This window comes from Rhinolophus sinicus, chromosome 7 (assembly GCF_057876585.1).
Source record: "Rhinolophus sinicus isolate RSI-liver-muscle chromosome 7, RSI-T2T, whole genome shotgun sequence".
In the NCBI taxonomy this organism is placed as follows: domain Eukaryota; kingdom Metazoa; phylum Chordata; class Mammalia; order Chiroptera; family Rhinolophidae; genus Rhinolophus; species Rhinolophus sinicus.
In genome coordinates this window covers 13311641-13364549 of record NC_142507.1, presented here as the reverse complement: position 1 = coordinate 13364549, position 52909 = coordinate 13311641, and the positions used below count along the sequence as shown (strand labels likewise).

The following is a 52909-nucleotide window of genomic DNA, read 5'->3' as shown; positions in this document are numbered from 1 at the left end:
TTCATGAAAAGGGAGAAAATATAATCATAATGAGATGGCAGTTCTCCCTTTATAAAGTAGAAGAAAGATGAGAGCTGACATCTGATGATTTAATTACGTGGCCCAGAGAGGTTCTGTCTCCAGACTCCCTCTCATCAGTCTTACCCAAGCACCACACCCCCTCAGCCAGCTACTCACACTTTGTGATTATTACTAAGGAGACATCCTGCCTTGTCGTTGAAAGCCATTTTCTCCAGATTATAAAAGAAGAAAACCCATGCAGCTGCTGGGAATGCAATGGGCCTTGTTTTCCTACGGACCCCTTCATTCTTTACCATCGATCAACAGTCTCTGTGAGGATTCCGGGTTGAAAATTGCTGATCAACTTGTCTTTCATCACAGAACCTAAAAAGACACCATCACGGCTGCTCTGAAATCTACCTCTTCCATGTTCTTATGCATTTAATATTATAATATCAACTACTCTGCCAACTAATACGAGTGGAGATTCTGACATTAATGTGCCAATAAAACTTAATGGCAACAAGGGCTAAATCCTAATTTCTTACAACTTTATGTTCATATTCACTGGCCACAGAATACAAGAACATCAATAGTATAAAGTGCCTGGAAAAGAGTAAAAATCCTTCTAGAACCCTGTAGCAAAAATCTTATAGAGATGGAATTTCTTATCCAAGAGCTCCAGGAGTGGTTACCAAACTTTTTGATTTCATAGACCTGTAAGATTTCAAAAATATTTGGGGTTTGGAGAAGTGATAGGTTTGGAGTCTGGCATATTTTGTTAACTAAGGATATCCTCCTTGTTTGTTTTATTCTTTTTATTAAAAAGATTATTATTTGAACACCCCCAAAATAGGAAGAACACGTTCTCAGAATAAATGACTATTCTATAAGTTAATTAAATTTTCTTTTTTTTAAGTTAAATTTTCTTTTACTTAAAAGCTTATTATGCCCACCCACTTTTCTCAAATAAGAGCATATCCTCACCCAAAATAGAATTGACATTCATATAGACAATAGAATTAGAAAAAAAAAAAAATTGTTTCTTTCTAATTCTACCCAGATCAAAAGATTGATTAAAAAAAAAAAGCAATCCCAAACTGAATGCAATAAAATCTGGTGCTGCAGTGGTCTCACAAATTCCAGAGATTCCATGTCCTCATCCTGTCCTCCACCCTTTAATTTGTATTATGGCCTAAGGAAACCATTTCCTGTGCCACTCTGTCTCCATCAGCAAGTAAGAGAAAACATTCACTTTTATAACCACATCATAAAAAGTTACAGTGAAAGAAACCGATTCAAGGACTCAAAACCATGCACAAATCGCTAGATCTAAAGTGCTCAGCAATGGGAGTAAATTTCTGTGTTATCTCCCCTATTCCCCAGATCCTTTGCGACTCCAGGATAATATCATATACATTCTCCTTTGGAAAGTGAACAGTAAACCAAATATAAAAATATAAATTACATGTACCACTTTAAGTCAGTTAATGAGTTTTATCAACCACCTACAAGTGCACTGCCACCCTAACCCCCCTCTCCCCTTGGTCCTTAGGTCCTGGGAGAGGAATCCCAGGCAGTCTCTAAGAGGGAGATGTGGTGTGAATACAAAGCACCTGCCTGAAAGCCAAAGGGTGCAGGGCTGGGCTAGGGGCACAACGTTTGGGAACAACAAGGGGGAAAGTATTTGTTCCTATCTCTTCTACAATCCCATCTTTCTTTAGATCCCTGAAACGTTTTTTGCTTAGTTTTCCACAATCCCAGCTTTCTTTAGATCCCTGAAACATTTTTTGCTTAATTTTTCGTTTTTTGCTTAATTTTGAAATGCTATCACAGTAAAGGAAAAGTTGCAAGAATAGTACGAGAAACTTTCACATAGCCCTTTGAACCAGGTTTTCCATCTGTTGACATTTTAGCCACATTTGCTTTATCATTCTCTCTCTCTCTTTGTGTATGTGTGCGCACACACACGCAAACACACACACACACACACACACACACACACACACACACACACACATTTTCCTTGAACTACAGTTACAGACATCATGCTTCTTTATCCCTAAATACTTCGGTGAACATTCGCTAGAACAAAAATATTCAGGCCGGCCCGGTGGCTCAGGTGGTTGGAACTCTGTGCTCCTAATGCCCTTCACGAGCGGCGGCAGCAGGCTGAGAGCTGCCTTGAGCTGCTGTGAGTGGCTGACCTCTGACTGGCTACCGACTGCTTCAGCTGGTGGAGGGGGAGTGGAGGGTTGGGAGGCGGAAGAAAGGGGGGAAAATTCACTTATACCACCATAATACAATGATCAAAATCATGCAATTTAACACTGATACAATACTATTGTCTAATCTATGAATTTTATTCAAGTGTTGCTAACTATTATGGAGTGAATATGTCTCCCTAAAATTCATATGTTAAAGCCCTAAGCCCTGTTGTAACTATATTTGGAGATGGGGCCTCCAAGGAAGTAATGAGGCCATAAGGATGGAGACCTTATAAGAGACACCAGAGAGCTGTCTCTCATTCTCTCTCTCTCTCTTTCCACCCCCCCCCCCCCCCTCCCGCTGTGTGACAATGCAGCCAAAAGACAGACTTCGCCTTCTGGAAACCAGGAAGAGGGCTCTCACCAGAAACTGAATTTGCAGGCAACTTGACCTTGTATTTTCCAGTTGCCAAAACTGTGAGATTATAATTTTCAGTTGTTGAAGCTGAGCTCTCCATGGTATTTTGTTATAGCAACTCAAGCAGACTAATATACTCCCAGTTATGTCCTTTATAGCAACTTGTTTTTGGCCTAGCATCCAATCTTCTCAGAACTCTTAAAGTGCTTAGTCTGTCCCCCTTCTTTTGATACACAAGAAGGACTGCCATGTTTTTGGTAAACTTTTAGCTTGTATGTGTCCATCTCTTTAAGAAAGCTTTAAACAAAATGAATATTCATTTTTGTCTTGCATATCTGATCACCAATGGTCACTAAGTGAACGATCCCTCAGTGACCTGTCTCATCCTGTTACCAGAAGAAATTTTTCATTATTCATTGGGAATAATACATACTCATATCTTCATTATTTATTTTCTGTTTGGATGATCTATCCATAGCTGTCAATGATGTATTTAAGTCCCCTAGTATAATTGTATTTTGGTCAATTTCTCCCTTTAGTTCTGTTAGTAGTTGCTTGGTATATTTTGGTGCTCCCTGATTGGGGGCATAAATATTGATGACTGTTATGTCTTCTTGTTGTATATACATACTCATATCTTATTCACATGCATGCTCTAATTCTTTTTTTTTTGTTTTTTTTGTTTTGTTGTGTGTTTTTTTTAAAGAGATAATTCTTTGATCATTCCTGGAGATACGTAAGCTCCCAAATTCTTCAGGATAAACTTCAACCTCTTACCAGGATTTTAAAGACTATTTCCTAATCTGCGTGTTCACTGTATTATTATTTCTTACTATTCACTCCACACTTGAATCAAAGTAAGCCACTTGTCATTTCCCATGAATGTCCTTAATTTTCCATTCTCCAGCCTTTACTCATTCTTGCTTTTTCTGTCTAAAATGCAATCCCTTCATCATTGATCAAAATTACTCTCTAATATTGGAGCTCAACATGGAGTAGAGCAAAATTCAGCTGTTTTCCAGCTATGCATGTAAACACTTATTCCACACATATTTACTGAGCACTTGCTATATTACAAGCACTGTACTACCTGACTGAACTACACCAGTAGATGGCAGGTAGAGTTTCTTCCCTCATTATCATCATCTTCACCTTTACTAACTGGGAAGTCTACTCTGAGAATCTGAGCAGGGTTTCCATTTAGAAGGACTCGTTTTCTTGATGTAATAATAACTGTAGTTGGTCATGCCTCACCTTTGTCGACAACTCCAGAACTGAAAGGCACATACACATTATCTCATTTCATCCTAATGCAGAAATTAGTAAGAAAGATAAGCCTGTTTCCATCTTATGAAAGAAGAGAAGAACGTTCAGAGAGGTTAAGTTAACCAACCTTGACTGGTGTCAGATCTAGGATGAGGATGCTGGCCTTCTGACCCCTTGTCTAATTTTACCACTTCCAGAAACCAGATGCGGAGGAGGGAGAAACAATGTTATCTCTACTTTATAAATAAGAAAACTCACTTAAGTACAGCAGAAGTCAGGATATGCTGCACAACAAAAGCACCAAGAAAACATAAATCAGATACCAATGCTGGAATTTATTCATAAGTTCAGTTGTTGGTAATTTGGCCTTGCTTTGTAAACACTTAAAACTTGAACTAATATCGTCATTTGTTAAACCAGCAAATTTTCAAATGCAAGTAATTCTTCTGTATTTCCAGTTTTGTCTTATACTATTTAAGTAACTTTTCAGAAAAATTACCTATAAATATCTCTCATACTTCACAAATTCTATCATAATCACTGCTAACTTGAAAGTGTTTCCTTTCTCTTTTATCAGACACTAAAGTTTTATATTATTACAATTATAGTTCTCATACCCAGCTGTTTTTTTCATCTGATTTTGTATTTATATTTTTCTGTGTTTCTACATAGTCTGAACATAGAACAGGTCTTGGAATCAGAAAACTCAAGTTCAAAACTCTGTTTTACCACTTACCACCTATCTGTCAAAGCAGTAGTGTTATGGAGCCCAAAGCTTTTATAACTTGGGGGGCCCCTCTTTAAAAATACAAAATTGAGAGCAGAATTGAATATTTCTTTGGAATGAAAAAGGAAATCACAACACATTTCTGGAGATTTGGAGATTTTGATCTTTTCTTCTGAGATGTCTTTAGGCAATTTACCAGAAATACTTATACAGAAATGCTCTGATTGCAATCTGGCTCCCACCCCTCACCGTCACCACCACCACCACCCCATACCCTGTGACTCTGGCACTCACAGAGGCCTGGTAAGTCAGGGCCGTGAAGTTTAAGCTTCTTGCTTTATAGTAAATACATCTCTCTGCAGTATGATCTTGGGCAGGTCACATAACTTATCTGATCCTCAGTTTGTTCATCTATAAAATGGAATCATAATGGCTACCTGAGGAGATTGCTGTGAGGACCCAATGAAATAATTCAGGAACTGGTGTTGAAACCCATTGGGCACCACACAGGCAGTCATTATTTCCTAACAGCAATGATCAAGAAGTGGAGGTTACACATAAAACACCCTGCACTGTTCCGACTCCTTGTAGACACAGTTACCTTCCAGTTAGATTATTGTCATTTTCAATAAACGATCTATGCCTTCTTTTCTTATGTCACTTTTAATGGATTTTTAGACTAGTAGATTTTGTTAGTTTTTACAAAACCTTCTCTAGCAATGTATGTGTAAAATAGGAATTAGGTAAAGCAACACTCTATCTGGGCCTTCCCTGTAATTACTTCTGAAAATAATGCATAATAAAACCAAACTTTTTTGTTGTTGTTGTTGCACTGAAGCGATTAGAAAAAGGTTAAAGGACTCAAGAGATTCAACGGCTCAGGCCTGTAAGCAGATGGGCCATTCATAACTTTGTAGTTTCTAATTCAGAGCAGTCTCAGATGAATTTCCTGCCCAAGCTGGTCTGTTTATGGAACAAAAGCCTGGAGATGTGTCTGTTTCACGCCCCACTGGAAGCGCACACTGCTCAGGGCTGGCCTCTTCGGTGGCCTATAGTCATCAGAGGGACTCACCGCCCTCAGCAATTTGGCTTTTACAAATCACTGCAGGGAAATCCAGTTTAGGCAACACATAAACGCTTTCCTTCATACCACTGGAACTCTCAGCAATCCTTTTTATCTTGTAAGTAACCCGCAAAGGTTTCAATGAACTATTTCCTGTTACTGCTTCCTCACCAAGAAAGGTTCCTTTTTCTGTGGCGACTTTTCCAAAATGCTGTGAGAAGTCTGAAGGTGACCCCTGAAAGTTGTCTCTAAGTCATCTATTCCACAGTTTACAACATAGATCCCTCCAAGGGCCATTTTCATGTGGCTGCATTTTACCTGACATCCCACCGGCTCTGACAAACAGGGACTAATTAGGTCCCTGTAAAATAATACACAAAAATGTGGGAAAGGTGCTAATACTACAACAGGCAAGAGATGCCACGTGTCTCATTCTATTTTAAACAATTAGCCTCAGTTTTCTTCTTGCCTTTGTGAAAGAAATGCTTGTGTAATTAACAACTACTCCAGCCTCAGCTCAGTGTCCTTATCTTGGATAATAACAGAAGGAATGGATAGGATAACTGCAAGGTGGGTAAGAGAGATGGACCTGAAAAGGAAGCATGGCACCATCTCACAAGCAGATCTGAGGCTGAGGGGCAAGGAAATGGGCCCTCCACAACCTCTGAGTGTTGGAGAGAGGAAACAAGAAACCAATTAACTAATTTTAAACAGTGTGTAGTGAGGCATAGATATTACTTCCCAAGATTTCTTTTATTGAGTCTTCAGTTTTCGCTTTCATATTTAAGAAAGAATATATGTTTAAGACACTTGGAGATAACTGAATACTTATGAACAAATTTTCTTAAATACTAAAAGTAAATGTCTAGTAATGGTACATTCTGCAAGAGAGATAGAATTGACCTCAAATTTTAAATTAAATTTAAAATAAGTCTGCTCTGACTTATCAACTTTTGATTCTATGGTAAAGTTCATGATTCCATCTCTGTTAAGATACTTGGTCCACCTATCTATATCCCAGTCCAAAAGCATGAGAAATTGGTACTAATCCCTACCATTGCTCTTCCCAAAACTTCAACCCAGGTATCTCTTCCACATCTTGAATTTTGGCTTTCATATTCTTCAATTAGGTTGAGCTGATTTTTTTCTTTTTTTCAGTAACATCAGTGTAGCTCAATCAATGGTGATTTCTAATAAGGAGAGTGTGTCCAACCCTATGCCTGAGAAGAATGCTTCCCACATACACATACATAGATACATAGATGTATATTTATTAGCTAAATGAATGAATGGTAGAGAAATCCCTTTCCATCCTAAAAAAAAAAAAAAAAAAAAGTTAAGAATTAGAGTACAATAATGTAATGGGGGGAAAAAGAACATTTAGGATAAGATCCATGTTATAAGAGGCTATCTGGATAGTTTTTTTCATTGACTGCAATCTCTGAGTATTATATAATTAATATATTATATTTACTCCATTGTTCAAAATTGGTCCATGGATTACATGTCTGCCACAAATGCAATAATTCACACTATTACACTAGCCTAATATAGGAAGCTGAAAATTGACCCTCAAAGATGTTGAAATGTGAATCTCCAGAACCTATAAACGTGTTGCCTTCTGTGGTAAAAAGGACTTGGCAGATGTGATCAAGTTGAGGATCTCGACATGGAGAGATTAGTCTGGATTATCTGGGGGGGCCCAATGCAATCACAAAGGAGGCACAGGGAGATTTGACTAGAAAGAGGAAGGTCAGAGGTATGTGGCATAAGGAAGACTCCACCAACCAATCCTAGCTTCGAAGATGGAAGAAAGGGCCAGGAGCCAAGGATGCAGGCAGCCTCCAGAAGCTGGAAATGCCATGAAATGAATTCTTCCCTGGAGCCTCCAGAAGGAATGCAAGCCTTCTGACACCTTGATTTTAACTCATGGAAACTGACTTCAAATTTCTGACTTACAGGCTCTAGGATAATAAATTTGTGTTATTTTAAGCCTCTAAATTTGTTGCAGCTTGTTACGGCAGCAACAGGAAACTCATACAGCATAGTGTAATAAGTCTCATTCTACAGAGAGATACCTAAGATCTATCTCTTTCCAAGTTCTATGATCCACAGTAAACGGGCAGTGACTTGACTAAGATGAATTGATACCCCTTGAGAAGGAATGACAAGAAGAAACCGACCAATCTAAAAGTTAAAAGTGTCTATGAACATAATCCAATGTAGACTATTATTATTACATTGCTTTTTAGGAAAGAATGTATTCAATAACTGCTTTTATATGCCTTTCAAGTTATTTTAAGGTTTTATAAAAAATACTAATTCAATGAACTCTAGAATCCTGTAGGACTTAATGATAACAGGAAACACAATATGTTGATAATTATAATAACTGAGAAGGCCTTAATAGTGTATGTTGGGCTTTATTTTTCTAGATTCAATGTAGTTATAGTAACAGATGGTAGAGGAAGGTTCTGTCAGAAGAAGCTACAGCTGGTCATTGAGAACCAGGTCAAAGGTCTTGTTCAAAGAGCTCCATTCCTTCTTGCAACGTGCCCCATCCAGCTCTTGTGCACTCCCCAGACGTGGAAGATGCTGAGATCACGTCCAGGCGTGCACCTGACACCTCTTGCAGCTGTGGCCTCGGGTCTTGAAATGCATTTTTTGGGTGGATGCAGTGGAAGCCTAGAAAGCCTGCCCAGCTGAGAAGTTGCACAGCCTGGAGGTGTGTTCACTGTAGAGCCTGGGCAGCAAATGCCAGCCAATAAATAACCGTGGCCTCATTTTGTTCGTATTCTTATATTTGATCTCCTTCCCTCTTAACCCCTTCTGTGGGGGTCGGCTCAAGTATCATTTCCCTAGGGAAACCTTCCCTGCCTGACCACCCATCTACTTGGATCCTTTCATTATAGACACCATCAAAATACTGCATTCATTCTGAAGGAAAGGAATTCCTTTCCTTATCATGGTCTGTAGTTATGAGTGTCTCTCTCTCCATCAAACATTAAATCCCACAAGATTGAAAGCAGGTCTGATCTATCCTTCCTAGTTTATGGTAGGAGACAATCGATATTGTAGAGTGAATGAGTGAATAAGGAGCCAGGATATGGACCCAGGCTCCCTTCCTCCTCCCCTGACCAATGCTTGGCTAAGCTACAAATAATTCCATGTAGATGAGTCAGTGTAGGTGAGTCAAGAAGACAACATTCCAGAACATTTAGACTATATTTGTTGGGCGCCCACTGGGATCTGGAACTCTTCAGAGAGCTACAATCTAGAAGAGGAACTAAGAGGACCTAAAACAGCTACAACAAAAAAATGGAAGTAATGACAACCACAAGTGAGGGACAGATAAAGCGCAGTGGCAATTTAGAAGAGGCCAAGTGACTTCCAGTCGAAGGTTATCCTGCCTTATTTCCTGAACCACCTTTCTTGATAATAGTCCACTCTCCCTTGCCCCTCAGTCCTTTTGTGACATCCATTGGGCACGTGGAGGTGCTGTCTGTTGCCTGTGCTGTGCCACCGGATCAGCGGGCCCTGATGCCCAGGGGAGGGCAGATGAGTGTCGCTGTGCCTGAGTGCAGGGCCCTGCCTGTGGGCTTCACCCAGCCGAGGAAACGAGTGGGGCTGAATGAACACAGATGCCATGATAGACCTAGGAGAGGGCCTGAACTCCTGCCTGCTAACCTTGAGCTAGTCCCCAGTGCTGATTGGCATGTGTCCTGTGTCTCCCTGGTCAAATCCCTTCCCCATTCTTCTCAAGGATTGTTTCAGAAATACTTCATTCTCCTCACATCTCCAACAGTGCCTCCTTTTCTCTCTCAGCAGATGCCCCTGCCTCTTAGTCCACAAAGAAACTCCAGTCAAAGAATTTGCTGAGGAGAGTCCTCACCCAAGGGCAGGCCCGCCTTCCAGGGGCAGCCCACTTCCAATGATAGACCCAGGCCTGTAAAACCATGTCTCCTTACCCGACTAGGGACAACTTCAACGAGCCTCAGAGCTCCCCATGGAGTTGGCCGAGATCTTCACTGAGACAGCACAGCCTCCCACCCTCCCTCTGGGTCACTTCCTGCTTCCTTCCCTTCCTGGGGTTCCAAGAGCGCTTCCTGCATTAGCATGTCCTGCCTGCTAATCTCCATCACAGTCTGCTTCCCAGACAATACATGGACTACCAGCTCCAGCCGCTCTTCTTCAGGAGCCTTCTCTGCACCAGCCTCCCTCTCCACCAATCTCACCACTTCAGTCACTCTGGCCTTTGAACATGGAATGCTTGCTCCCTCCCTGGGGCCTTTTACCTGCTGCTCCCCAACCCTCTTTACCTAGTTACTTCAGGCCTATCCACTGACAGCTCACCTCAAACTTAACTTTCTCCTGAGGAAAACAGATCAGTTTCTTTTGTCACAACCTCTCAGGGGACCTTACTTCTCTCCTTCATAGCGCTTAGAGTGGATCTCCCCTCCCAGAATTTAAGCATGCTAGCAGGGCTTTTTTTTTTTTTTGGCTTATTATGGCATCCTTTGTGTTTTGCATAGTTCCAGCTGGTGTGCTAAAACCTGAGCACATTCCCTCAGGGAGCTTACAGTTCACTAAGACAGACAGTAGTGTGGACGCTCAAGACGGCAGTAGACCTTCATTTCACTAATGAAGAAACTGAAGTTTGTGATGGACAAGGCCCCAGTCAGTAAGAAGAATTGGTATCAAGCTAATTAACTCCAAGACTCAGGGAGAAAGGAGGGGAAGAGGGAGGGAGGCATGAAGGAAGGATTACAATGCCTGTTAACTTACTAAGTTATTTTGATGTGGCCTGAACTAGGTAGTTTCTTCTGAATCACAAAATTCTCTCTGTGAATTCCTAGTGATTTAGAACTACATTGCCCAGTGCAGTCGTCATTCACCACGTGTGACTACATCGAGCCCTTGAAACGTGGAGGGTCTGAACGGAGACGTGGTGTAAGTGTAAAATGGACATTGGATTTCAGACTTAGAATGGAAAAAAAAAGGAATGCAAAATACTTCACTAATAATGTATATTAATCACTTTAAAATAATATTTTGTGTATATTGGGTTAAATAAAATGTATTATTAAACTTTAAAAAAAAAAGTGGTAGAAGCCCTCTCTCCTGACATTATTTGCACTCATTGTTAGTTGAGCAAAAGTGTTCAACAAACTGGAGAAAGTCTAGTAGTCAACTAGCTCTGGGTGAACAGGGAACTTGGGAATGAAGAATGTGGGTCATTCTTCATGAATGTTGGTTAAGAGAACGTTAACACTAAACAAACAAGATAACTCACTGTGCTGTAAAGAAACGCAGTTGATAAGGTACAAAGTAACTACTGGACCACATTAGATAGATGAATATTTGGCAACAAGTAATTTGGTGAATGCCTGTGGGGTGGCAAGAGGCTGAGCAAAGACTCAGAGATATAATTGTGGTGTATTTACAGGGAACTGTGACTATTTAGTTGGGCTTGAGTAAAGAGTTCATATAGTGGAGTAAAGTAAGCTCACACATAAAATTTGATATACTTGGTATATGCAGCCCATGAACTACTCACTTCTTACATGCAGAAATGTAGCATACATTTACTTTACCAGAAGAAAGGGGCCCAACACACGCGAGAGACTAATGGTGACAAGTAAGCATATGAATGCCACAGGGCAAAGGGTCATTCATTTACTTTTTGCTCTGGCTGAGCATTTTTATTTTCTTCTCCTATCCAACCTAGGCTTAATTTTTAAAAACTTATTATTGAAGCATAATGCACATACATACAGAAAAATTCACATAATAGTAGAGCTTGGATTTGTAAACTTAAATACAACCATAAGACAGCACCCAGCAAGAAACGAAGCATTGTAGCACCCCTGACGCCCATCCCCCCCAGGGCTCCTTTCAGCAACCCTTCCTCCAAGGTAACCACTCTCCTGACTTCCGATAGTATACATTCGTTTTGCCTATTTTTGTACTTGTATAGAAATGGAAGCATACACTAGATGCTCCTTTGTGCCTTAAGCTTAATGTTAAAGACTCAACCCAAATCTCAGACGATTGAATGAATCCCAGCTCAGTATTATACTATGAGTTTAGACAAGCCTCTTCACTTAAGCCTGTTTCCATCCATAGAAGTGGATTATAACAATGTGTATCACCTAATAGAGTTGTTGGAAGGATTAAATGAGCTAATGTATGTGACTGGTACTCAGCAGCTGCTACATTGTTCTCCAATTTATTCTGTGAACACCCTGGGTGGTGCAAGATCCCTGGCTGGGGCCCAACCAATTCTCCATAGCAACTGGGGGAAAAAACCCATACTATCTAGGCAGGGACCAGCCATTTCCTTACTCTCAAAAGTGAGCATCAACAAATAGAGAACTTGGCTACGTGACCCATTTCACTCGGGGCCAAAGAAGAGATGCCATTTCTGTTGCATACTTATTCATCTCCCCTTCTAGAATATCTGCTTCCTTCTGGGAAGGGTCATGTCCTGTTTACCATAGTATTCCCAGGATTAGCACCAGGTACTATAAGCACTCACTTAAGTACTGGTTGCTAATTGAACGAATACATAAGTGCTAACTGTATTGGGGCTTAGAAAATTGTCAGAATCTGATCCACTCTCGAGCTACGGTTGGCAAAATTACAGTAGTAAAAATCAGAGTAAAATCAATCTCCCTCCCTCTTTCCGTGTGCTGGCCAGGAAAATCCACTCAAATCTAGCACATCCTGTACTTGGAACTTGAATAAGCACACCAGGTCTGAGACCTTCAGAAATTACAGTATACTATGCTGCTTTTAATACTGAGTTTGCTCAAACTCAACAGCTTTTAATGTACTCATGCCAAGATACTAACGTTTTCAAAAACATTCTCTTCCTAACACGTCAGCCATGAATAATTTTCTTTCCTGGTGCATTTTATCTTAGTTTTCTACCAATATATTTCACATATTCTTGATTATTGCTTTTTTTTTTTTTTTTTTTTTTTTTTAAGCAGGAAAGGGGAAAGTGTAACGTTTGGAAGGAATTTCACTTGGTTCATTTCACCCTCCACTACTTAATTAAAAATAAATTTTCACTTCTCACGGAATGAAGTACCTCTTCAAAACCACCATCTGTTTTACATTAAAGTTCTGATTGGCTGGCAAACCTATCACTCTATAACTGGATAAATCAAGCAGAAAATTGCATGGTTATAAAATGAGCTAAAAGATTTTAACAAAATAATAGTTTACTGACTATAAAGCAAACCTGGTTTCATGCAGCTAACTAATAAACCAAAGCTACTTATAATCTGTTGTGTAAAATAAGTATGGTTAACAATCCCTAAGTCATGACTAAATTTTTTTTCCAATTTAACACTTACTGAGATTTTCTAAACACCATGCTAGACACAAGAGCTATAAATGGCAAACTCTACTCTTTAAAACGTAAAGCGTAGTAGGGAAGTTTCTGGAAGCACTAGGATAATCAGGAAATGATTGACAGATCTGTGCCTTGAAGGTTGAATAAGATTTTAACAGGCTAGGGAAACAAAGAAAAGCAGTCATGCAGAGACATGGAGACAGGCGTATGCACATCTGTATTCTTGGAAGATCCAAGTCACCACGTCCAGATTAGGAAGTGAAGGAACACTTATTATTTGGGCAACAGACAATTATGGAGCCTTTGAATAGGAGAAATGTGCCAGATCTGCGTGATTGCTGTATCTTTCTGATTAATATAAGGAGAGAACGTGCCTCATCCTCTCAGCAGTTATATTTTACACTGTCACTTAGATTGGCATTCGGGCTTCTTGTGTCAGTCTCACACACTTGACATAAGCAGTCTACTGAGAAGTAAACTCATATCTGGTGGGTTAGTCCATCAGATTTCTGAGCCTAGAAAGATAAAAGTAAAATCTGGACGGTGACGAATTCACCAAGGCAATGTAATACTGCATAGACCTGACTGGGCGACACGTTCGCCTTGCCCAGGTGACACCCTGATGTCACTGAACAGTTTCTTGATAGTTCTATAGCATGGAGATCAGAGTGATTAGTGCAATAATCCAAGTAAGGGATGAAGGACCGGAACTAGAGCAGGGGTCTTATGCAGGCAAAGGATTTACAACAGATTTCAATGTGAGGGGTGAGGGAGAGAGAGGAGACTCGTCAGTGGATGATGGAAGGGAAGGCAACACAACTAAGAGATAGAACAAAGGAAGAGCAGGTCTCAGGAGGGAAAAAGAGGACATGTTGCATTTAAATGCTGACAGAAGACTCATGTGGAAATATCTAAAGGCAGCTGAAAATATGGTTCTGAATGAGGCTGAAGAGTAAACAGTAACATGTCAAGTTTGTTAACAGATAAAATCACCTGTAAAGGAGAAAAAAAAGTCTGTAATAACAGAATGTTGGGTTAAGTTCTTAAGGGTTCAGTCAATACCATAAAACTCAAAAGCAAAGGGAAATGAGCAATGCCAAGTCATCTTGTACACAGATGCTTTATTTTGGATGTTAACAGTCAACATTGTATGCAAGATTCTCTTAACAATGGTAAGTTTTCCCATACATCAAAAAACTCAATTTAGTCCGGGTAACTGCTGTATGAATGTGAAAACCTTACAACAAAAATGCAGTGCTATATGTGTGTACTCAATTTCCATGCAAGTATGGCTGCTATATGTATGTCTGGCATTTTTATAACATATTGAAAGAAATTCAAATGAACATAACTGTATAAAAACGACTTAAGATGCCCGACATGTGTAAGATTAAAAAACTTCTTGCAAAAAGCAACAAAGCCGTTAAATGAAGGATTCAACCAATACCAACCCAAGTATGTACCAATAATCCCAGGCTTATCTGCAATAGATTACCTTTGGGATAATTTAATGCTCGAGAAAAATTACGCTTTTAAAAATATAGCTCTTCCAAGATATTATACTTTGGTGATTGGAGACTATGCACATCCAAATCAGGTATGGGCTACATATACTTAAAAAAACAAAATACAACATTATGTGCTATTAATTTAAGGTAACTGAAATTTAAATGGTCCAGTATGATTTTGCTACAGTCATTGCTTTTACAAAGTGAAATTTCTGTGAGAAGTTCACTAATTAGGAAGCAATCAACATACTTAACAAATACGCTAAGAAGATTCAAATTGGTTCATCTATTTGTTATCAACAAGGCATAATCTTAGTACCATACATTTTCTTCACTTCTCACTACATATAAGATGCAAAAAAAACCGAGCTAGTGGATTTAAATAGCTTAAAACCCTTTTAGGTCTACCGTTCAAGAGCTAGGCATTAAAATACTTAGTATTTCCATTTCTATTAACATCAGAAAATCTTAAGCTGTTTTTGTTTTAAGGCATAGTATTTTGGTATTTGCAAGAATTTGCCTGGTAATGGTTGATTCCATTAAGTTAACTTGAGAACGTGCCATCATTTGCTTTTTATCTTTTTACACAGTGCAAGTGGTGGTCGCTCTTTCCTTCTCTCATAGCAGCAAGCCGATTCTGCTATTTTCTATAGCAGCATACTTCAGGAGTGGAGAGGGAGAGAGTGTGTCAATTATAAATAATTAAAACTACAGTGTACAATTCTATTTGCCTGTCAGTGTTTAAGTTGACAGCACACCATTATATGTCTCAAAAAAAATTACATAAATCTCTACACAAAGCAAATAAAGACATTCTTTCAAGAAGAAATAAAATAAGTGCAAACACCTAAAACAGGCAACTGAAGCAACTGTTGTAACCTGTAGAGAAACACAAAACATTTATAAAAGGACAAAATATTTTTATAAATAAAAAATAATGTTCTCTACTTCTGAAACATTGAGTAAATACAATAAACTTCTAAGTGCAGACTGTTTTTAGGGACCAAAGTACCATATTATTTTTTAAACAAAATGCAAAAATTTCAAACACATATACAAATCACCAGATTAATTTATATGACCCCTCCCCATATAATTTAAAAAGAAAACATTAAATTATTATTTAGTACATTTTTAGAACTACTTTATAACCGACATGATTTAAAGGGCTTAGTGCAATATTTAGGTAGATGTGACATACAGTATAGATATTGTATTCTTTGCAGCTATAACTTACTGTTTCATACTTAAAAGTCAAAATTGTTCTTTCTATGTTGGCTGTAAAAACAGGAAACAACATTGGCTTCTAGACACCCTGTATAGGTATAAATATCTACATTTAAGCTTTAAAAATGAAAATAAATTATAAAAACAGACTTCTTTCCAATTTACAAAGTTTTCCTGCTCCTATATACTGTACAATACATTCAACTCTCTCAGCTCTTCTGAGATTTATGAGGAAAATACTGACTCTTTACTAATAAGGAAAAAACAACTTTTTCCACACTTTCTGTTTTTAGTACTATGCTCAAATAAATACATTTAACACTGTAGTTAATTTTACGGTTTTTGAAAAATACCAAAAGTTAGTAGTGCAACTTTCTGTCCTTCCTTTAACTCCATTCCACTGTGTTTCTTTGTAAATGGTAGGTAGCCTAAGTAAATAAATCAGCACGTAGGCAGAAGTACTTCATAAAACCATGTGTGCTTCCCATACGTAGACTAATTTCAGAAATTACACATACTTATACACCTAGCTATAACAAAACTGCAGCATCAAGAGTAGCAACGTACGTCTTCTGAGGCAAACATGTGAGAATTTACTTTCAGAAGAGCCATGAACTAATTCTAATATGATTTTCCCATCTTGTTCTTTAAAAGCAATTTTTTAAAATCTCATCTCTTAAAAAATAAACTATGAAATTGCCTACCCCTTGCCTAAGTGGCTTAGATTTCTGCCTGCCCAGTATGAAAAAAAAAGGTGCGAACTGTTTTAGGACTATATTAAAACTTTTAAAACAATTAATTGATGAAAATTTCATTGCAACCTAATTTAGTATAGAGTATAATAAGAAGCTGGGGCATTTCATCAGTTTTCATAACAGTTACAGTATGAGAGCTCTCGACGTGCTGCTGGCAGCTGTGTAAGTACTCAGATATCGTCTTGCTTGTTCGGTCATGATAAGTTGGTCTTCTGTCTTCCCATAAACCACTGTTTCCCACTCACAATTTGACTAGGAAGGAAATATTAACAGGCACATTAAAATTACTAAAATAATTATCCATACTACTACACAATAATACTTTTTAAAAGTCAATTATTTTAATTGATTTGATATTTGATAAGTAATTATTGTTAAAATGTTTTGGTAATGGCATTGTAATTCTTTTTAAATAACAATGCTATGTTTTAAAAATACATACTGAAATATTTATGATCAATTTTTTAAGTCAATTTTTTAGCTATTTATATTGTTTACAGGCCTGTAGAGGCAGTTTAAAAGTTATGTCCCCACAACTCCCCCCAAAAATCAAATCAAACTTAATATGGAAGGAAGTGTCAGTATTGCTTCAAAATTTTACAAAATATTGAAAGAGAGGATGCAAGTTCAAAAAATGAGCTGAGAATGCTTTACGTCCTGCAAATTAGGAAATATAGTCATAGCATAAAATCAAGTTTATGTCTGTTTCATTTGTTTTCTGCCTTTATTGTAAAGATTACTACATTATAGGTATGACCTGCTATGTAATAAATTTGCCTGAAAAGTTTTGTGTTAAACACTTGGAAGTCAAATCATTTTAAATGGATTAAGAGAATGTGCTATAAGGCTCTTTGAAGAGGACTGGCTAAGGACAGAGATGAGGTAGCCATATTTGAACGCCAAAGATGTTTTCAAGGAATGCTTAAATGTCAGGAATGCTGGTGCTGCAATCATTGTGGTGTACAGAAAACTTGCTTCTCAATGAACTCTCAAATTCTCTGGGTTGAATTCTTCAGGTAACGTCATAAAAAATTTCCAGCCTTCATTTGCAGCTACATAATGGCTGCACAGAAAAACAGGATTTTATTTTATAACTTTTGAGTCCAAAAAGTTCACTGGAAACTGTTATACCAACAAAATCAAGCTGAAACAGCTTCCAACCACTTACCCTTTCAAGATAGCAATTAGGGCGATACTTATTTGTTATAGGAGGAAAGGTACCAGAAGTAGATTTAAGTATCTTTAGTTTAAAAATGAAATAGTGCTTAGAAAATCATCAGGAGAGTCTGGCTACATCTCCAATTGTTTAGTTTACATGTGCCCTGATGAATAAGTCTCTTAGAAAGCAAGTCGAGTTTGAGTGACAAATTAATGGTGAATATTTAGTTACTGTTATAGTCAATGTCAAATTTAAAAAGGAAAAAGCATAATTTGTGATCAGTAAGTCCTAAGTGATAATTGAATAAACAACAACAAAAACCACTAAAATAAATTTATGAATTCGTACCTGAAGATTCTTTTCCAATGTGACTACTTTGGAAGTGTTGGGGTTTGGTTTCTTTTTATTAAGTGTATACGTTTTGTTGGTTGAATTTATATCTTGTTTTTCAGGAGTCAAGTTGCACCTATTGTCATGTATTTCCAATAATGGTATCATTAATAAAGATGTTGTAAATACATTTTCTGACTAAGAGAGAAAAAAGAAAAAGGAAAATAAAATAAGTAATTAAAAAATGGAGACAAATAAAGGGACTACTGGGTAAGTGGTAGTGGAAGCTCCATTCATTTCCCTCCAAGAAAGCTTTTGGCCCCAAAGAAATTTCTAGTAATGTAATAAAATTAGTATTTCAGAAATGAGCCAAAGATAAATACTGAAATTTAAAGTTTTAAGAACTACCAGTTTTTGATATCATACATAAGAGAGCCATCTCCTCTCAACACAAAACAAATATATAATGAAAAGCAACGTAATAAATAAAATATTCTCTGCTGTTAATAGCTTCTCTCTAAATTAGACAGAATACTACTAACGGAAACTCGATGACTCTCTAATGAACTGATCACACAATGAGTAAGAAACAAGAACCACTAGGACTTTAAGCAACCATTCTAAGAAAAAAAACAAAAAGCTTTACAAACCTGCATATCTGAAATGTCTTCGGTCAATAGTTGAGTGCCTGGTTCTTCTTTTTCCCAATTATCTAAAACGAGTGATTTTCTGACTTTCTTCACAGAAGCAGTATGCTAGAGTGAATAATTTACAATAAAAGCATTATGGTAAGGTCACTTAGACACGACAAGGTTTCTAGTAACAATAATACTAAAAGATTACCTCTGGCTTGCAGCTTTTGTAAGCAGGTTCATCTTCCTCTTTGAGGAATATGTCTGTTCCAGTTTCTTCTTTTAAAACTTCCCGAATATCTTCTTCCAAGAAGGCAAGTGGCTGTGACTAAATTGTTTTTAAAAGTATTTTTAAAAAGTCTTTTATAACAATTCCTTTTTTTCTCCCCACATATACAACCCATCTTTTACACTTTTTCATTATTGGCTTAATTTTCTCCCAGTCCCTATGGATACATAAGTGAAAAAAAATTAATCAACTAATCAGTTTTATGACAAAAATAATTTTGCACGTTGTAAGCACTGAATGAAGTGTGGCACTTTCTTCAGTCCAGGTTACTAAACAAAAATCTTCCTTTTAGGGGGCTTATTGTAGTTCCTGCTTCAATTAGGATCCTCAGTATTAAAAAGAAAAGAAAAAGATTATTCCTCAAGTATTTTTATATAAAAATAGAAAAAAAATAGAACAAATTGGGACTCTACTAGCTCTCTGTATTGTACTCATTATACACTGTGCAATCAGTAGTTAACATATTTCTCTTACCACAAAATGTGTGAGCTACTTAAGAGGAGTGAGCACGCCTTTTTCATCTTTGTCCACCTCTCTCTCTACACCTGGCCTTAAGCTGAGAGCTGAGACACAGTGTTCAGGAAGTGTGTTGGTAGGAGCACAGGAGGATGTGTGCATTGGAGAGTGGGAGGGCAGGATACAGAAAGAAACTTGAATGTGGGCTGAACAATGAAATGGCCTCAAAATATTATTCATCTAGTTTTCTAGAAAAAAAATTAATAATATCAAACTTAACACCTATCAAAACCAAGATCTGCTTAAAAAAAAAGGTAATCAAAGCTCCACTGAGTACAAGAACAAGGTGGCAGCACATAATGACCAGCAGTTTATTTTCCCAGTCAACAAAGTTAGGCAGACTAGCATTCATGTATAGATGAGATTCCACAGCACTTACGAAAACTTTACAAATGAAAATAGAATTTTAAATATCCTCTCATCTACAGCCTGAGACATGCAGGAATTATGTCAGTATTTCTGTATTGCTCCAAGAGCTTTTGTTTTAAGGATTATATGTCACAAAGAACACAGATTTAGATGTTCTTAAAAAGAATTCTGGAATGTTTTATTCTCCCATTAAGAATGCATATGTCCTTGAGAAGTGGCTAAAACACAGATGAATTCATTCACTACTAAGAATTATTCTCTGAATTGTCCTAATGTGACAAAGAACTGCTACATTTAATACTTCTCAGGTTTGAGTCTATCAAAACGAATAGATTTATATTTAAAGGACTTTCATAGTTTTCAGTTTTTTAAGTAATTTTTAGTAATAATGGTTACTAACAATGTTTATTAAGAAAGCAACAGATATTTAGATGTACCTGACTAAAATTCCAAGGCCAATCGCTAAGAAGTGCTTTTGACTCATAGTAAGATACACAAGAAAGCTAAGTGGTTAGCGTATAGTAGGTACTCAGCAAGTTAAGTGGCAGAGGAGGGGCAGGAGTGGAAAGTGAGCTTGCTGCAAAGAAATGTATGAGACTATAGACATGTTAGAAATTTTAATTACTGAATCATTACTTTTATTATTTTTCTCTTACATTGCTGATGAAAACGATCTATTTTGGAAATGGATCAATTTTTCCCAAGCAAAAACAAACTGACAAAGACTTTAGGTTACTTAAAACCCAATTTCTAATTATTAAAGTGATAATTTTTATTCAATTTATATGATGAACAAATAACCCTGAAGCACTGTAGCATTTTCTAATGTCTTCAAATCGTTGTTTATTTAACTCCCAATTAGGCTACAGATCCCTATGAAGGCAGGAACCATACCTAACACGTTCAACATTACATCCCCAAAGCCTAGTACAGTGCCTGGCACCTATTAGCCACTCAATCAACATATGTTGAATTAAGGAGGAATTTTTGAAATAAGTAACAAAAAAAAACAAAAACAAAAAAAAGTAACAAAATACTGAAACAGACTAGTGAAATCAATTAGGTAATTCCATACAATGGATTATTACACAAACATTAGAAATTATGAACATTAAAAATTAATATGTTCATTTATTAACTTAGTTGAACAAAAAACTTATAGAATAGTACATAAAGTATGATCTCACTTTTGTTATGTGTATGTGCATAAATTTAAAAAAAGTCTAGAGAGCTCCAAAGAGAAAATAATTGTTCATAGCAGTATATGGAGCTAAGTGACAAAAAGATTTGATCGGTCCTACTATGTATACTCTGAAACAGTGCCTCAAGGAAAAGACTAGAAGATATGAAAGTATGACATGCCTATTGGTAGAAACTGGATTAATTCAAGTAAACCAGAATTTAATTTATTAATGGATCTACCCAAAATGTGACTAAAAATAGAACATAAAACTAAAGTACCCTAGAAGTGACCAAGATTTTTTAAAATACATGTTTTATTTCTAATGAACCCAATTTGTCAGAAATCTGTATCTGTCCAGAATTAGAATGCCCACGGGTCATCTAAGGTACTTCAAGGTTGACAATATATATGTACAAGCACAGATAACACTTCCCACCTCTATTCATGAACTACAATTGCTATGACTATTATTAAAATTATTTTAACAGCAGCAACTAATTAAGCACATACTACTTGAAACTTAGCACCACCAGATTTATTTCTATGATCTCTTTTAGCCTCACAAATAACCCTCTGGGATGTGTTTTATGATCTCCATTGAACAGAAGAGGCAACTGAGCCTTAAAGAGGTATCCTGATCAGTCAGTTTCAAAAATATTATTAGGAAAGTTGCTTATGTATATAAAAATATTAAAATTATTTTATTCTACTACAAGGTGAGTTTTAGTATTAAGAAAAGGGTTCTGCTGACACTTGATTTGCTTTCTCTAGATATAACATAAAGAAAGCAAGAATTCAAAACAAGCCAAGCAAAGGTTTATTTATAAATCAAGGAAAAAGATGAACACAAATTCAAATGAAGAGATAAAACTTTTTATCAGTTTCAGTGAACACCTTTTTAAAAATGTTAAAAAATCAAGGATAAATATTAAAAGTTGTGTTTTAATTAAAATTACGAAAATTCTTAAAAATAAAGAGTATACATACCACAATTTTAAGAGGTCCATATTTTTTCTCCTGAGCAGCAAGCGCATTCTTAAAAGGAGTAGGAGTTCTTGGTGTGGTACCCAATATAGATCTTCTAATTGTAGGTGTTCTAAACCTATCCAATCATTTAGATATTTGTATTACACTCAAAATTTGATTTCATGAGAGTTAAGAAATGCAAAACCATAATAAAAGCATACACTAAATTTTTCTTGCATACACACATTCTTTATTTAAACATTCCAGTACTATTTTAAGTATGCCTGCCTAAACTAATTTCAATCACTGATCTTAAAATAGAAAAAAGAACTAATGTAGACAACAGTACTAAAAATGTTGTTTTGTTTGAGTTCACAGTTTTATACTATATTTAGCTGTTTTTCAGTCTCCATCGTATAGGGCATGACTTTTTTTTTTTTTTAATTTTAAATCCCATGTGGATAGAGATTATGATTTATGTATCAGTGGACAGAAAGCTAATCTACTGTTGACGTTGTACTTCTTGTTTTCTCTGACTCAATTATTTAAGACTTACTTACCCTACATTTTCCTTTTGATCTTTGGGGGTTGTTGCCTTTTGAAGAGGAGTTGTAATGAGAACTTTCTGCCCACAAATGGGGGTTGATGTAAATGAAGGATTTTCTATATTAATTTGTTCATTTCCAGGGCATGTGTTGAAAAACTAAAAAAGGAAGAGAATTTATAGATAATTTCTAGAATATCAAAATCCCTACACAACTATTAAACCGATAAAATTTTCAAATTATTTCCCCATTTCTCTTACAAAAGGATTACCAGTAATACTACATTTACATTCCACTCCATGAGGGCAGGAATTTTTGTTTGCTTCATCACTGCCTCTCTAGCTCTTACAACAGTGTTTAGCACTAATAGGCATGCAAGAAACAGTTGTTTAATAAATATTCAAAAGTTACAAAACACAGTATGAAAATTTTTAAACAGTATATTATCAAATAGGAAACTATAGAAACAATAAATAGCTGCTGGGTTAAATGTAACAGTTTTGTACAACAGTGGAACTGAAAAAAAAGTGTTTATTAGATTATTAGTAAATGATCTTAAGTGTCCTTTTCTATGAGAATACTTTGAATTCAGAATATAATAATGCTTTGCTGATAAAAAATACAGCTGTCTGGCGAAGTTGCCTATTTAGAACACAGCTCAGAACCGCAGAGCAGCCAAAATTGGTATCACATAGTCCATTTTCCAAATGACACACTTTACTCATTAGATCTTTCATACAGTTCTGAAATACTAATTTATTTTTGTAGTCAACAGATTAGACACAATGGTAGGGAGAAGTACAAACTGCTTTAAGGCTACTTATAACTGGAATGAATTCTAGCTCTTTCCTTTCTCATTCCTAATATCTGCAATACACTTAACCCTAAAACGAGCAGTCAAACCTTCTTAAAACCCTGCAGTGATGCCCATCGACTACAGGGTAAAACCCAAGCACTTTGCCATTGGATATAAGGTCATTATGATCACACCTCACCTTTTCAGCCACTTTCCACCTTAGAATTTACACTACAACAAAAATTGCTAGTGTGCAAAACTCCATAGAAAATTGCTAGGTGTGCCCAAGCCTGGTTCACCTCCCTTGGGAGGCTTTGTAACTCTGAGGGCTGGGGTGGGGTGGGGGTTCACTATTCACATTGTAGCCTATGTAAATGGCACTCCCCTGAAGCATGGGGGGGGCACAGTTTTTAGAGATCATAGTGACTGTGTACTGCCCTATCCTCCTCATCTTCCTAACATCAAAACACCTCCAATAATATCCCAGCATCCTCCAGGTTTATTTGACCATTAAACTTCCTTCTTCTCCCATAAAACTTCTTAACCTCTGTCAGGACACTTTCAGAAAACCCCAGCTCCATATCTTAATAACTGACCTTGGACAAATTGCTTAACTTCCAAATTTCATTCCACCTACCTCCTAAAGATTTTTGCTGCGATGCTAGAAGAAAAGTGTTTAGCACACAGTATTCATTAAGAGAATATTATAAATTCAGAGGTCCCGTTTGCCCTAATTGAAATATTTGCTGCCTAGGACATAACTATCGGAAAAAGCAGGTAGTTCCTGACATCCCCCAAAATCATCTGATACGTGAAATCTTTACAGTGAGCAGTTGTCTATGGATATATACCTGCTATCTGCTAGGAAAGTGGGTATCAGTCTGAGCTCTGTAATTAGATAACTTTGGGCAAATCATTTTACCTTTCTGGGCCTATTTCCTGATGAGTCCAATTAAAAAGAAACTGCATATCCAAAACATTTCTTTTAGCTTTAGAAATTGTAAGACACTATAATGTAAGAACTACGCTTTGTGAGATATCTTCTGATTTATCAGAGCTTAGCATGCTCATGCATACATTTAAATACATTACCCATTTTTATATAATATCAAAGCAACAAACTGCTAGTAAGGATATTAAAGATGTAATTTAATCTAGTTCATCAACATTTGGAAACATAAATGAAACAACACTACTACCTGTGAAGGAGAAAACGGTAGTGTTTTCACCGGCGTGTGCTTTAGTGCTGTGTTGCCGCCATCACTGAATGCGCCGACGCTGAGTTCACTGCCTGGGGACTGACCCGCTCGCATTCTTTTCTTCTTTCTGAGAATGGTTGGTGGGGTGCTAAACTTGGCCACACTCGGGGATGCTAAAGGAACAGCCTCACTGTCTGCACCATTACAACCATTTTTTTTCCCTTCAAGTACAAGACTGACATTAAATTGACATTCCATGGCTCCTTCGTTGTGTTGAATTCGCATTAGTTTAACTGGAGTGGACTTGACAGGAGAAGCAGCAGCATCAGAAAGATCAAAACTGGTAACATCACTCCATGCTACAGGATCCTGCAAAAGATTCAATTCTTAAAGTGAGTGCTACAGGGTAGTTAACTCTGACCTTGAACATAGGATGATGACTTCCACAGTTAATTAACTACTCATTTTTATCAGTAGAAATAGGCTTTCCTTGTTCATTATTTTTTAAGCAAGACCACTTGACAGGAACACATTGTGGTTTTACTACAACTCCAGTTTGGAACATCCCCAAATAATATTTCATCTAATTCAGTAGCTGAAGCTTACTGTCAAAGTATTTTAAATAAAAGGAACAAATTATTTTAAGTTATTATCGAAGAATAAAATTTATCATAAAACTTCCCACTCTATTTCACATCAGGAAAATACTATCAAATTCTACATAATCATTTGGTAATGCATATGGAACATCTTCAACATGGTCATGTACTTTGATCCAGAAATTCAATTTAACTGAAGGACATAATCATGATTTTGCACAAAGCTTTACATAATACGTTCTGCAACTTGTAATACTGATAAACTGAACACCACCTAAATATCCAATAATAATGGTATACTGGGTAAATAAATTTCGTTACACTCATATGAGAGAATACTATGAAGCCATTAAAATTCAAGTTTAAGAAATAGTTAAAAAAGAACATGCTCATGATATAATAAGAGAAAAAAATCCACAAACATAACACATAAGTATATATCTGGCTTTAAAAATAGATGAATATGTGTGTTTTACATGCATAGAACACAGTCTGAAAGGGAAATACCTCAAATCACTAACTGGTTTATAGAAGATTTTAATTTTCTTCATTTCAGTATTCTCTAGTTTCCATCTATTTCTAATATATTTGTACAACTTGTACAACAAAAAAGTGAACTGTTAAATTTTTAATTTTTAACAATTCTATACAAGGTACATACTTGAGAAATATTTATATATATATGTATACATATATATATACATATATATATATATATATATATATATATATATATATATATATATATTTATTCCAGAAGTCACTGAAAAATATCAAAACAAAATTAAATATAACATACAAAGTAATGCTTAACATAAAACTGGTCAGTGACCATTGAGTCTCTGAACATGAAACCATGTCTCTAAAATTGAGCTTTTGATAATCTCACTGTTTCACACTTACAGATTCAATAAGTTCAAGAGTCTCTGCAAATTCTGGGATGGTCTGTAGAGAGGACAGCACAGCATTTGCCTCTACGGCCAGGAACTTTGTGGGAGAATTCTGCTGAGCAGACACAGTTTGATTTTCATCCATACTGTAAAATTCATTCGTGTGTTCCTCGAGGCTATTTAGAGTATTAGCCATGCTATCATCCATGAGGAAATTACCAGACCAATTAGAAAAGCTTCCAGGCTGCTAAAAGTACAAGAGAAATTTCAATACTATTTGTCATTTCTAACGTAAGCATAAATTTGGATTGTAAGTAAGAGCTTTTTCTAGAACATACTTTACAACATTTCAGCTAAAAATATAGTAGCTAATATAGTCTTTCCTCAAAATTGATATAAAAATATTTTAATTAAACTTCATTATCTTGTCTATATTTCTTTATTCGAACTAAATTTGTTTTTAAATTTATAAAATTATAGTGAGATGAAACAAGCGTGTATATTCAACATAAAGTCTAAATTCCTAGAATCTGGCCTCTCCCTTTCAAACTTCATGGCCCAACACTTCCTCCTCCCAGGGAATACCCACCCAACTATAGGACTTGCAATTCCCTGATCAGTTAGTCTTTTACCCTGAGTGTTTCTGCACATACTGCTGTTGCCTTTATCAAGAGTGCTCCCCAACCTAACGACCAGGGAAAACTCCTACTCCCCATTTAAGATACATTTGAATACTGGAAAATACTTCCATCTGACTATACACTTTTAGCTGTTCCATTTATAATAATGACCTAGCTCATCTACTTGGCTAATATATAATCATTGCCTGTCTTTCAAGACTGAGCTCAACCAGAATTTCTTCCAGGAACCCTTCCCTGACTACCTCAGTCTCAATTAGGCACATCTCCTATGTGCTCCCATAATGCTCTGTGGCTGATGTTATCACACTGTATCCCGCTTCTTGTCTCTGTTCCCATTGCAGAGCAAATGCTTTGACGTCAGGGACTGTGCCATCTCTCTTTCTCTCTGTAGAGATGTACACTTGGCAATTTACTTATCTTTTGAGCCTAGTTTCCTAGTGTCTCATAATAAAAAAACAAGAAAAGAGGCCTTGAAGAGTCATGACTAAGAAACAATACATAATTTGAAAGTTGTTAAAAGAGTAGATCCTAAGAGTTCTTATCACAAGGAAAAGAAAACTTCTTTTCTTTTTCCTTTCACTGGGGAAAAAAGAAACAATATGTACTGCTACATGTCATTGCACTGTCCAACAGAACTTTCTGAGGTGATAAAAATGTTCTACATCTGAAGCTGCTCAGTATAGAAGCCACTAACCACATGAGCAACCAAAATGAGGCTAGTGCAACTGAAGAGCTGAATTTTTAAATTTTATTTAAAATTAAATGTGGCTAGTAACTACTGCATTCTAGAGAGCACATTGCCCCAGTCCATAGGAAGTACTCAATAAATGGTACCTATTACTATTAGAAATGAAAATTGCTAGACTGTGTTAGTCACAATAACAAAACCATACGTTCCAAGTTAAGTAAGGTGAAAAAACAAGTTTTCAACACTGTGACAAAATAAGTTCCACCTGTTTTAAAGTTTCCTAAAAATAAAAGAAATTAAAGCAATATTATTTCTCTAACAGAGTTTACAATCACTTCCTGGAGAAAGTTTTCAAACCATAAGCATTTCGATTGAGTTTGTAGGTAGGAAAAAGATGCAAAAAGGGAGATCACTGGAAAAACCAGAGGGTTGTAACCACACACACACACACCCGAATCTGAATCCCTAATGATAAACCACCTACTTGACAAAGTACAGAGGTAAGTACACTTCACGTCTTCCTATTTTCCCATCGTTTTTTGCAGCTTCAAAACAAAAACTACTTTTCCGATGGTGTATATCTTTATTATAATTAACAAACATCATATTTATTAATACTCTCTGAACAGTATAAAGATATCACCAGTTGCCTCATAATACTATTTCAAGATCTCAAGTTATTCTATTTAGTAATTTTGTATTAGTTCCCAGTCTCTCTAAATGTCCCTTCATTCATCCCCAAACCAAGAAAAACCCTTTCCAAAATGTAAAAGTGTCAGGATATTAAACTTTTAAAACTGTCATTTAGTATAAGCTTTTTTTTCCCTTTTAATCCATCTAGCATAGCCTATTTAACTTAGGTAGAATGATTACCCTTTATCCTAATTAAATATTCCTAGTTATTCTCATCAACCAAATCTCAGACAATAGTTTTCACACCTGGTATCCAAAACCCAGCATCCATATCAAAATTTCTTTAGCGAGAATAAAATCTAAATGTTCCTTTTTCCCAATTTTTCCAATTTACTAAATATACTAAATAAGGAAAAAAATTCAAAGACACAATAAAAGTAATTTGGAGCACATAAATCACTACACATCTTTTAAATTATTTGTCAAGCTTAATTCTTTTCTATTAAAGCCATCATTACATGGAGTGTATAAAACCAAAGCCTAATCAAACCCACACATCATTTTCACAAACATATATCAAAAATTACATCTTAAGTCTGCGTGACATTTATGACTCAAGAAGCATCTTAATACAGAACACTGTAAAAGATACTCAGAGATACTTATCAAAATCAGGCAACTGCAAAGTTACTAATTTGAAAGACCCTTTGTAGTTCTTATTAAAATCTGGTCATACTGAATATGCTTTCCACTTGTTGCAATATGAAAGTCAATGCTGATGAAAACTAGAAAAGCATATAAAGGATTCTTACAGTAAACTTTAAACATTTAACCTTATTTCTTACCGATGGAACTCGCTTTCTTCTAACTTCATTCTCAGCTGACATAAGAAGCATCTCAAGTTCCTTAATTTTTTTTTCCTTATCAGGATCTTCATCAACAAAGGGTTGCTAAAATAAGTTAAATAAAAAACAGGCTACTTACATAATTGCTTTATTATGCTTAGTGTTCTAATTTTTATTTTCTTCTACACAACATAAAATATATTTTCTCTAATAATGCTAATACTACTAAATCTCACAATCCTTCTGGTGTCTAAAGAGGTGCTGGTAAATATTTTTAATGAAAATATGTGGAAAATTTAAATGCATTAAAAAACTTGTATTGCATCATCTATATCAATTTAAAAATTTATGTCTGGAGTATGTTTTAATTAATTGAATCTTAATACATATTTTCTATCCAATTTACAAAAATATGTCCATTCACAAACTTCATGTTTTACGTTGGAAGAATGAAAAGAACTGCCTTACTGGTGTTGTCAATCACCTTGCATTTGTAGTATGTTTCTCAAACCCACTTAACAAATTTTCTCCTTTAATGTTATAATTCTCAAAGTAAATAGGACAATAGTATTGTTTTTGTCCTAGTTTTATAGGTGAGGAAACAGGCACTATTAGACTTTCAAAAATATGTTTGAAAGTGTTTCTTTTGTTTTATTATAAGTACAAAGTTACCTGAATAAAGGCAGAAGTCTGAACATGCTCTACACAATTGCCTTCAGGTGACACATACTGATAGCCCGGGATCTAAAAAGTAAGTCAATCATTAATATCATATATATAACACTATACAAATATTTAAAATCTGAGGCAAAGCACAAAAACTCTTGATTAAATATCAACATTAAAAGCTCAGAAGTATTTCTTTTAACTTTGAATATTCATATCTACAATAGTTTAATAAATGCCATATTTTGCTGTGTATAATGCGCTCCCGTGTGTAACGCGCACCCACGTTTTTGGCCCAAACTTTCAGGGGAAAAAAAATCTTTCATTTTAATTTTTATTTGTTTACATTTAGGTACTTGTTTTTTGTATTATAAAAGAATTTTAGCATTTATTTTTTAACATAGTATGGTACAAGAAATTTTATGTAACAAACAATTACAAAACACAAGAACAAATACAAGATACAAGAAATTTTATGTACAAATTTACGATATTTACGCATCATAGAAGGCCAAGAACTCTTCCTTGTTGCCAGCTCATCGTAAGTTCAACAAAACCGATGATTGTATTCCAGGGTATTATTTTGCATACAGATATGGTTATTGATTTCTAGAGTTACACTTTTAACTCATAAGCATAAATAAAAGAATTAAAAACATTTATATAGATACAGAATTTGTACTACCCACGTATAATGCGCATCCTTATTTTTCCTTCACCAATTTGGGCAAAAAAGTGCGCATTATACACGGCAAAATACGGTACATCTCTGATCTTTGAATCTACTGATTAAAAGTCATATAACACTTAGGAAAGACCTATCTTCTTCTAAATGAAATATGAGAATTACTTGGCCTAGATTTATCAGCCAATCACTCTATCTATTGACTACAATATCCACCAAATATTTTTTTAAGTCTGCTATTAGAATTGCTCTGTCTCCTGGAGAAGACAAAGTAATTGTCTTCCTATCTTTCAGAGGAAGGGGTTAGTTAGTCCATATGAAGCACTCACAAAGATGGAGACTAAAGCAAATTTTTCAACATCATATCTGCTACTCCTACTACCACCCCATGGCAATTTGTTGGGTAGAAAGATAGGAAAATAAGAAGCTTCTTCTGTTACTTGACTTAGAAAAACAATCAGAATCACTCATGTACCTTTCAATACTCTGAATTAAGTTACTAGACTAAGAATTATTCTGTTCCTTTTCTAAAGCATCTGTAATAAGGATTTTGAAGTTGCATACAAATTTAGTGTGTAATGATGGAAAGAAATGAGAAGGTATTTTTAAAAACTAAAAAAGATAAATATGATACGATATTATTTTCCAAAATGGCCTATCTGAATCACTATCTAATGCAGTATAATTATACTTCTAACATAGAACTTAATTTTCAGAATACTTGACTAGCGTCAGTTATCACTCAACTTGGTAACTCTAATGGATTAAAAACATTATCTTTCTCAAATTTTTCATGAAAATCTGTGACAGTATTTCACACCAATCCATTTTTTTTCTTTCAAGTCAAAATTATCTTTTTAGTAGTTTAAATGAATTGAACCATGAATATATACATCTTTCAAGAATATTAAAAGGTAAACAATTCTTAAAGTACAAGAACTATCTTTATCTTTTCAATATATTTTGATTGAGATTGTTAAACACTCACTTCTTTGTCCCCAAATAATTTTTAAAATTATCTTTCTATGAGTTAAAGAGATAAATTTAAATGGTAACCTTTCTAAGATAGAAGCAGAATGTTTCAGTTTATGCTGCTGAAATCTAGGACTCTAAAGAAAAATGTAAAGAAACATACACCAAAAACCTTAAGATACTGAGTATCAGCAGATAAGTATAATGTCTTCTTCACATGTTTTTCCTATTTGTAAATTAAGATGTCATTACTGTAAGTGGTTCTTTTAAAATTATGTCTTAAAAAACGTCCATTTAATGGAAAAAAAAAATACTAAGCACAGATTTTTAACACTAGCCAAATTTTGTGTTTTGGTAGATACTATGGAGTCCTGACTTACTCTTCACATTGTATGTGACAAGAACAAGAATTGCTCAACATGAAAAAATGGTATGACAGATAGCTAGACAGGGAAATGTAAACAAACCTTATGAAAACTCCTAAACTAATTTCTTACAGGTAGGAAAATGCACTGTAAGGAAACTAGAGCTTGCCCCATTATGAACGTGGGTAATCTCTACTCCAATGAACCTTTCTAAATGAAGACTGAAATCCCTCAACTGGTTGGTTAGCAGAGGAAAAGCAAAGTTAAATGCCATCAAAGAACCAATTATTTACCACACTCTTCAAAACTATGGCTTGAATGATATTTTACTATTTTCTCCTTTATTTTACTATTTTCCCCTTTAAACCATTTTATATACACTTACATCTTAGATATATGGAATACTATAATTACACAAAATTTTTGAAAAACTACAATAGATGTTAAAGCACAGATGACCACTGGCTTTGAATCATAAATGAAGATTCAAAGAATGATAATATTAGGAAATTTTACCAGATAATGTAAAAATTACATGGAAAAGAAACATTTTAAGAAATTTGTTCCCAAAATATCTATCAATCAAAACAAATAGAGATTAAACCGCCACTAATTGTTTAACAGCTAGTTATGGAATATTTTTTCAGCTTGGAAATTCAAATGTCTACTCCCCTTAATACATGTTGTATTTGTCCTATTAAGAAACCAAACACCTTCCCACACCGCAACTAAAGAAATTTTTTAAATAATAAAGGTATTAAAAATATGTGCCTGAACAGGAATGTAAAACTGATTCTGGGTTTGCAAATGGTCCATTGTCGCACAAGGTTTGTGTTGAAGTTTAGCTGAAGATCGTTCTGATTTAATTCCATCTTGTAAGTAGCCCTCCTGTTCCACTTTTCTTCGCATAGTAGAATTCCAATGGTTTTTTATAGAATTATCAGTCCTACAAAATGAAAGTGTGTATTTTTAAAAGAAAAAGAGGATTCCACAAATTTGAATACTGTATAAAATGTACAAAGTACTTCAAAGAAAGTTTACATCTGGTGAAATTAGATACTTTTTTAATTAAAAAATATAAACCATATGTCTATATGTCAGGCCCAGTTCTAAGCACTGGAGACATAGTAGAGAATAAGACAAAGAAATTCCCTCTCTCAGGGAACTTACATTCTCATGGGAAGTGTGGCAGCAGGGAAGGAGGGAAGAATAGAAAAACAAAAAAATATATATAATAAGAAAAATATCAGTGTGATGTAGATCATTAAAGCAGGATAAGAAACACGAGTAACTAGGTGATTAAGTGGTCCAGGAAGGACGATGTGAGGTGACAGTGAAGCTAAGATCTGAATGACAAGAATGAGCCAGATAATACAAGAACAGAAGGAAAAAAAAGAGCATTAAGGGCATAGCAAGGACAAAGACCTTTGAGCCAGGAACAACATGGTCATGAAAAGCAAACCACAAATTACAGAATCTCAGTATTCTTCTGTACTTCTTAGAACAAAATACCTATGAAAGAAAGAGTTCACCGCCCCCTTTTCACCTAAGTTCCCTTTAGATAAGTGTAAATCTTCAACCTACAGCTACTTGTAGTGTAAATTCCATCCTCTATAAAATATACAAACATTTACTGAGAGCCTGATTTATGTTAAGGCACTAAGCTAGGTTCTATGGACAGTAAAAAGATGTATGAGATTTAAAACATCAGAAGTTCCTTATCTATGAAGACAGCAATGTTTGCTCTGCATATGTCACAGTATATGAAGATTAATTAAGAATATATGTAAAAGCATTTTACAAACTATTAAGTACTATACAGATAGGGATTAATATAAAAAACAAATGCATATCTTCTGAGATACAGATTTGAACCAGTGCAACGTATAGTGTACATAGCACATCCCTGCCCGAAAGTAATTCTGTATTTTAGCCACACAAATATATGCACTACTCCCATGATTTGAATCACACCATAATTAATTAAGAATTGAATTTTCTCTAGTACGCTTTTATAGCAGTTTATTTCAGCCAGTGTATTTGTTATTCTCTGTTCGATACAGATTCCATTTCCCCAACAGAGTTTGTACCAAGACGGTCTGCCTGACTGGCATTGATATGTAAACATAATTTTGGGAGCGTAGTAAACTTTCATAATCCAAAGGACTATCATTTTATTGCGCAAATTATTGCTATGAAATATTTCATTAAAAAAGTAATTATATCCCTTACCACAGAATATATTAACAAATAGTTCCAAAGGGTTGCTTGTATTATAGTTTAAAATTTAATTATAAATAAAATAAAAGTCATGGGGTACTTGCAAATATATTTAACACTAATGTAATAAAGATCAAGTTTAAGTACAGAAAAATGTATATACATTTATATAAGCACCTTCCAGGAAGTAGTTTGGCAATTTCTGCCCAACGATTTCCCAACCGCTTATGTGCTTCATAAATGATCCTGTCCTCCTCTTCTGTCCAGGAAGATTTCTTTACCTCGGGATTCAGATGATTATGCCATCTTTCTCTACACTGCTTGCCTATTCTTCCTTTCAAATGTTTTGCAATTAAAGACCATCTTTTTGGCCCATATTTCTGAACTAATTCAATAACCTAAGAAACAGAAAAACAAAGTTTAAAAAACATCACCTTGACAGATGTTAAAACATAACTCAACAAGACAAACAAATGAGAAACAAAAACTCATAGACACAGACAATAGTTTAGTGGTTACCAGAGGGTAAAGGGGGAGGAGGGTAGTAGATGAGGGTAAAGGGGATCAAATATATGATGATGGAAGGAGAACTGACTCTGGGTGGTGAACACACAATGTGATTTATAGATGATGTAATACAGAATTGTACAACTGAAATCTATGTAACTTTACTAACAATTGTCACCCAATAAACTTTAATTGGGAAAAAAAACATAACTCAAGAATACTATTTTTGACACCTGAAACTAATAATCAAATTAAACTTAAAAAAAAGAATACTACTTTTTAAAAAATGCATTAAATGCAAGCCACAACTACAACTTAAAAAAACAATTTTACCAATAAATACTACTTCAGTATTTGCCAAGTTCAAAAATTGATCCCAAACTTATCTAAAATTTGCAAGGTGCTAATTAAAGTGACTTGTAAATTAAATTGTTTTCATACAAAATGAATTTAAAATAACAGTAAAAATGGTAAGATTTATGTATTTTTTATTCTTACATCTTAAAAAAAAAAGCTTCAGCTGAAAGCCAAATAAATCAAGCAGGAAGAATCTACAGTTATCTTTTCATTTTTTCCTTTCTCAAACTAAAAAGACATAAGTCACACATTTTAAAACTTAGCATTAGCCATCAAGTAAATCAGATCAGTTCTGAGCTTAATGAAGTAATTTTTTTTTGAGTGGCAATAAGAATACTCTAATTCCCCAACTACATTAACAAGTTTTATGCCATAAAGGACATGAACGAAAGGGCAATTCCAAGTGGAGGACTGAAACTCTCCCATTCTTTTATAATACAAAGAATTATCTTGCTTTTTAAATCATCCAACCCTTTGGAAACATAATGCTCTGATATCTACCTTATTTGGGGGCTTATTATAGGTCAACAGGGAAAGTTAAGAATGACTTCCTCACATATAGTGTTAACAGATAAAATAAAAATTAAATTCTGTTTTTAAAATGTTTACTCAGTTTTCAGAAACTATACGCTAAATGTTGTGAGCCTAAAGTCTAAACAAGGTGACTAAGCTGACAGTATTTTTTTCCTTTTGCAAACCAAACTCTCAGACAGAAAAGGCTATATATAGTTTTTAATATATACATAAATTCACTAAAAACTACATTAAAAACTACATTTCAAGACACTTAATTCATTAAAAACTACATTTCAAGACACTTAACTTTTAATTATTATGCAAGCAGCACCCAGAGAACAAAATCAAAGTCATTTAAAGGTCAAAACAATGTACTAGGAAGAAAAATAAGCTAATCCACCTACACAGTGGAAAAAAAAAATGAACATGTTACCCTCTGATCTTCTTCTTTAGTCCAGGGACCCTTTATCAATTCTGGATTTAAAACTTTCTGCCATCGATGCTGGCACTGAAAGTCAGAACGATTCTGAAAGAATTTAGATGATTTTGTTATTGAACAACTGTCTTCCAGAAAGCAAGTCAACCCACACTTATGTCTCACAACCTTAAGAATGAAGTCTTCAAGAACAATGCATTCAACAGCATTCCTTAAATATGTCATATTTACTTTACATGCCTGTGTCCCAATTCTTTGTGTTTTTTGTTTGTTTGTTTGTTTGTTTTTTTACTAAGGTCATTGGCTGGGATCAGAGTACAAATAAAAACAAGACATATTTGAAATCAAAGTATTTGTCTCTATACTATGCCTTATAAAACAGCAAGCAGAAAAGCTATGACACAAATACTGCCCATAAAAAACGTCTATAAGGTTGAGAAATAAAAGGGAGTAAACAGAAAACTATACAAAGCAGATAAAAGAACTCAAGTAGCATAGCAGTCTGGATTCATACAGTACAGAAGTAATAACTCTACACAATTAAAAAAAACCCTAAAGGCATTACTAGACTAGTGCATGGTATTTAAAGGATGGTTACACATGATGACTCCCAAGTTATCAAGAAAAAATAAAAACGTATCTATACGTATAGAGGGTGTGCATTATTTAGCACTTAAATTATTTAACTATTGAAGCTTAAAAAGAAACATGAATTTACCAGGATAAGAAAACCTTATGTAGAAACATCTCAAACTCCACAAATGATTAATAAATGCAGTCTTACTTTATTTAGTCAATCCATGACCTAGTAACACCTATGGATTACAGTGATGATGATAACCAATAACTAACTTTTCATTAGTGATTCATTGTTTACAAAGATATTAGTTCATATATAGGATTACAAATAATTTAGAAGTATATAAAGGGATAGATACAAATACTTTGTTTACCAATAGCTCTGTCTTTGTGCTAGTGGACTTCAAATTATTTTTATTCAAACTGAGTGTCTTCATTTATGGCTTCTGTACATCAATGCTGATCCATTTTGAGGCTATCACTTCAAAATAATCAGGTCGATCCTGTTATGTTCTTGTAGCATTTCTCTGTTCACTTCATTTGCTGTTATACAGTTGAAGTTAAACTGATAAAGCTAATGTAAACAACTGTCCTAATTTAGCTTCCATTTATTGAACATCTGCAAAATGTCAGGAACTATGCCAAACATCCTATATGTTATTTCTAATTCTCACAAAATTACTACAAAAACGAGTATTATTATTGATGAAAAAGCCAAAGGCCAAAGAGGCTGAAATTTTTCTAAGACATTCGAACATAATTCAGACTGACTCCAAAACTTATGCTCTTTCCATGATTTGGTCTCAATTTTCAGGTCATGTTAAAAGGCATTAAAACAACATAGAAAGAACACAGGCAACATGGTTTCTGAAACCCATGGTAGTAAATACAGAAATTCAAATATGAATATTTTGTCTTACTACCTACAGTATAGTAAGGAACAAATAAAAGTACATGTGAAAATACCTTGTAAATTATAAAATTATTAGGTTGGTAACCGCAAAAGTAATTGTGGTTTAAAAGGTTAAAAATAATTGCAAAAAACCACAAGTACTTTTGCACCAACCTAATTAATACATGCTAATGAATAGTCTGTGAATACTAGTATGGTGAACAGTAAGTATAATTTAAAAAAAAAAAATCTGTTAACACTTTAAAATGTAAGCATTTTATGACAAACTTTTCAACAACACCTTTTCTTATTAGCTATCGAATATTTCAATGTATTCAACTTCTTTCAAAATGTTTTAGCATTTATCAGCAAATATTTATAAAGCCCTACTCAAACTTAATTATCATTCTTATTTTAGATTAGTAATCTTTAGGGCCCTGGATAAACTAATTACTAGAACATCAGGCTTTCGAAGCCATTGGCAACTATAGGAGGACCAGAAGAGATGTTTTTAGAAAAGAAACCTAAATCTAAAATAATGTAGACATACTCTTTTAAAAACAGCAAATTTAACCCATTGATTTAAATCACCCATTATATACAGAAATATAATGTTTTACTTACTTGAAGATGACTAGCAATTAGAGTCCAATCATCAGTTCCATGTTGTTCAACCAACTTCTTTAACTTATCATCCTAGTAAAACAGGTTTGAATATTAGAAAGCTTTCCCCCACCCTGTTCCTCTGTCCCTGAATATAGATAACTCTCCAGTTCTTTCATGGCGTTATCCGGTGGCCATTGTTAGCAGGCCTGAAGCCATTGTAACACAAGTTCTCCCATTTACTATACTTTTTCTGTCAGTCTCAACATCAATGCACTATTCATGTGTCTGGTTGAAGAAAAATAATGTGCAAATTAGTTGATGGAAAACTTTTCTCATGTTTTGTTTTTAAATATTTTTCAGATCTATAATATTATGAATAAATACAAGGATGAAATCAGTAAACCTTATCAGATAATCACCTCGTCTCTTGTCCACTTTACTCTGTTCCAGAGCTTCTTCAATCCTTTTTGCTGTGGTACTTCATAATCATGATCAGCATACTGAAGGTCATCATCCTCATCCTCACTAAAAAAAACAATTGTGAAATCAAGAATTTTATTTAAATTTGCATGACTGAAGAAACCACTCAGATTAAAAGACACATATCCAATCAGATTATTCACAGTATAAAAGAATTTAAGAGACATACCGTATTTCCCCGAAAATAAGCCCTAACCGGAAAGTAAGCCCTAGCATGATTTTTCAGGATGACATCCCTGAATGTAACCCCTAATGCATCTTTTGGAGCAAAAATTAATACAAGGCTCAGTCTTAGTTTTGGGGAAACACGACACAACGGAGAAGAGCTATAGTTCTTACTGACACCGGAGAGATGAGGGTGGATTGCCACCATGGTCCAAGTGATAATCTTTACATCATACTAAGGGGTTTGACCTTTATTCTTTTTTACCTTTATCCTAAAGAGTTAAAAGATTTTAAGGGAGTCAAAGATAAATATCTTGTGTTTCAGATAAGTCACTGGCAGGAGTGTGGAGAAATGGTGGGAGGAAGACAAATTGGTAATCTTTTATAATAACCCAAGTAAGGAATTATTAGGACCTGACAATGGTAATGATAAAATACAAAACACAGCTAATTAAAAGACACAATGAAAAAAATGATCCATTAATAATACCACCAACAACAAAAAGATAAAATATGTAGAAATAACTTGAATGTACAAGATCAAGGTACAGTAAACAATAAAACAAGTTTGAGACACAGAAGACTTGAACATATGGAAAAACATCCAGACCACATTCTTAGAAAGGAAAAAAATATTAGAGATGTCCATTCTCCCTAAATTAATAGCAAAGTATACTGTAGAGAAACAATAAATAAAACAGAATGGCACTGGCATATGAACAGATTCATAGATCAATGGAACAGAATAGAATACTCAGAAGAAAAAAAAAAACTCATATGGGAATTTGGTAAATTATAACAGTAACATACCAAATCAGTGGGGTAAAGATGGACTTTTCAATAAATGGTAAGACACTGAGTAGCTATTTAAAAAAAATAAAGTTCAAGTCCTACTTTAAAATTACAAAATTCAGATGACGCAAATATTTTAGTTTTTTAAAAATGAAATTATAATAGTACTATAAGAAAATAGGGTAGAATTCTATTTTTATATTATTGAATAAAAGAGATCTAAATGTGACAAAAATCAAGAAACCATAAAAGAACAAACTGACTAAGGTAATAATAGTGGCAATGAAAAGAAGCACATGAAACTGAGAAACATTAAAGAGGTAGAAACAAGATTTTACAACGGATGGGTATGAGAGACATAGGAGAAGGAGGAGTCAAGGATGACTCCCAAATTTCCAGTTTTGGAAGCACACAGAGAGCTATTCACTGAGGTAAGGAATAGAGTAGGAGAAACAACTTTGGGAGGGAGAACGGGATGGGGAGAGTAAGCAGTTTTAGACTAGCTGATTTCAAGACACTTGAGAAATATACAGGTGGATATATATATATATAACAGCACTGTCCAAAGAAATGTAATGCAAGCCACATATGTAATTCCCTAGTAGCCAGGTTTTAAAAAAATAGAAATAGGTGAAATTAATTTTAATAATTAATATTATTTAACCCAATATATAAAAAATTATCATTCCAACATAATCATGGAATACTTCACATTCCTTTTTTCTTATTAAAGTCTTCAAAATCTTTTATACAGTACATCGCAATTCAGACTGGCCACGTTTCAAAAGCTCAACAGCCACATGTGGATAGTGGCTCTGTCCTATTGGACAGAGCCGATCTAGAAGGAAACTGGGCACCCGTGTAAGTAGCATGTGGCACAGAGAGGTGGCTCAACATCATTATTTTTGCATAGGCTGATTGCCTAACAATATTCAAAATTATTTTTGCTTTTCTAGATTCAACTCTTTTCCAAAATTCATTCTGATTTCAAATAGCAAAAGTTCGATGATTTGTTTAACCTTACTGTAATACACTTTATAACATATAGGTAGCTCCTAATATCTACATATAGTTTCAATCTTAGAAAAATGAAGGCCTAGATTTAATAGATACTGTCTACAAATCTTTTGCAGGAACTTCATTTCCCTTGATTTGTCAATGCCATAGGACCAAAATTCATCATCTGACCGAAGCAAGACACCACGATCCTCTATTCCACTACCTATGATATTTATCCAACTTTAGTTCAATGCACTTTAATATTCAAATGCTCTCTCCCAAAAGCCAATGTCTATTTGTAACAATAATCTGCCACTTCTAATTACATAAATGCTTGTTTTGTTAAACTATGCCAAAAATAAAAACACGGGTTTAATTAAAGAAAATACTTGCTGTTTGCAGCCATCTTTGGCTATTAGAAATATTACCTGACTAGCCAATATTATTTAACTTGGAGATGGTTCTGGAACCAATGACTTCATACATTTCTAAGGCGGTTACAAATCAGATTAAACACCATACACTGAAACATTCTGTCCAGTTTGTATGTACACATGGCATCTACCCTTCCTTCTCTATGCTCGGCACAGTTGCCAACCTTCCCCACCAAAGCGTAAGCTCAGGAGTGCAGAGTATGTCTGATATGTTCACCTGTCCACACCAAGCACAGCACCTGCCATTCAAATATGTATGTGTACAATTAATGATCTTTACTCTTTCACCTCCTCCAAGTGCTCTGTATTCCAAAATTCCCTCACTCCCTTTCAACCCAGTCTAAACTTTACCTCCCTCAACACGGCAGATCTCAAGTGAATATAAGAAAACATTTTTTTAACAAATGAAAAATGACTCTTAGGAGGTGAAAGGCATTCATTCCCATTTGTTAAAAAGGACTTTCAAAATCCAAATGCACCTCCAAGTGGAAAAATATAAGAAGCCGAACCTGCTGAAATAACATTTAAAAAAGTATTCAGTACAGAAAGGGTTCTTTGGAGCGTCTACTAATGTTGCCTAACCTTTCCTAGAACTGTCTCTAGCAAGTTTACCACTTCCTGCCATCCCAAACAGCCCTCTGTTGTGCTTTTCACAGGTTTCCCTCTCCTTCCTCCCCTCAGATCCCAAAAGCTTCCACAACAGCATTTTGAAACTGCTTTAAAAATCAGGTTATTTGTAGATTAAAACAATTTTTAATTTGGGGACTTGCCCATATAAATCTTGAGTATTCACAAAATATCTACATCAAAGCTAATCTGTACGAAATTCACCTTAAGGTTCTTACAAACTATTTTAAGAATATGAGTCCAAAAACACTACTTGGGTCAAAAGACTAGTTTCCAAGGAGTAATTTTCCTGAAAGCGTGTTCATTTTAACGTTAAAATTCTCCCTTATTTTGTAACCACATAGCTGATCTGTGAGAAATTTCTATTTCTATATGAGGTTTCATTCTGTTTTGCATCAGTATGGTCATCAATTTCAGGCAGAGTTAAACAGCTCAGTGTTCAGGAAGCTGGGTTTTTTGAGTGGGTGAGTGTGAGGGAGGATTAAAGTAGAATTCTTAGAATCATCTCTCTGCCACGGGGACTTTCCTAGAGTCTATCTACCTAGCTACTTCTTAGTTTTAGCATTAAGTTATTTCTGCGTTATTTTAAGTGATTGTTGAAAGGATGAGGTGACTTTTAAATAAGTGTGATAGAAAAAAATCCTAGAAACTTATCAACAGCACTAACTTCAACAGAAAGATCCTTGAGAAGGCCTACAATTTGCCCCCAAAAAGGGAAAGGATAAAACCCAGTAAGAAACCTCATCAATATTCACTCCACTTTTCACCATTTAATAGTAAAAAGGTCTCACTGCTTAATAATCTGCTCACTTTTTCTGCTTTTTATATCATCTTTTAGCATTTTTGTATTGTAACAATCAATGCTGGTAATATATAATAAATAAAATCAACTTCCTACTGTGTAGGTAAATAACCCATTTCTAGCCTAAGGTGATTAATCCAGAAAACAGCAAAAACAGATGGAATTATTTCTACAGTCACAAAGCAAAAATAGAAGGGGAATTTGGTCTCTGAATCTCCATCCAGGACTTGGTTTCCAGAATCATTCTGTCAGGTTTATTTAAGTCAAAGAAAATATTTATGCTGTTACTGTTAATATATTACCTAAGTACTATAGTCGAATGGAAAGGGTTTGTAGATTATGAATGAACAAAGTGATTAGGGTTGATTATGAAACAGCAAAATGCAACACACGCACACACACACACAAAAATACTATGATTCATTAAGCAAGGAAAATGGTTAAGAGTAATTTCACACTGCGGTGTAAGCTAATAGGATGTGACAGTCATCTTTTGCCTATGAAGTAATACACAAACTAGTCACACTTGACAATATTAAGATAAAACATTCAGAAGAAGTTGAATTTTAAGAGGCCAACTATACCACCTAAAAAGAGTAAAATGAGGCAGACTTTGAGAATTTTAAAAATTTATTTTTATTTGAAAAAAAACTACTGGTTTGAAATTGAGGAAAAATCAGTGGTTTTATAAAATTTGCTCTAATAAAATAACTTCAACTTAATCACATTTTAAATCACAAACTGCATTAAGTCTGAAATTTTCATCATCAACAAATACATCTTTATTATATTATCTTGACAGGATTTTGCATTTTTTAAAAAGTCTAATCAAATTCAAGGTATGAAAATTTACCAGGTTAATTTAATATAGTGAAATCAGGCCACCCAGTGGTTAATACGATGTACTGCATACATGAATATTTCATTTCCAAATCTGGATTGCAAACTAGCATACTAGAGTAAAACAAATTTGACTTCATTTGAACATTATTAATAGCAATACTAAAATAAATACTGAAGAGAGTTTTACCTAGCTATATATAAACAAGAACATTTCTACTTTCCTCCATTTTTAAATGAGAAAAGCTTATTACAAAAGGGTTCAAAATAGGATAGATATTAAATTAGAAGTTACCTTACAGACCATAAAATACAAACCCTTTATAGTAACAGATGAAAAACTGGGATACAGAGTTTACTTGCTTTCCCAAAACAATATTGCTGGTTAATGACAAAGATGAGTTAAAATATCAGTTCTCATATTTCAGTATTCTTGCACCCATAACATTCACTTTGCTGGAGACAACATAGTAAAATTGCTTCCTGCACACACATTTCCACCGAAAATCATCTTCTAATTCAAGAGCTGGCTTTTATCTTTTCAGTTTAATACAGTCACACATAGGTCATCTCAAGTATAAATACCTGAATCTGTTACTACTGAAATAGGCCTTTTGGCTTCTAAATGACATTTTTTAAAGTTTACTTTTAAGGGTAGAACTGGCTTTAAAAACTAAAATTAATTACTTAATACACATGTATGCTAACAATCAAATACATGTTAATAACAGATATACCAATTTTGCTATTGCCTGCAAATTATGTCATTAAAACCCCAGTGGGATCTAAAACTATTTAAAGTCACAACACTAAATGAGCCCTTTTTTTTTAATGTAAATATAGACCACTGACACTACAGCTATCTTAAAGATCAAAAGAGCCAACATTCTTCAGTTGTTTCACACCTGAGGCAACTGTTTTACTCTTTTTTTTTATGCCTATCGTCTTATGCAAAACTTTGATACAGCAAAGTATAATTTTCAGTCAAACAGTTAAATGGTTGTCTAGTGGTGATCTTAAAGTGACTGAATTATTTCTGAATTATTTCCTTTCTCTTTCAATTATAAATTAGCTTCATATTTAATAATAAGATATCTAGAACTCTGTTCTAGAGATACTGGTTTATATGTGTGTGCATGTACATTTATTCCACCTCAAGAGTTTGATCTACACTGTTGTTGCTACAAAATAATAAGCTAATAGACACTTAGTTACATTTTATGCTGCTTTCTGCAAAAACATCTTAGCCAAAGAAATGAGACTAGACTTGCCCAATGAATAGATTTTCCCTTCAAAGCATTTCACATTCTATTACTTTCTAAGATAAATAAGTCATTTATATATATAAGAAATACAATTTAGAACATGAAACATTTAAGTATGAAGACCCTAAGAAATATACCATTCAAAGATGATAATTTCTCACCTCCTCTATCTCAATACTCCCATAGGGAGTGTAACTTCACTCCACTATGTTTAATGACTCCAGACTCTTTAAATCATTCTATGTGTTTCAATTAATTTATACAGAGAACAAGGAATGAAAGTCAACAGTACAGTTAATGTTTAGATCTCAAAGCTAATAGTATTGTCGATAAAAGGAAACTTATACAGGCAAATTAATCATTAAATCATTTCTTCTTTCTTATTCTATTATTATGAAACACATACAAATTATGAACCAAACAGAAAACCAACTGGAGAAAGCAGGGTTCTGCCATTCAAGCATCCATGCCTAACCACAACGAAATGCTGATGACAGCATTAGCTAAGAAACTATTTCAAATAAGATTAACATCAGTACTGCTAAGTAGATAATGCCACATGTTATAGGCACTTATCACCTTGCTTAATAAAGTTATTTCATGTTTAAAATTTTGTATATTCAAAAGAAAAGGCCTAAAGCTGTACCTCAGTAATGATAATTACAGGAGCTTTAAATATCTATCTTTTCTGAAGTTGAAGAGGTTAACTGATCCTTGACATTCTGGAGCAGTGATTCTCACCTGGGTGATTTTGCTCCCCACCCCCACCCTTGTCTCCCCAACACATATTTGGTAATGTCTGGAGACATTTTTGATTGTCACAACTAGGGGAAGGCGGGTGTTACTGGTATCTATTGTGTAGAGGCCAGGGATACTACTAAACATCCTGCAAAGCACAGGACAGCCCCCCAATACAAAGAATTATCTGATCCAAAATATCAATAGTGCCAAGGTTGAAACCCCTGTCCTCAAGATATGGTTTATATGTGTGTGCATGTCCATTTATTCCATTTCAAGAGTATGACCTATACTGTCGTTGCTACAAAATAACAAGCTAACAGGGACTTAATTACATTTTATGCATTCTGCAAAAACATCTTACATATAGCAGATGCTTGATAAATGAGCAAAGTGCATTTATTGCCAATTTTTGTGTATTATTGCCAATTTTTAACAGAAATCCTCAATTAATCAATCCTGATACTAAATTTCAACTTAAGAAATACAAAGTTAAGACTTTGAGTCTGTGGATCTGGAAATAAAACCATTTGGAAATTGCGCCAAACATCTTTTCAGGTTTATTAATAACACAATCAAAAGACACCCTAGTTTTTTGTCTTCTAAGTGATTACTACACACAATTTAGGAGTAGCTACTATAATGACATAGATAAAAATCAGATGCATAAATTCATCCTATTGTGTTTCCCCGAAAATAAGACCTAGCCGGACAATCTGCTCTAATGCATCTTTTGGAGCAAAAATTAATATAAGATCGGGTCTTATATTACGTTATATAAGACCCATCTTATATTATAGTAAAATAAGACCGGGTCTTATATTAATTTTTGCTCCAAAAGACACATTAGAGCTGATTGTATGGCTAGGTCTTATTTTCGGGGAAACACAGTAGCAAGTTTTCCAACAAAAAAATGTGCCCTACCTCTGTGCAACTTACTTAGCTACAGTCAAAGCCAAACGCCAACACTCCAAATATAAACACATTGTTTTATTTGAAAATCAAGCTACTGGTAGTAACAATGTGACATCTTTCCAATAGAAAATATTTAAAGTATATACATAAAGCTGAGAAAATGAGTATGGCGATTACAGAAAACATCGACAAGGTCCCCTCAGCTGTTTCTCAGCAGATTTTCCAATACCTTTCAGGCAGCAATAACGGCAGAGGGGTCTCTGCCCAGGTTTATCACCAAGTTCCTATTTTTACTGATACAGTAATTCATAAAAAGTGAGTCCCTCTGAACACCATTTTCAAGTCACCCAGGCAGAACATTCTCACTTTTCTCCGCGTAGCGTATTCCCAAAAGCGCACAGAGTCACCGGGCAAGAAACTCCCACCAAGAAGCGGCTGTGCGAGATTATGGGGAGAATCAACTCGAAGGAGCAACCTGGGCATCTGTTACTCACTTTCTGCGTCTTAAACACACTGGTCCCCAACTCTGCACACGTCACGGCCGCTCTCCGGCCAGCTGGGCCAAGGCGGCTGGAGAGCAGAGGGAAAGAAAAAAACCTCTGCCCCGGCCGGGGAAGGCCTGGTGGGGAAGCAGCAGGAACGGCAACGCGAATCTGAGCCGAGACTGTGCCGACAGGCCTGGGCGAAAGGGATGTCACCCACCTGCGCGACCTCTTCGCCATCCTTCAAGTACCGCATAGGCGCGGGCTGTGCGGGGACGCAGTTCAGCCTCCTGCAGCCTCAGACGAATGCTCCTTTTCCCCGACCCTCCCGCCGCTTTCCTCGCTCCCGCTCCGAGGAGACCGAGTGCGGAATACTAGTCCCCAGCAGGGGAGGACTGAAGGACAGAGGGGCGGACCGCGACCCGCCCCCGGACCGCAGCGCCGCTCCTAGCCCCGGCCGGGTCGGGTCCAGGATGCTCCCAACATGTCAGCAGGCGCGCTCCGGCCCTCTGCCGGCCCCTCCCGCCGCCTCTAAGCCTCGTAGCTGCGGGCGCCGACCCCCGCCCGCTCCCCGCTGCGAGCAGCTCTGCAGGGCTCGCAGACTGCTGCAGGGTTTTGTCCGCACCGCCGAATCTCGCGCCTAGCCTCACTCAAGAGCCGCCGTTTGAATCTGCGCACGCGGCCCCCAACCTCATTGGCTGTGGCAGCCGCACGCGGGGGACAAGGGCGGGGCCGGGAGAGCGCGCGCGACTGAGGGCGGGGCTGGGGAGCTGGAAGCCTGGACTGGAACTCGCGGGAGTCGGGGAAGGAGCCGGGAGGCAGGGGCTGGGCCCGCAGGTGGGGCTCGCGGGGCTCGCAGTGACAGGCCCCATCGCGCGCCGAGCGGCGCAGCGCGAGGGGGCAGGATGCCGAGGCCACGCGGGGTCTGCTGGGAAAACGAGTTCCAGCGCTCGCGGAGAGGCGGGTCCGGAAGCGGCGACCAGATCCCAAACTTCCCGGGCTGCGCGGGCCATGTCTCCGCGGCCCTGGAGGGGCTCGCCGGGGGAGCGGCCCTGCAACCTTTTCTGGGCCACAGCGCCTCGCTCCTCGGGTGTATCCCGCCACACTACGCAGTCTTCCGAGACAAATCCAACCATCAAATTTGGGCAGCCGTTATTGTTTAAGTAAAAATGTGAGCTCTTTTTGCCCAGACGTCATGACTACTGCAGTAGCGAAGACTGTGTGGCAGGAAACTGAGTATCAAGAATGAGCAGAAGTGTGACAGGTGAAAAAAAAAAAGTTTTTAGCTGGAGACGTGCTTAGAACGGATCAGGGAAATAATCCAGGTCTGCGGCTGGTCTTCAAATGCTTAAGCTCCCACCCCGCTCTGCGGGAAGTGACTGATGACATGTGCACCGGGAAGGAGCCCTGATGCAGGAAGACTGGAGCGGACTGGGAATTTAGTCTAGATAAACGAGAACGGTGCTCCACAGTGGAAGCTGACCTTTCTTCGCAGGAGAGGGCGAGGAGGGGGAGCCGCCCCGGAGGAGCTTTTTACTGCTCAATTCAAGTAGCATTAAAATAGATTTAACTGCAGTAACCATTTAGAAATGGTAAAGGACCCAGATTTGCAAGGTAACATGCTCTACTGCATAGAACAATAAACCGCACGTTAATATTGTAACAGACTTACATTTTGCTATTTTGAAATTTTACGCATCAATTTTTGCAAATCAGAGATGCAGGTGCAAATGTGAATTAAGAGCTTGCATGCACTATTTTCAAAATTTAAAACATCTGGCTTTTTATAGTTCCTTTTTCTCAAGGTAAGTCTTCTGGGAAGGTGGACAGCTTTTAATATCACTCCTTATTGTGTGGCTGGTTCACTTTTTTAAAAAAACTAATTTAGAAAGGAATGTCATTTGAAGACTCTTTTCTTCTGGGTCATACATTACTCTGTTTATTTAATATCCTAACAGGAAGCAGAGTTTCTGCTATATTTTAGGCTACATCAGTTTTATACAGAATATTTTTTTAGAGCTCGAAGGCAGGTATTTTAGATGTGACAGTAAACTGAATCCCCCTCAGTTTAGAGGTAGAGAAAAACATAATTCCTCAGAAAGATAACATGTAAGTTGCAAATTCATGTCAAACAGTTATAAAAAGATAAAGTGTGGAGTTAAGATGGTTCCCAGTCACTTGAATGACTCAAATATATCACATATACACAAATATAATGTGGGAGTTGGGATTTCTTTTAGCAAAACATTTAATAAAGAATTTTTATTCAGAGTATATATATGTATATATAAAGAACTCTCAAAACTCACTAATGAGAAGAAAAGCAATAAAGGGCAAAGGATCAGAATAGAGACTTCACACAAAAAAGATATACTGGCAAATAAGCCACATGAAAAGAGGCTCCACATCATTAGTCATTAGAGAAATGCAAATTAAAACCACAATGAGATACTACTACATAGCTCTTAGAATGAGAAAAAAGAAAAAAAAGACTGACTACACAAGTGTTGGTGAAGATGAAGATGCTCAGCAAATACAACTTTCATACACTGCTGGGGAATGCAAATGCTTATAGTGGCTTTATCTGTAATCACCCAAAACTGAAAATACTTAAAGGGACATTCTTACTCCTCAACCCCAGAGAGTTGTTTTGAATAATCTATTAATGCTTCTCAAGTTTTTCCACTGAAGTATAGGGTGCATGTATTCGTCTTAATATTCACAACTTCTATAACTGCAACCTCTGGACTGAAATCCAAGTGGTTCCAAGGTTCGTGCCTGAGAAGCCTCAAGCCCAAAGAACACACCAGGTAGCTGAGTGCAAGACAGAGGTCTATTAAGAATTACTGACCAGGGACTCCAGTGGCGGCCCGCCGAAGGGTAGTGATCCACACCCAGGCGGAGAAGAAGCAAGGTTATATAGGTACAGCAAAACAAAGAGCATCCCGTGGGAGAAATCTCCTGGCAGGCCCTGCAGGCGGGCTCTCATGCACGCAGCGTCCCAAGAGACCTTGACTGCTAGCCAGCATACAGAACTGGCTGTCTGATGTGCAGCGTTCCGATGGAGCCAGGAGACCTTGACTGCTTGCTAGCTTATCTGCCTGTGGGCCAGGTCCCTACACAACCCTATGAGGTAATTACTATTATTTTCGTCCACTTTATAAATGAGGAAAATTGGTACCAAAGGGTTAACGTATCCAAGGGCATACAGTGGCAGAACTAAGATTGCAATTAGACCCCAAGCTCCCAATCTGCCGCCTTAATATCTATAGGGATTCAACTATAAGTACCGTGTATAGTATAGAGATAGCATGATGTAGTGCAAAGAGCTAGTAGCAGGCCTGTGATTAGTATGATGTCATTTATAAAAACCCTGGGTGTTATTTGTATGGGGGTGTCTAACAGTCTAGGAAATGGCCTATGAAATACACACCAAACTGTTTAACAGTGTTTTGCTTTGGAAAAAGGAATGAGATGGAAGCAGGGCAGGCTTTAACTTTTTACCCTATGTATTTTTGTATTGGACTTTTTTAAAGCATAAAAGCGGTTTTTTTAAAGCATTTGTGTTTATTTTTTAACCTAAAAACATGAGTTGATGCTATACTCCAAAAATGGCTGAAAATCCTAGAAGGAAATAGCACAATATGGTATATAAAACTTGCCCTACATCAGTAATGCTAAATAAATATTCCTTTGACAGAAATGATGAACATATATTATGTATTCAATCTGAAAACAAAAATCAGGATTAGAATGTATCTTGGATATATAAAGGCCTGCTCTAACCTCTCTCCCCACTACCAATAATATCTTTTGCTAATCTCTAGTTTGCATTTAAAGGTGCTATTTTAATTTGATGAAAATTATAAATAGAAATCATACTAAGATAAGCAACTATGGTATAGAATTCTTGCTTTCTCTTCATAAAGTGATTTTTCAGTGTTGAAATTTTAGCCCTTTTTTACAGCAAATGAGGTAGTAACTGAGGGTTCAAAATGAAAGACAGGAACTCCAAATTAGGAGAGAGGATACTCAGGGCATTAAAGAAGAGAAATCGTTTGCCAGCATACCACAACATCCTTAAAGCAGGAGTACCATTCATCTGTGGGAAATGTGACATCCTCCAAGACAGGAATGTGTGTGTTTCTTTCAAATTCTAAGCTTTCTACCTCTCAATTTATCACCTTCCACTTTATCCAGGACAATAATCTATCTTGCCTTTTTTTCAGACTCCCCTTCTCTTCTGGCCTAGTTAGTATGTCCAGGCACTCACAAAGGGAACAGTGAATTGGGGAAATTTTAGGCGAATGTGTGGTTATTGAAGGTTGTGTACTGGCATTTAGTGTGCCGGTTCTAGGAACATGAGACTCTGGCAGTGTTTTAGTCCTGCACAAGGCAGACTTCTCCTGAGTTCTACTCAATGTCCACCCAGACAGTAAGGTAAGTGAAAAACCTGATCATCATTATTTAAGCCTAGAACCGATTCCTTTTTACATACAAACACAAGTGGCACAAGTGATGGGTTGTTGTTTTTTTCTTTGCCCTGTTTTAAAATACACTGAATATTTCCAAACATGCAACTACTCTGTATGTAGTTACTTGTCAGCTGCTTACTTGTACCTGAGAGTGATTTTAGTATAAATCTCGTTTCTCCTCCATAGTATAGGTAGAGCATTAAGTTGATTTTTTTTTAAAGAATTGTAAGTTATCTCTGAATTTCATTTTAGTAGGGTATAGGGAGTAGAATATATTGTTATAAAAAGGGGATAGTGGTTCTAGTAGGGTTGAAAATACTTATCTCAATATATCCATCCATCCATCCCTCCCTCTCCTAACACTGTACTTGCTATCTTCCCTTCTTCCCTTTCAGTCAAACTTCTTCAAAGGTATCTTGACTTCACTACCCAGCCTTCAATCCTCTCACAGCCTTTACTATCATCACCATGTCTGAAATTGTGGCTGCAAAAGTCACCAACCCTGTAAAATCCAATGGACACTTGAAGAGAGAAACCAATCTTCATTTTACATGAACTTTCTACAGCATTTGACTTCATTATTTCCTTTTATTTAAAACTTGCATCCTGTTTTCTGTGACATCACATCCAGATTTCCATCCCTCAGGCTCCTTTGCAAGCCTGCTCCTTCAGTGTTGCCAGTCCCCAATACTGCATTTTTAGCTCTCTTCTCACTCTACACACACTTTCTCATCCACTCCTACAATTTCAGTCATACCCTGTGATTCACAAATCTTGACTTCCAATCTCAAACACTCTCCTGAACTTCATTTCTCTCCATCTGGAAGCACTAAGTACCTAAACTTCAACATGACCCAAAATGAAACTCACTTCCTACCCACCAATCTGTAATTACTCCTGGGTCCTATTCCAAATGAGTAGCACCACCATCCAGCCTCTCAAGTGAGAATCTGAGAGTCTAGATTGACCTTTTTACTCTCTCCATCCCTATTGCCAGTGGGTCAGTTCAGGCTCTCATCTGTCACCCAGTTGTAACAAGTCTTCTCTCTCTCGTCCTCTCGTCTTGTCCAAGCCAATATGTCCACCTCTTGGCCACCTGAGGGATCCTCAAAACTTAACTCTGTTCAAATTATAATATCTGCCTTGGGAAAGCTCCAACTTCTAGTTGGTGTCTCAGAAAAAAAGCCCTTCTCATCTGACATTTAGGATCACCTCAGCTGTTTATCAGTTTAGTGAAACTACAGATTACTTTAAAAGCAATTACAGCTACAGAATATATTTTGAATACCATAAACCTTGATGATATAGAAGTAACAGCATAGCTTATAAAAGTTAGGAAATAGAATGGGAAGATAAAGGGTATTAGAAAATGTAGAAATGTTAATTTCCTCATTTTACATACTGGAGAGTTAAGAGATGTCTAAAATTGGTGGCTCAATAAACAGAGCCATATATATATAATATATATGTAATATATATATTACATATATATGTATTACATATATATTACATATATATGTAATATATATATATTACAGAGTTATAAAGATAACCTAAAAAGGGTAAGAGAACTCATATTTTGTAATGGAGAAATAAATACTGTCTAAAGTTGCTAAATCGAGAGATTAGATCTGTATGTATCATATTTAGGTTATGGAGGTAACCACCAAAAGAGAAATGATTGATTTGGCAATTGAGATGGGGGAGCTGGTTGTCTTTCTATAGCTGAATTTTTTTTTTTTTTTTAAGGAGGGCGCAGCTCACAGTGGCCCATGTGGGGATAGAACCAGCAACTTTGGTATTATCAGCACCACAGTCTAACCAACTAAGCTAACCGGTCACCCTGAATTTTTTTTTTTTTAACCATGTATATACATTGCTTTGGGAATAACTTTAAAATTAAAACAATTAAGGCCTATTTCAATGAAAACTTTTAGACTACTTCTTTTTCAGATATTGCTTTAATTTTTCTACTCACTTCACTATACCAAAAGTAGATTTAATAGCATTACAAAGTTTACTATACTAAAGAAAAAGACAAATCACTTGGCATAAGGTAACAAAATTATAAACTTGAAAAGCAATGTTGTAAGCACAACTTAAGTTATGTATCCATTGGTTACTAGCCACTTAGGCAGCACTACTGCTTAATGGAAACAGAGAAGATGACAGATACTGAGACAGAGCCATGAGAAGCTAGAAGAAATATAACTAATCTTTCTATAGTCCCAGTAATGTTGAAAGAAATCAAATAATTCAGGGGTTCTAGCTAATTTGATT

General features: G+C 35.9%; 1 protein-coding gene across 2 annotated transcripts; it reads right to left on the bottom strand.

Annotated features, from left to right (window-relative positions):
* Positions 1 to 14145: 14145 nt before the first annotated feature.
* MYBL1 (MYB proto-oncogene like 1) lies at positions 14146 to 46788 on the bottom strand. 2 transcript variants are annotated; one of them, XM_019726342.3, is made up of 16 exons: positions 46375 to 46788; positions 38035 to 38140; positions 37634 to 37705; positions 35536 to 35628; positions 33900 to 34120; positions 32274 to 32448; positions 29487 to 29558; positions 28815 to 28919; positions 26021 to 26254; positions 24519 to 24887; positions 22539 to 22681; positions 22000 to 22114; positions 18867 to 18983; positions 18674 to 18778; positions 18042 to 18221; positions 14146 to 16786 (listed from the first exon to the last, which is right to left on the bottom strand). In XM_019726342.3, the coding sequence occupies exons 1-16, from the start codon at positions 46392 to 46394 to the stop codon at positions 16658 to 16660; spliced, it is 2256 nt and encodes a 751-aa protein (XP_019581901.2). In that variant the 5' UTR covers positions 46395 to 46788; the 3' UTR covers positions 14146 to 16657. The 2 variants fall into 2 exon arrangements, with proteins under 2 accessions (XP_019581901.2, XP_019581910.2); XM_019726351.3 differs by having other exon boundaries at positions 16525 to 16786; positions 26021 to 26251; positions 46375 to 46771.
* Positions 46789 to 52909: the final 6121 nt, after the last annotated feature.

Excerpts from the sequence above, each read along its gene's own strand:
- MYBL1 (XM_019726342.3), bottom strand. The coding sequence starts at position 46,394 with ATGGCGAAGAGGTCGCGCAG. Across the intron at positions 38,141-46,374 it reads ATGGCGAAGAGGTCGCGCAG|TGAGGATGAGGATGATGACC; the intron begins GTGGGTGACATC and ends TGTTTTTTTTAG. Across the intron at positions 32,449-33,899 it reads GCCAAACTACTTCCTGGAAG|GACTGATAATTCTATAAAAA; the intron begins GTGCTTATATAA and ends TTCATTTTGTAG.